Raw genomic sequence first — 69,862 nt, forward strand, 5'->3', positions numbered from 1 at the left:
AGACTGGTATTCCCAGCACTTCAGGAAGCTGAGGTAGGAGGATTGCTTGAGGCCAGCAGGATGAAACCAGCCTGTGCAAAAAAGCGAGACCCTGCCTCTACACAAACGAAAATAATAATAATGATGAATAATAATAATAGCTAGGTATGGTGGTGCATGCCTGTCATCTTATCTCCTCAGGAGGATCACTTGAGTCCAGAAGGTCAGGCTTAGTAACAAAAACTTTCTGTGAAATGCTTCGATCATTGTTTGCCCTGCTCCTAATTTCCCTTAAAACCTTCCAGATCAGAGAGGTGGTCTTTGAAGATGAGTTCACAGCCTCCCTCGAGTTTTTGGCTTCCTGAATATAGCTAACTTTCCCTTTCGCCAACATTTGTCTCTAGACTTTTGGCTTTCAAGCAACAAGTGGCCTAGATCTGGGTTCGGTTACAAATTTTGGCAAGCCCAGCCAGAAGCCATGTGCTCTAGGCTGTTTGCACCCTGTCAGCTCCCAACAGACAAAGCAATTGGTCATAGCTTCATACCAGGGCTAACTCATCCATATTGTTGGGAGGACTTCCTGGTTCCCAAGAGGTAAAGCAATTGATGGCGGCAGCAGGTCAGGGCTAACTCACATTACCAGAGGTTAGTGGCAAATGCTCCATGGCACTGGCTACTCATGGCAGAAGGGAACTGCAGAGACAGCCCCAAAGTCTGCCAAACAGAGGCTGCCAAAACTCTTTCTACTTCAGGGAAACTTCCTCCTTTCCCCCATTCAGTGCTGACTGCCTACTTTTGCTTTTAGTTGGTGAAAGGAAACTAGCTTTCTTTTTCTTTTTTTTTTTTTTTTTGAGAGGGAGTCTCGCTCTGTCGCCCAGGCTGGAGTGCAGTGGCGCGATCTCGGCTGACTGCAAGCTCCGCCCCTCAGGTTCACACCATTCTCCTGCCTCAGCCTCCCAAGTAGCTGGGACTACAGGCGCCCACCACCACGCCCGGCTAATTTTTGTATTTTTAGTAGAGACGGGGTTTCACCTTGTTAGCCAGGATGGTCTCGATCTCCTGACCTCGTGATCTGCCCGCCTCAGCCTCCCAAAGTGCTGGGACACTAGCTTTTTGGATGAGCTGATGAGCTCTACAACCAGGTAAGTCTACTGGGGTGCAAAGTAGTAGTCCACTTTCTTTACCATTTGGGCCTTTGGACCATTTGTGGTACCACTGGTAGAAGAAATGACTCATAGTGACTCCGTACCAGTCTCTTCCTTTGTGAAAGCTTGGGTTGGAAAAGTGCTTCATTTGTTTTGGTTGTGTTTTGTTTGTGTCCACCACGGGAGGTATTTTTCATCTTCCCCTCTCAGAGCCCACTGTGGTTCATATTGGCTGACTGGTCAGCCTACAGTGATAACCCTATGACAAAAAAGATAATCTACTGCAATAAGGTGTGGCCAATGTACGTGATACATGAGGAAGATAGGTGGCCATTACGTGGTTCTTTGAATTTAATGTTATAGAGCTTGAACATTTCTATCTGAGATCAGGAAATTGGGACCGCATACCTTATATTCAAGCTTTTATGTTGGTACATAAGCGTGCTTCCCAGAAAGGTTGCTGGCTGATGGTGCAAACAGGACCAAATCAGGTAAAATCTCCTCACTCTCCATCACCTGAGGAGGAAGAGAAGGAGATAGGATAATCTTGTCAACTATAAACCCCCCACAGGCAAATGATGCTGAGGCTTTGCAGGTGCCTGTCCCACTGCAGCCTGCTCTGGTGCCTGTGCAGGCTCCCATGGAGGCCCCAGCTGCAGTACCAGCACAGTATCCTGAGTTGCCCATCTCTGCCCCCTCTACCAGAGGATTATCCAGATAATACAGACTTACAGGGTGTGGTGGCCCCTCCTCATTTTATAGGTAGCCAAGAAATAGGCTCCCCTTTTAAGACCTAACAAGGCAACTAAATTTGACCAGAGCATACACCCTCATGGGGCAGAACAATTTCTGTTATGCAAATTCCCTACTGAAGGATTAAATGCACAGGGCCATACTCCTGGGCTATTTTGGTTATTCTATCTTTGACTAAGTAAATTGAAAAAAATTCAAGTCCATCCTATAGGGATGAGCCATAGGAGATGACTGAAATATTCACCAGTATTTTTCCTACTCATCATTCCACAATAGCAGGTGTACAAGCATTATTAAATTTTATGATGAAAGGGGGTTATTTTTAGACAAGACTAATGATGGCGCCAGAAGCCTATACCAGGAAGACCCTGCTGGGTCCTCCAACACCCCAGAAGCAATTTCCTTAGTGAAACTCAAATGAAACCTTAATAATAAGGTTATATCTTGACTGTAGGATTACTCGTAAGAATGGGAATACCTAAGCAGCAAAGCCTCAATAAAAAACATCTATGACCTCTGGTAGGAGGCCAATGAAAACCCACCCGCTTGGTTGGAACAAGTGTATCAGGCTTACAGAAAATATTCAGATATTGATCCAGAGGCTCTGGAACATGTTTGGGTCATAAATGTAACTTTCATCAGCCAAAGTGCTTCTGACATTAACAGAAAATTAGAAAAGCAGGAAGGGACTGTTGGAATGAACCCTCCCAGTTTACAGATATTGCTTATAAAGACTTCAATGCTAGAGAAACAAGAAAAGCTAGATAAGCAACCATTTTTGTGAAGACTGTTCAAAAAGGTGGAAGAATGAGGGGTGAAATAGAAAGGAATCCCTAGACAAGGACCAGTGTGCCTACAGGGGGGAATCTGGACATGAGAAGTATGTCCCCCTAAGCTACAGAGAAAAGGTGGTAATAAAAAAGACAAGGGAGAGGAAAAGGGAAATACACGCCAAAGAAGCAGATGGTGGAGCAGGACTGTGACTCTGATGAAGACTACTGGGGCACAGGGACTCCGCTTGATTTAACAGAGCAACAATAATTTCCCCACAGGAGCCCTGGGTACAAGCAACAGTGGGGAACAAAATGACTGGCTTATTGGTTGATACTTTAGCCATGTTTCCAGCCAAGGCTGGAGTCACTGGGAAGTTACAACAGAGACTCTTTCTTAAGCCCTAAGAATATAAATTGAGGGATATAAGACTGAGGTATAGCTTTCTGTATATGCCAGATTGCCCTATTCCATTGTTGGGCCAAGATTTGTTATATAAATTAAATGCCCAAGTCACTTTTGCTCCTGAGAAACAACATCTAATAATCCAGGTATCACCCAAACATGTCCTATGCCTACAGGCACTGGTGATTCAGCCAGAGAAAAGAAGTCAAGAACCATTCCTGCTGGAAGTCTACAACAGAGGGAGTAGCACTGTTTGGGAAGACAGGGAACCTGAACTAGCAGTCAAAGCTCAGCCTGTGCACATGGAATTTAAAAAAGCATTAATTCCACATCAAAACAACACTGACATTGTTCAAGATACCCACCCAATCGTGGCTAACCCATATGCCCCACTTACAGCTACCCCAGGGGATTATGGCTGGTTCTCAGCATAGGAATTAAAGGATGCTTTTGTTCAGTGTCTACTAATTGAGGAGAAAGCCCAGTTGTTTTTGCACTTGAATGGCAAGATGTGGAGACTAGGGCAAACTTCCAAAACTACTAGACTGTACTGATAGTCATTGTCATTTTTCACTGAGTATAAAGTGATGGTTAATTTTATGTGTCAACTTGGCTGAGCCACCGTACCCATACATTTGGCCAACATTATTCTGGGTGGTTCTATGAAGGTGTTTTTTTGGATGAGATTAACATTTAAATCGATGGAATCTAAGTAAAGTAGATTACCCTCCGTAATGTGGGTGGACCTCATCCAATTAGGTGAAGACCTTACTAGAGCAAAGACTGACTTCCCCTGAACAAAGAGTTGTGCCAGCAGACTGCCTTTGAACTTGAACCATAGCTCTTCCCTAGGTCTCCAGCCTGCCAGCCAATACAATCAGATTTTCACTCACCAGTCCTCCACAACTGCATGAGCTAATTCTTTAAGCCTCTTTTTCACTCTGTGTAGACACACACACACAACCTGCTGCTTCTGTTTCTCTGGAGAACTGTAATACAAATAATAGCCTCAGGGCTCATCCATGTCGTAGCATGTGTCAGAACTTCCTTCCAAGACCGAATCATATTCCATTGTATGTATATACCACACTTCATCCACTCATCTGTCAATAGACACTTGGGTTGCTTCCACCTTTTGGCTGTTGCGAATAATGCTGTTATAAACACAAGGGTACAAAAATCTCTTCAAGATACTGCTTTTACTTCTGTTGTTTATATACCCAGACGTGAAATTGTTGGATCATATGGTAATTCTATTTTTAATTTTTTTCCATAGTGGCTACACAATTTTACATTCCCACCAGCCATGTACAAAAGTTTTAATTTCTCTATATCCTTGCCATCATTTATTTTTTGTTTTGTTCCTTTTGGGTTGAGGTTTTTTCTTTTTGAGACAGGGTCTTGCTCTGTCACCCAGGCTGGAGTGCAGTGGTGCAATTATAGCTCACTACAGCCTTGAACTCCTGGGCTCACACAATCCTCCTACCTCAGCCTCTTGGGTAGCTGGGACTACAGGCGTGTGCCACGATTCCTCCCTAATATTTTTTAAAATTTTTTAGAGATCTGGTCTCACTATGTTACACAGGATGGTCTTGAACACCTGCCCTCAGTGATCCTCTCGCTTCAGCTTCCCAAAGTGCTGGAATTGCAAGTATAAGCCACTGTGCCTGGCTGTGTGTGTGTGTGTGTGTGTGTGTGTGTGTGTGTGTAATAGTAGCCATCCTAATGGATTGCAGTGGTACCTCATTGTGGCTTTGAGTTGCATTTTCCCAGTGACTGGGATGTCGAGCATCTTTTCATGTGCCTGTGGGCCATTTGCACATCTTTTTTGGAGAAATATCTATTTAAGTATTTTGCTCATTTTTTAATCAGATTGTTTTCATGTTGCTGAGATATAGAAGTTCTTTATATATTCTGGTTATTAACCCCTTATCAGATAGATGATTTACAAATACTTGCTCTCATTCTGTAGGTTGCCTTTTCACTCTGTTGATCTTGTCCTTCAATGCACAGAAGTTCTAACTTTTGTTGTTGTCCAATTCATCTATTTTTATGTTATTTTACAAATCCCTCAACTCATCATCAATTTTTTTTGTTGCCTGTGCTTTTGGTGTTACAGCCAAGGAATCATTGCCAAATGCAATGTCATAAAGCTTTTCCCCTCTGTTTTCTTCTACCAGTTTTATAGTTTTATAGCTTTTAATTTTTAACTTTAACTTCATCCATTTTAACTTTAGAAAATCCATTTTAAGTTAATTTGGATATATTGTATAAGACAAGGATCCTACTTCATTCTTTTATATGTGGATACCCCCTTCCTTTTGGAAACTTTTCCTTTCAGTAATCTTACTACCTCCATAGTTTTAGTTTAGATGTTTTTGTTGTTGTTGTTGTTTCCCAGGGGTGATCAAATCCATATATCCAGCTTTTGCCACCTTCGTGAGTTCTATTCCCCCAATTTTCAAACACCACTGAAAATTTAGTTTGACTAAGTACATCAACCTATTATGTGAAGAAACAACATGTCCCATCCCCACTATGGTGTGGCTTAATGAGCTAAAGTAATATATCAAGATAGACATAATAATCCAAGAAACTAGGTTTCAGAGAAGACATATTATTAGGGTGCATCTTGCACTGTTCCAGAGTGAGGCATGTAGGGTCTTGGGGACAGAACAACCTGGTCTCTAATAATGTTTTCTCTTATAGCACAGGCACAATTCATGAGCTTTTCCCACTACCTAGGTGTTACAGTTTGGATGTGGTTTGTTTGGCCTCACTAAGTCTCATGTTGAAATCTGATTTCCAGTGTTGGAGGTGGCATCTGGTGGGCAATGTTTGGACCATGGGGGTACATCCCTCATGAAAGGCTTGCTGCCGTTATGGCAGGAGTGACTGAGTTCTCACTCTTAGTTCCCAAGAGAATTGCTTGTTGAAAACAAACTTGTACCTCCTACATGCTCTCCTAGAAGAGGATCTAAGGAAATTTATAATAAAAGCAGAGGAACGCTGAAACCAAGCCCAATTCATATCAGTAATAGCTACCATTTGTTAAGCTTCCACAATGACATGTAAGATGTTAAGCCCTTTATGTTACCAGGATTATCTCATTTATCTCATAAGAATTCTAGAACATAGGTCCTATTATTATCTTTATTTTATTCGTGAGAAAAGCAGAGACTCAGAAGGCTTAAGTCATAGGCCAAGGTCATCCAGCCAGTTGAATGGTGGAGTGGGGAATATCTGGATCCAGGCAGTCAGACTTTTTTTTTTTTGAGACATAGTCTCGCTCTGTCGCCCAGGCTGGAGTGCAGTGGCGCGATCTCGGCTCACTGCAAGCTCCGCCTCCCGGGTTCACGCCATTCTCTTGCCTCAGCTTCCCAAGTAGCTGGGACTACAGGCGCCCACCACCACGCCCGGCTCATTTTTTTTTGTATTTTTAGTAGAGACGGGGTTTCACCGTGTTAGCCAGGATGGTCTCGATCTCCTGACCTCGTGATCTGCCTGCCAGGCAGTCAGACTTTATTAGAACATGCACTTAAAATTAGCAAGAAGGAATGAGAACAACAACTGCAACAAAATTAAAAAATGCTGGCCGAAGAAAACTAAAACAATGTACAATATTTAGCCCTGAGATCTCTAGCAGTGAAGGCAAAGAAGAATGCATAATGGGTTTCTATAGCTCTCACTGTCCGGTTATAGAAAATATTTCTACATTAGTACAAGAACTTTTCTTCCTAGCCCTGACTTTTGAGAGTTTATCAAGAAGGTCTCTGAGTTCATGCAATCAATGGCATCATCTAAGGCTGTTGAATAATAAATGCAGAGGTAGTCCACATAAGGAACTTTTGCCTTTACCTTTGAGACAAAGCCCAGGGCCTCACGTAAGGAGTACAGCTCTCTAAATCTAAGCCTCTAGGGCAGAAGCGAGGGGAGGATGGAGGGACACAATGCAGATCTACAGTCTGGTGGGTACGGCCTTTGTCCTCTCCATGTCTATTGTCACTCTTGAGGTCCAAGCCTCTACGCACTGTCTGGTTTACTGCACAACCCAATTTGGCTGCTTGCTTCTGGTCTCTCCCCACCAAACCACCCTTCACATTGCTTCCAGCTTAATATTTCCAAGACACTGCATTTGCAAATCCACTCCTCTGTTTAAAAATGTTTCAGTGACTTGCAACTTGTCTACAGTGTGAAGTATAAATTTATTAGCTTGTTTAAAGCCTTCTACAACCAGACCCTGACCGACCTTCACGTCCTATTGAGAGGTGACAGCCTGCTGGCGGTCCTCGCAGCCCTGGCTCTCTCTTGGCGCCCCCTCGGCCTTGGCGCCCACTCTGGCCGCGCTTGAGGAGCCCTTCAGCCCGCCGCTGCACTGTGGGAGCTCCCTTCTGGGCTGGCCAAAGCCAGAGCCAGCTCCCTCAGCTTGCGGGGAGGTGTGGAGGGAGAGGCGCCGGCGGGAACGGGGGCAGCGCGCGGCGCTTGCGGGCCAGCCGCGTTCCCGGTGGGCGTGGGCTCGGCGGGCCCCGCACTCGGAGCGGCCGGCCCCGCCAGTCAAGGGCAGTAAGAGGCTTAGCACCTGGGCCAGCAGCTGCTGTGCTCCATTTCTCGCCGGGCCTTAGCTGCCTCCCTGTGCGGGGCAGGGCTCGGGACCTGCAGCCCGCCATGCCTGAGCCGCCCCCAAGCCATGGGCTCCTGCGCGGCCCAAACTTCCCTGACGAGCACCGCCCCCTGCTCCACGGTGCCCAGTCCCATCCACCGCCCAAAGGCTGAGGACTGCAGGCGCACAGCGCAGGACTGGCAGGCAGCTCCACCTGTGGCCCCCATATGGGACCCACCGGGTGAAGCCAGCTGGGCTCCTGAGCCTACAGGGGACTTGGAGAACCTTTATGTCTAGCTAAGGGATTGTAAATACACCAATCTGCACCCTGTGTCTAGCTCAAAGTTTGTGAATGCACCAATCGGCACTCTGTATCCAGTTAATCTGGTGGGGACTTGGAGAACATTTATGTCTAGCTAAGGGATTGTGAATGCACCAATCGGCACTCTGTATCTAGCTCAAGGTTTGTAAATGCACCAATCAGCACTCTGCATCTAGCTCAGCGTTTGTCAATACACCAATCAACACTCTGTATCTAGCTAATCTAGTGGGGACCTGGGGAACTTTTGTGTCTAGCTCAGGGACTGCAAAGGCACCAATCAGCAACCTGTGAAAACAGACCAATCAGCTCTCTGTAAAATGGACCAATCAGCAGGATGTGGGTGGGGCCAGGTAAGAGAATAAAAGCAGGCTGCCCAAGCTAGCAGCGGCAATCTACTGGGGTCCGCTTAGTACAGTGTGGAAGCTTTGTTCTGTTGCTCTTTGGGTTTACACTGCCTTTATGAGTTTGCAACACTCACTGCAAAGGTCTGCAGTTTCACTCCTGAAGCCAGTGATGATCGTGAACCCACCGGGAGGAATGAACAACTGCAGTACGTGCTGCCTTAAGAACTGTTAACAGACACTGCCTACAGCTTCACTCCTGAGCCAGCGAAACCACGAACCCACCAAAAGGAAGAAACTCCAGACCTTTAAGAACTGTAACACTGGCCGGGCGCTGTGGCTCACGCTTGTAATCCCAGCACTTTGGGAGGCCGAGGCGGGCGGATCAGGAGGGCAAGAGATGGAGACCATGGTGAAACCCCGTCTCGACTGAAAACACAAAAAAATTAGCCGGGTGTGGTGGTGGGCGCCTGTAGTCCCAGCTACTCGGAGAGGCTGAGGCAGGAGCATGGTGTAAACCCAGGAGGCGGAGCTTGCAGTGAGCTGAGATTGTGCCGCTGCACTCTGGCCTGGGCGACAGAGCGGGACTCCGTCTCAAAAACAAAAAACTAACTGCGAGGGTCTGCGGCTTCAGTCTTGAGTTAGTGAGACCAAGAACCCACCAATTCCAGACACACTTACCACTTTCTATTCCTCAAATGGTGCTTCTTATGGATGATTCGTATTCTAGGAGTGTGCGTGTGTGGGATGGGGTTTGAAGCAATAGGGTAAATAACCTAGCGTGCCTTCTATTCTAGAGGTGTCAACTTACCACACAAGTTATTTTAAAACTTTGTTTTTACGCAGAAACAGATGTTATAGGGTGGAGTGCAACATTTTTATGGGCCTGTGGGCCATTTGTACATCTTCGGAGAAATGGCTATTTAAATACTCTGCTCATTCTAAACAACACTAAGACTTCAAAGACCCGCTAAGGATTTTGCTGGGCCACATTCTAAAACCCTGAAGGGTATTACTTCGTCGCCCTCTCCAAACTGCCCAAGTCGGAAGCAGGTGACAAAAAAACTGACCCTGGAATCACCTTTTGTAAGTTCCCACCTCCAAGCTTTTGGACAGCTTGTAACACTGGCTCCTCTCTCTCCAAAAGCCTTTCCTTCAAGTCCCAGCAACTCCCCCTGACCCTGCTGGGAAGGCGCACCAATTACCTGTCATTCCAGGAAAGCTCGTAGCATAAGATGATCCCATTGGTCATCTCCCAGAACCAGACTTTCTGAAAAGTTCTTAAGGACCAGCTAGTCCAATCCCTCACTGAATAAAGGAGAAGCAAAGTCCAGGGAGGCGAGGTGATGCGTTGTCCTCCTGATTAGCAGGTGAGCTCCTGGCACGGCTGGGGTTTCATCTTTTGGGCTCTGCAAGGTCGTGCCCGGCAGGGGCCAGAAACAATTGAGAACCTCATCATCTGAACGGCCTTTCACTGACACCATCTCTCCGCGTGGAGGAGCCGCTGGGGTGCGCGGGGCAGGTGTCGTCCGTTTCAGAGGTAAAATAACCGAGCTGCAGACCTCCAGAGGCCGACTAGAGCCAGGGTCAGAAGACAGGTTTCCCGTCTCAGGGACAGCGCCCGTCCCTGGGCGTTACAACATCGGCTGATGTTTCATCTGGTCAGGCAACCATCCGGCGCTTCCTACACCTGGCGCTAATCGGCGGCGATTAAGCTCACACCCCGTAGCTGGTGGAGAGTAGCGGGAGGAGGCACCCAACCCTGGGGTTGAGATACAAGTTCCCGAGCGCTCAAACCACGCCCCTCTACATTCCGACTGCTTCATGTTCGCGCGCTTCCCACAGTGCGCATGCGCAGCGGCGGGGGTGGTTCTCCGGCAGCCTTTCACTGAGGGGAGCCGCCAGTTTCAAATTCAGCGGCGTTTACTCTGATTCCCGGGGCCTGGCTTTCAGCGTAGCAATTCTGCCGGCGAAGAAGGTGAGCGCAGTGCTGCGTGGCAGCAGAGCTAAAGACGAGGAGCAGTGGGACGAGGAAGGGCAGACTCTGGTGAAATCGCAAACTGGGCGTCTGTTCTGGCGCGGGACCCCTGTATCCAAAGGTGGGTGGACAGTCCGGAGCGGGAAAACATTCCGGAAGTGGAGGGCGGGGCCAGCGTGATTGACAGGCGGGAACCCCTGTGCGGGGACGGGGAAGGCCTATGAAGGTTGTTCCTGCAGTGGAACTGGGCGGTGCGCAGGAGTGGGCATTAACAGCAGCCACGTGTCTGGGTCTTACATTTGGCCCAGCTGTATTGAGCTTTTCATGGATTATCTTACGTAGATAAGACACCGCAACAGTGAGTGAGCACTGTAACCCACCTGTCTCTTACAGATGCAGAAACTGAGCCCCAGAGATACTTACTTTAGCAAGGATACAGCTGGGATCCTAAACTTGGCAGTCTGAGCCCAGAGCCGATAAAGTTAGCTGCATGAGTCTAGCTTCCCCTAGGGCAGGAATCGAGGCGGAGCAGGGTACAGTACAGAGGCCAGGGATGAGTGCAGTTGACCAGATTGTTGACGGAAGTGTCATAAAAGTGGACTTAAATGCTAATAAGCAGCTGGTTGGGTTCCACACAGGGTGTGAGCTCAGGATGCACATGGGAGGGGACACAGGGCCAGAGCAAGGTGGGAATGCGGGTATTATGGGTCAGGCCGTCCTCCAGCTGGTGGAGCACCGCAGCACTGCAGTGTGTGGCCCTGGCTTAACAGCAGTGCGGAAAAGCTTTTCTCTTGGGGCTGTGGTGCTTTCCAGGTGTGTGAAGTTAAAACATTTTAGGGCCATACGGTAGATAGTACCTGCCACATAGTTGTCTTGGTCAGCCCCGGCTGCCATAACAAAATACCATAAACTGGGTGGCTTTGACACAGAAATGTGTTTTCTCACAGTCCCAGAGGCTTGGGATGTCCAAGATCAATGTGGGGAGGACACAGCTGAGCCCACAGCAATAGTCTTGTCACTCATTACGGAGTACAATTGGGGACTGAAGAAAATGGACACTTTAAGAACTAATATGTTCCTGAAGTGCTTTCATAACTCTAACCTCGTTTAATGAGCATGAGATTTGCTGTCCTGGTGTGTGCCTTGGCACTGTTGTTCTCCACACAGCCAACCTGAAGAGGGCTGAACAAGTCACTGCAAATGTTTTTAATAGGGCTTAGTGAATCCGTTATGCTCAGATTTATCTAAACTTCTATGATTTAGCCTGTGCTGCTTCTGGAATAATGAGATCCATAATTACCACTGACGGGGAAGTGAAATAATACTTAACGTTTCTTCTGTATTGTTTAGTGTTGTCATTCTAGAGTTTGGAACCAAGTCTGTCTTTTTTATCCCACTTACCCCGGTGGAAGGAAAAGTGAGGAGATAGAAAGTTTCAGGTGGCTTAGGGGTCTGGCAGATGTGGTTCAAATCCTGAGTTCAAGCACTTGCTGAGTGACCTTGGGCAAGTCACTTAAGTTTACTGAGTCTCAGTTTCTTTCTCTGTAAAATAGAGCTTATAAAAATACCACACAGGGTTGTCGTGGGGTTATGTGAAAATGGTTTGAAACCATTAAAGAACTGGCCATTTAACTAGATAGGTATTCAAGTCATGGGACCTCCATTACCCAGCCTCGGAAGAGAAACCTTTACTTACAGCCCCCATGTCTGGCTGGCTACTCATTGGTTCATCAGATTTTTGCTGAATGCCTATGAGGTGTTGAAGCACCTAGTTCTGAGTCCTGGAGCCAGAGAAGAGCAAGATAGACAAGGTTCCTCTATTTATGGAACTTATATTCCAGTGAGGAAGAATAAATAGGTTCAGGTGGTGCTAAGAGCTATGAAGAAATTAAATACAGAGTAATGTGATTTTTAAAAAGTGACTTAGAGCAAGCTAGGGGGTGAGGAGTGGCGGTGGTGTTTGACCACTGTCCAGTGGCCAGACAGCCGGAGAGGCTTCTCTGAGGAGGTGAGCCGAGGCCTGGATATTGAGGACTCCCACTCCTCCAGGCCAAGGGGAGCAGCAAGGGCAAGGCCTGAGCTGAGTAGATGAGGCTGGGAGCCTGACCAGTCTCAGGCTGACCAGTGCTCTGTCTTGAGAGGAGCTGCTGGTCAGCTTTTTCTCTTGGGATTCAGAACGAGGAGACATGAAGACTTTTTACTTGGCAGTGGGAGCTGAAGCTGAAAGGTCCAGGGGCTGACGAGGCTACGGGCAAGCGAAAGTTTGGGGTAAACAGAAACCGAGTGCGCTGAGGGAGTGAGATTGTGGCTGTGTCCGGCGCCTGGCTGAGCAGGAGAGTGAACCCTGTGGGTGTGTGTTTGCTGGTGACATTCCTGGAGCTGTCTTCAAGTTCGAGCTACCTTGCGTCTCTAGTCTGCTTCTGTTTTTGGCTTTTCCAGATAGTTTCAATTCTTACTCTGTTTGTGAACCTCCCTTCAGTGAACCTCCCTTTACTTATGCTGGATATCTCTTGCAGCCGGATGAGCTTCACTAAAGCACAAGTCACTTGGACCTGGATTCGAATCCCTGATTTTCCACTTTTTAGCTGTGACTTTGAGCAATTATTTCTGTAAGCATCAGTATCCAGTAGCTATATCCTTATAGTGTTGTACAGATTAAGTGAGATAATAAAAGCAAAAGACCCTGTAGAGTGTTTAACACATAGCAGGTACTCAAAATTTGTTAGGTACCTTTACTTCCCCTTTCCTTCATGTGTTAAAGCTTTTTCGGCACATACCCCTCTCCCAGGATTGAATTGTCATCATGTTTTTTAATTACCCTTCTTGTAATAATTCCTCTACCTCTGTAGTCATGTTTTTCTTTTTTCATTTTTTCTTGTCCCCAGAATGTCTAACAAAACAGCCAAATACACCTCTGTAAAGACAGAGGGTAAAATAACGCTAGTTCTGTGAGTTCTCTCTTCTTGTGCAGATCCATAAACTGCCACCAATCTGTAGTCATTTTAATTGTCCTTAAACCGAAGAGCATCGTGGCAACTACCTTTCCCCTTGTAGATAGAGTGACACTATCACTAGTCTTATTGAGGCCAAAGTTATAAAGATGGGCTCTCCATCTACTAATATTAATAAAATGGGTTTGGGACTTACTAACATTTGTGCTTAGAAGAGACAGATGTAGCAAATAGCTTGGAGAAGTGAATTCCAAAGAGAGAGGTATGGGAACCAGGATGGAAGAGTCAGGCCTCCAGATAGTGATTCAAGGAAGAAAGGAGAGGTAAACGCTATCTCAGAGATAATTAGGTTCAGAAGAGGAGAAAAAAAAAAGATGACGTCAATGTGGAGCAGAGTTTTTCTTAGACCTTAGCCTAGCAAGGAAAGAGAAACGCCTGGTCTCAGTACTGGGAAGCTGTTCCAGCCAGAGCTCTGTGGCTGTGAAGAGAGCTCTCCTGTCTGGAGCCAAACAGAAAGCTCGTAGGTCTTGAGGCCAGAAAAATTAGTAGGAGGCGGTTCTGGTTGGTGCTGGAAATGGAGGCCAGGATGAACTAAGAAGCAAACTAAAGATACTTGTAAGATAAGGACGTGTAGGCCAGGTGCGGTGGCTCACGCCTGTAATCCCAGCACTTTGGGAGGCTGAGGTGGGCGGATCACGAGGTCAGGAGATCGAGACCATCCTGGCTAACACGGTGAAACCCCATCTCTACAAAAAAAAAAATACAAAAATACAAAAAAATTAGCCGGGCGTGGTGGCGGGTGCCTGCAGTCCCAGCTACTTGGGTGGCTGAGGCAGGAGAATGGCGTGAACCCAGGAGGCGGAGCTTTCAGTGAGCTGAGATCATGCCACTGCACTCTAGCCTGGGCGACAGAGCGAGACTCTGTCTCAAAAAAAAAAAAAAAAAAAAAAAAAATATATATATATATATATATATATAGACGTGTATGTTAACTTGCGCTATCCAAACAAGCTGTGCTTATGGTCCTCTGCCTGTGCGTCATGATTTTCCAGGACTTCACAATGGGATAAAGTGAAGTAGCTTTCGCTTGTGAATGTGCATTGCAGAGACATGGGAGAAGAAAGCTGCAAAAGTAATTATAAGCGACACCCTTGATCCTAGGGATGCTCGTCTTTGAGAAGAGAGCTCTAAGCCTTTTGTAGAGGCATTAGAAAGGTATCCGAGCCACGGTGAAATGGCAGGGGATATTTGGTTTAGGGGCTTTCCTGGTCTGCATTCTGCTAGAGCCGTTAAATGTCGCTAGATGGATTGCGTGATTCTGGTATGGCCTCATGTGGACCTGCGAAGAATGGAGACAACATGGTCTCTGCTTCCCAGAAAAATGTACAACTCAAGGAGAAATTTGGTAACAAATGTGGAGACTGCTCTTAGATACTGCTCTAGATTTCAAGCCACTTCTTCCTGGACCATGAGAGAGCTACCTAATGTTGTATTTATTTTTCCTAGGTCCATGGCTAATGAAACACAGAAGGTTGGTGCCATCCATTTTCCTTTTCCCTTCACGCCCTATGCCATCCAGGAAGACTTCATGGCAGAGCTGTACCGGGTTTTGGAGGCTGGCAAGATTGGGATATTTGAGAGTCCAACTGGCACTGTGAGTATGAATAGTGAGAGATACTGATAAAGACAACGGCAGCTGTGCTAGCTTTTTCTGTTTGCCTGTCCAGAGATTTTCATAGTTTGAAGTTGGACAGAGTAGTCTCAGTTTATCTTTCTGGGTAATAGTCACTTCCTCTATTAAAGTCTTTTTTTTTTTTTTTTTTTTTGAGACGGAATCTCGCGCTGTCGCCCAGGCTGGAGTGCAGTGGGGCGATCTTGGCTCGCTGCAAACTCCGCCTCCCGGGTTCACGCCATTCTCCTGCCTCAGCCTCCCGAGTAGCTGGGACTACAAGCGCCTGCCACCAAGCCCGGCTAATTTTTTGTAGTTTTAATAGAGACGGGGTTTCACCGTGTTAGCTAGGATGATCTCAATCTCCTGACCTCGTGATCCGCCCCCCTCGGCCTCCCAAAGTGCTGGGATTACAGGCGGGAGCCATCGCGCCCTGCCTAAAGTCTTAAACATAGCTCCGTGGTCTGAGAAAAATTAGGCTAAAGTCATTGGTGCCTACCTATAATGGTAGATAAGACGGCTTTCTTACCAACTCTTTTCCCTCCCTTTCCCCATCCTTCAAATATAATTCTAAGTCTTAGTCTCTGCTGAGTGAACCAGTGTGTTATGATTATGTTTTGAACATAATTTTGTCTTGAACAATATGTCTTAATATTCTGTTTTTCTAGAGTTAATAATTGCCTTTTTAAAGTTAGTTTAGTTTTTAATATACATATGCCAGTTCCTCCCACATCATCCAGTGGCCTCTCAATATGATTTTCCATACAGATAACTCCTGTCTTAGTCGGCCGGGACTGCCATAGTAAAATACCATAGACTGGATGACTTAACAGGAATTTATTTTTTCACCATTCTGGATGCTGGAAAGTTGAAGATCCAGGTTCTGGCAGCGTTCTGGTTCTGGGGAGGGGTCTCTTCCTGGCTTGCAGATGGCTGCCTTCTTGCTGTGGAGCAAGAAAAAAAGAGGAAGAGAAAAATCTTTGGTGTCTCTTTCTCTTTTATGAGGACAAGGGCTGCTCCCTTATGACCTCCTTTACCCTTGAAGGCCAGATCTGTAGTGCAGTCACATGGCGGGGTTAGGATTTCAACATATGTTTGTTAAGATGGGGAGTCTATGTGGCCCAGGCTGGTCTCGAACTCAAGCAGTCCCCCCTCTCAGCCTCCCAAGTACCTGGTGGCTGGCAAGATCCTAGATTACGGGTGCACACCACCATACACAGCGTCTTTTGTTTTGTTTTTGTTCTTTAAAAACATTTCTTTAACATGCATTTTGGTGGGGATACAATTCAGTTCACAGCAGTGACCAATTCCATTTTTACCTTGGAACCCTCCTGGAATCCTCCATCCTTTCCCTGTCGTTTGAATTAGTTGCTCCTCAGACTGACTTGACAGATTTCAGCATGAGTGTTGGTGGGGACAGACGGCCGCACCCACACCACTTCAGGGTATATGTCCGTTTGGAGGCTTTCGTCAAACGTCTGGCGGTCCTGGGCTGCCTGTGTATGCTGAAGAACAGGGCACAGAAAGGCTGAGTCTGCAGGGCAGGCTGGCTGTGGCTGCCAGGCTGGGCTCCTTTGTTGGGGGCCTCCAGTTCCTAGCACATCTGTGGGATTTTCCCTAGAGTCTTCGGTCTCTCCAGAGCAGGTGCCTCTAAGCTCTGGCCCAGCAGGTACAGGGGCTGAAGACCAATAGCCGGTCTTCCTGGAGGTGGTCTGGGGAATGGGGCTCCAGGTGGAGAGTCCTCCTCAGTGCCTGCTTTCAGCCTGGCCCTCCTCCCCCTCCCTCTTGCCTCCTCAATCTGCCGGTTGCCTCCAGGGCTCTCCTAGCTCAGCTTCCACTGAGAGCCCACTTCCTGTCTTCTGCAAGGAGCAGGAGCAGGGATTGCAACCTGGGGATCTAATTGTTCTTGAAAAGAATTTCAACCCGTCCCTTTGTTTTCAGTGGGCTGCCGTGTACCTACCACTTACTGAGTCTTTCTGAGAGTGAGTGGGGGAGATCTCTGGGGACAGTTGGGCTTGAGTGTCTCTGCCGAATCACTTCCATGTCTCCGTCTTCTTTCCCTCGCTCCTAAAACGTATTACTCCTTCCACTTTCTTTGTTTTTGTGGGTGTAAGCCTCCATATTACTTTGGTTAATTTTAGTGTTCTTTGAAACACAGATGAGTGCATGTTCATTCTGCCTTGTTTAATTTTAGAGACAGGGTGTCGCTCTGTTGCCCAGGGCAGAGTGCAGTGTTAAGATCATGGTTCACTGCAGCCTCGACCTTCTGGCGTCAAGTGATCCTCCCACCTCAGCCTCCTGAGCAGCTGGGACTACAGGTGTGTACCATCACACCTAGCTAATTTTTTAGTTTGTAGAAATGAGATCTCACTATGCTGCTCAGCCCGGTGGTCTTAAACCCCTGGGCTCAATCAATCCTCCCGCCTTGGCCTCCCATAGTGCTGAGATTACAGGCATGAGCCGCTGCATCTGACCCCTTTCACCTTGTTTAGCCTGACAACCCATCTTCTCCCTCTCAGGTCTTTCCATCTCAGTCTTCTGCACTCCAGGCTTCCGTGTCTTCTTCCTCTGCTCAGCCTTTAATTGTCGATGTTTCTGGTTCTATAGCCTCATCTTCTTGTGTGCACTCTCTGTGAATGTACCCTGTGGCTTTATTACCTTTGACATTCTTCTGTCTTCTAAATCATCTCCTGAATAGAGTGTTTTCTCCTGTCCTGGGTGTCCTGCGGCCCATAGGAGCAGCCATGCTGTGGGACACCCCGAGTGGGGTTTGTGTTACCTGTTGTGCCTACCATGCCCTTCCCCACCTTGGATGCACAGGTGCCCCACCTTAGCTGCCTGAGATGCTGTTTATCCTTGATAGTCACCTTTTAAGCCTTATACAGGTCTGTCAAGTTGAGTCACCGTTACAACTTGGTGTGTGCTGTGCCTTGTGTAACACTGTAGTTCCAGGAGTCCTCGAACCTGGAGTGCATGCTTTGCAGGGATCTATGATGCCCTTGAATTGTATGTTACATGTGAACCTGTGAGCATTTTCTAGGGGCTCTGCACCTTTGTGTCCTCAGCTCTGAGCCCCATGCTTGCTACAACCAGCAGGTGTTCAGAGTGAATGAATTTGCTTATCTTGGCATAAATCATTTAACTGTTGATGATACCTCAGGAAGGTGAGCCTTTGGGTATACATCCTTTTAACATTTTCCAGTCTAAAAGTTTTGTGGTCTTATTACAGGATGTAGAAAACAGTGGGCCTCAGTTATTCTTTTGTTGTTGTGCCGGAGTGTACCATGGTTGTTTTTGAAAGATAACTTTGACCATACCCTTAGGAACTTCCTCAGCTCACTTTCAAATAGAGGGCACTGGCTTTCTAACCATTGTGTCTCCCAGCCCAGTGACAGCTGAAGCTGACTGCTTCCAATGTCACAGGCAGCACAGAAGAGCCACCCTCCAGGTGCTGCTGGGAAATGCTGCCTGGAACTCTTTGCCATTTACTTTCTATCAAAAGCTGAGGGAAATGGTACATATGGGGCTTTCCTAAAAATATGGGATCCATCCATTTGTCAGCAGTGTCATTCTATCCTGTCCCAGGGCCTTTCAAGATTTTGATGAAAATTAATAGATCCCATATCCCAGAATAATGCTATTAATAATTTTATTATTACTTAATGATAGCAAAAAGTTAGCTAACTCCAACCACTCACTTGTTATTTGCCAGGTAATCCTCTAATCCAGAGGATTTGGCCTTTTGTGTGTGTTACTGTCCTGCTTGTATCAGCTCTACGAGGAAGGCGCTGCTGTTGTCATTCCCATTTCTGCACTCGTGGGAACAAGCATAGTGAGGCCAGCCTAAGCCACAGAGCTGCAGGTGGGGGAGGCAGCTGGAACCCTGGTGCCTGGCTGTGGAGTTTGAGGCTCTGACTCCTGTGCCGTGCTGCTGCCCCAACCCTAGTCATATGAGGTATTTCACCCCGCCCTGGATACTCTGAGATCCCCTCTGGGTTCAGCAGGCTCAAAGAGCTGACTGCCTGGAGCAGAAGGCACGGGCTCCTCCACAGACTCCCCTGAGCTGAGTCCCCCTGTGGACACCAGGGCCACCTCCTTGTGGCGCTCCCTGAAGGGTCATCTCTGGAAGAACTGTATTGGTTCCCTGGGGCTGCCAGAGGAAAGCTTCACAAACTGGGGCTTAAACAACAGAAACTGACATCCCACAGCGCTGGAGGCTGGAGTCTGAGCTCAAGGTGTCAGCATGCTTGGTCCCTTCTGAGGGTCGCGAGGGAAAGGTCTCTTCAGGCCCCTTGCTTGGCTTATAGGTGGCGTCTTCTCCTTGGGTATCATCACATCGCCTGCCTTCTGTGCATGTCTGCATCCACGTGTCCCCTTTCCAATAAGGATATTAGCCCTTTAGGCTGGGGCCTGTCCTAGTAGTCTCATCTTAACTAATTATATTTGCGATGGTCCTATTTCCAGATAAGGCCACATCCTGAGACACTGGGGGTTAGGATTTCAACATAGGAATTTGGGGGAATACTATTCCATCAGGCTCACGGAAAATTCTGGTCTTAAGTCAAGAGTATAGTGTTCTCCAGTCTGTGTGCGAAGGCGCACACCTATGGTCCCAGCCACTTGGGAGGCTGAGGCCAGAGAATTGTGTGAGACCAAGAGTTCCATACCAGCCTGAGCAGCATAGCAAGACCTCCTCAAAAACAGACAAAAAGAGTGGTGCTCTCCAGAGCGATTAGTTTGCTTTAAAAACAAAACAAAACAAAACAAAACGTAAACACTGGCACTCGTGACCGATCATCCTATATCCACACATGAGCTGCACGAAGGCCGAGCGGTCACTCTGGCTCCCCATTGGCAAGTACTTGGGATTTCTTGCTCAGCATTTTGGGGCCTTAATTCTTTTAGGGGACTTCTTGTCTAATGTCTCACCTTCTTCTAATTATGTGAGATATTTACATATCATCTGATAAACTGCTTTAAATTTGTCTTCAGAACAGTGAGCTGGATAATTAAAGAAGCTTTTTCCTGCTTCTTGGGCCCAGTTTTCATTTCTTCTTTTTTCTGTTTTTCCTGGCTATTCTAGTGCTAATTTCCTTTCTTTCCTTTCCTAGGCTGGTCTTAGAGCATCCTCTCATATGTACAGCCAGACCTTCTTTCAAGCTTTTATTAAAATGGGGAAGGGTCATTTGGGAGGCTTTGTTGTTTTCTGTTTCTAAAGATCATTTTTGTTCCTGCAGGGGAAGTCCTTAAGTCTTATTTGTGGGGCCCTCTCCTGGCTCCGTGACTTTGAACAGAAGAAGCATGAAGAAGAGGCAAGACTCCTTGAAACTGGAACTGGTCCCTTACATGATGAGAAAGATGAATCCCTGTGTCTGTCTTCTTCCTGCGAAGGGGCTGCAGGCACCCCAAGGCCTGCTGGAGAACCGGCCTGGGTTACTCAGTTTGTGCAGAAGAAAGAAGAGAGGGACCTGGTGGACCGACTAAAGGTGAGACCTGGGGTATCCAGAAGTGGGAGTGATGGAGGAAACAGGGCTTCAGCGATTGTGGTGGGGCGATTCCGAGACTCAGGTAGTGCGTGTTCCTCTGCCGTTGCTGTGCCTCTCAGCTCTTCCATCAGCTCCTTGGGTCGATGGTGCTGCCGCTGTGCTGTCTTTTTTGAGCTGGAGGTCAGCAGGCCTTCTCCACACAAGGAACGGTTGGTGCCCATTTATTACTCACCTGGGAAAGGACCTGATCATTGCCGTTGGCAACATGGTTCAGTGGCTGCAAATGGATCTGATGAAGAGCATGTGGCTTTGGGATGAGTGCGCTGCCTTCCGCAGTGAGCAGCGAGGCTGGGACCTGCAGGGATGAGGTCCCGGGAGGGGATGTGGCAGCCCTTGAGTGCTGGCTGGGGAAGGAGAGATGCCCCCAGCGAGGAGGCGCCGGGCTGAGCGGCCCAGACTCCTTAGGAGGGGCCTGGTTTTGGGCTTCCTGGTGATTTTCTTTTATGTCTGCCTCCTGTAGGCGGAGCAGGCCAGGAGGAAGCAGCGAGAAGAACGCCTGCAGCAGCTGCAGCACAGGGTACAGCTCAAGTATGCAGCCAAGCGCCTGGTGAGCCTCATTTCTTGGGGGGCAGGATTATGTCCAGGCAGGGTCGCTCTGCTTGGAGGCTCATGGGTGCGTGGCCAGGGCTTTGGTCTGCCCTCCATGACCCTCACTGGCTATGTGCTTCCATACAGAAGCTGGGCTGTAAGTGGTTGAGGTGTGGATCCTAGGAGTAGACCTCTCTCCAGCCAGGCAGCCAGGCCCATGTGAATGGGCGTGGTGTGCTTTGTCTCTGGCACATGGGGAGGTGGGTACTGGTGCTGAGACTTCTTCCTCCCTCCCCACCTCCACTACTCCTGTCCAGAGGCGGGAAGAAGAAGAAACGGAGAATCTCCTCCGTCTCAGCAGGGAGATGCTAGAGACAGGCCCGGGGGCTGAGCGGCCGGAGCAGCTGGAGTCTGGGGAGGAGGAGCTGGTCCTTGCCGAATACGAGAGTGACGAAGAGAAAAAGGCGGCGAGCGGGTGAGACAGAGGCGGCGGCGCTACCCTGCCCCAGGCCAGGGGACACCCTTGAAGACAGCTCTTTCCCTCATGCCACAGATGCCAGGAAGCACCTGGCGAGAGGCGTGGTGGCCTCTGCCCTCTGCTCTAAGCCGGGTCCTTCCTAGGGTCCATGAGTGCCAGTGGCAGTGAGGACAGTCACCAGCCTGGCCTGTGTCCTCTCATCTGTCCTCACGGCAGCTCAGGCAGGGCAGGAACATTTGTGTTTGCGCCTCATACACAAGGTGGCTGCAGCCCCACAAGGGGAGACCCCTTGGCTGAGGCCACAGGCCTCAACAGTGGAGAGCTGGGCTAGAACTCACCAGCCTGGCTCTAGATCTCAGGCTCTGAGGCAGCTGACTGCACTGGGTAACCTGTGAGGTGCCAACCGTCAAGGCGTCCTTAGCCTGAGCTTTCCTTCTCCCATAAGGCCTCTGTTGGTCCAGACTCGAGGTTTCCACTTGATGAGCCATGAGCTGCTGGGTGACTTAGCCCTGAGCAGGCCACCCAGGCCATTTCGGGCCCACAGGATCCCTGGTGACAGCCCCGTTCCCATTGACATGGGAACCTCACCACCATCCCTGAGTGTCTGCTCTGAGTGTGGCACTGTCCAGATGCTGTGGACATAAGAGGGAAGAAGACATGGAGGGGACAGTTTTAATAGACATGAAAACAAATGGCACCTATGTGAAATCAGCATGTTTGCCTACAAGGAAAACAAAATGGTGATGTGGATGGGGTGGGGGGGCTGCACCTGATGATGAGTCCCATGTGTCCTGTGACATCCTGGCCACCACATCTGTCGGAGGGTAACTGCAAGACCAGAGACCCTCCGTATATGTTCCTGAAGGTTCATCCCTGGCCTTCATGGTCTGTCTGCAGGGCGCCTTCTGACGCTACCTCCAGCCGCCATCCACCAGACACCAGCTTCCCCGCTGCCCTGAGCTTCCTCCAGTGCACCAGGCCTTCCTCTGTCCTGTCTGAGGATTTGCTCATGCAACGTGCTGTGGCCAAACACCCTGCCCTCCTCCCTTGGCAGATGTCTTCCTGTCCTTTAAGGCCTGGCTCGGGTGTCGTCTTGGTGGCCTCGGTTGTCAGCCACTCTGTTTTGCTCACGCACCTGCTTGTGCTTCTGTTGTTGCCTCCTCTCCCTGGCTGGGCTCGAGCTGCTTCAGGGCAGGAACCACATCTTTATAGTTTTATGTTCCCAGAGCTGACCCAGTGTTTGGCATAGGGGTGTGCTCAATCAAATCGAGTTGACATGAATGAGCAGATGCTGCCTCGTTGCAGTCTGGTAGCGTAATTCCAGGCTGCCCCTGCGGACCTCGACTTCTGCCCCTACCCAGGGCAGAGACCACCGTGCTGCTTTATGCCTCGCTGTTGAGAGGGGGTCATAAACAGTTTGTGCTCCATGAACCCTTCCTGCCCACCTCCAAGGTCGTGTTTCTGCTCCCTCTCTTCTCCCTTAGAGCCCGTGGGGACAAGGCAGGGAACTTGAGTGGAGATGGAGGTGGTGAATATTAGAGGAACAAAGTGCTTCTTCAGGTCGGGGCAAGAGCCATGGATCCTGTAGGTCAGCTTCCAGGGCTTCCCATGCCCTTGCGTTTCAGGAGATAATGTGAGCCTCAGAGGACCTGAGTTCTGAATAGAAAATTTTTGCTCTTCATTTCTTCACACACCCAGCCTCTCACTGAGCTCCTGCTGGCTTTGTCCAGCATGTGACATAAGATTGAATCCAAGCCTTTAAGATAGACCTGCTTGCTCTTTAGTGACCAGGAAGCCAAGCCTGTAATAATTACTCTTCTGATAGCCCAAGGCAGTTGTGTTCTGCTCTGTTAGAAAGGAATTTCAAGGTGAACAAAAACGTTTTCTTTTTATGTGATGTTCCCATAGGTAGCGTGTGCCTGTCAGATGGTTTTGTGTTTTCTGAGGAGCATAGACTAGTAGAGCTAGCCCAGTTTCAGGCCATGGGATGCAGGGCTGGCTTCCCCATCGACGCCCGGTGCTGATGGACTCTTCCTGCATTACTGGAAAGGGCAGACTGAGGCACTGACAAAAGAAGAGTTGTAATTGGTCATAAGTGACAGCATCCTCTGTTCACTCAGTTGGTCAGTTGTAGCTTCATCCAGGAGATGGTCATGGGGTTCCTGCTGCATACCAAGCTCTAGGTGAGGCCACGGGGACTCAGCAGAAACAAGGCCAACCTGGGTCCTCCCTTCTGGACATGACAGTCTGTGGGGAGGTAGACCAAGAGGAAGCGATGTTGAATGAGATAGGTGTTAAGAGCAGGGGCCATGAATCTGTGTCAGAGCAGCCAGACCTACCAGGGAAGGTCAAGAAGGCTTCCTGGAGGAGGTGATGTTTCTGCTGCTACCTCAGAGTTGACTGGGAGCTCATGAGGGGAGACAACATTCCAGGCACAGAACATCCAAAGGCCTGAGATGATGAAGAGCAAACATCCCCTCTGGGGCCTCAGAGGGGTCCAGCTTGCTGGAGGGAGGGCAGAGAGGAGAGCAGCCTGCCGTGATTCCCGAGGCTTCCAACTCAAGACTTGGGTTCGGGGTGCTGAGCCCCTTTCTCCTTTTCACATTTCCCTACCCACAGACCTGAGCGGCTATGGGAGGTTGTGGTTGGCATTTGCCTGGGGGAGTTTCTGAGCGAGCAGCACCTGCTGCCGTGGTGGAACCCATTGCTGGGAATGGCCAGGGCTCAGCACCAGTGCTCAGCAGATGCTCAGTGCGTTTTGCTGAGTTTGCTGAGGGAAGACTGTTTTCTGTTCTCTCACACACACACAGAGTGGATGAGGATGAGGATGACCTGGAGGAAGAACACGTAACTAAGGTAACACGAGTGTCCTCAGCTGGTGCCATGTTGGGGGCTATGGGCTGGGCTCTGCACCCCGGGGAGGAGGCTGGAGTCACTCAGCTACTTCTCACCCTCGTCTCCACAAAGGAGGAGCTTCCAGCGCTTGGACTCTGTTGCTTCCTGCACGCAACCTTGGTCCTAAGTTGCTCCTTTGGCCAGCTGCAGTGGACCCTGGAGGCCTCTCCTGGGTTCGGAGCCTGGGGAGACCTCTCTTGAGTTCGGGGCCTGGGGAGTCCTCTCTTGAGTTCGGGGCGTGGGGAGTCCTCTCCTGGGTTCGGGGCCTGGGGAGTCCTCTCCTGGGTTCGGGGCCTGGGGAGTCCCCTCCTGGGAGCAGGGCCATGCTTGCCACCCCAGGGCATCGAGGAACAGCTGTTCTGGGCTGAAGTCTGGGTGTTTTCTGTCCCCGCTGGGTGGTGCGGGTAGGACAGACACGAGTCCCCTGCCCTTTGGGTCTCTCATGGTGTGCTTCTCCCCTTGTCCGTGTTCCCATTTGCATGGAGGGCTATGGGTTGTGTATGGTCTGACATTTCCCATTTGATTTCATTGATTTATGACTTGTTTTCTGTGGGAAGTAGGTATTTTCTCTGTATTTTCCTTTTTTCCTCCCTTCACTCTTGCCTTAGAGGAGTAGAGAGAGGGTATTCTGGTCAGCCTTCCTTTTTCCCTTTGGGGGATGTGTGTGACACACTCCCTCCCCTCCCACCAACAACCCACCCTCCCCAAGTGGGGACTCTTTGCCACGGGGGATGGTCACCCGTGTCCTAAGATTGGCCAACCCCCTAAAAGCGGTTGATTAGAGGCTGGATGTGACTCGTGGAAGGAGCTGCCTTTGGGGCATTCGCTTGAACTTCTGGAGCTGTGGGTGACTTGGGAGCCCTGGGTCCCTCGACAGATGCCTGACATGGGATATCGCTGTCCTGCTTCAGCTTTGTGCATTGGGAGCCGCTCCCTTTCCCTCAGCCTCTCAGGCCCTGGCGTGCCTTGATGTTAGAGAATGCTGTGGGATGTTTTGGTTCCTTCTTTGAAGCGCCTTTCCTTCTCTCTGCTAGATTTATTACTGTAGTCGGACACACTCCCAGCTGGCCCAGTTTGTGCATGAGGTGAAGAAGAGCCCCTTTGGCAAGGATGTTCGGCTGGTCTCCCTCGGCTCGCGGCAGGTAAACAGTAGCCAGTGTTTCCACCAGGGGCCATCCTGCTCCTTTCCCCGCAACTTTGTCCTCCTCGTCCAGGCCTGGGAGACGCTGGGTCTACGACAGGCTGAACAGTGTGAGGAGCAGCCCCCTCCCTGGCCTGGCCAGCGCATCACTGGAAGGCAAAGGAGAGGTGGGCAGGGCAGGTCCACCTGTGTTGGTAGGATGTCATTTAGCCGGCACCATCTCTTTGCCTCTTTCTTTCTTCTTTGTTGCAGAACCTTTGTGTAAATGAAGACGTGAAAAGCCTAGGTTCTGTGCAGCTTATCAACGACCGCTGCGTGGACATGCAGAGAAGCAGGCACGGTAGCCACCGGGACCATGGTGTAGCCGCAGGTGGTCTGGAGAGAGTGAGGCAGGGGTGGCAGTGACTGAAGACCATTAAGTGTCTTGCATAGAAAGAATGGCAGAGGAGACCCCAGTTCCTGCCTGAGTCCCCTCTCCTTGGGAAAAAGTGTTCCTACTCTCTGGGTCAGTGTCTGGTCCGAATCCTTGGCTTGGAGATGATTTTATAGGCTCTTCCTGGAGAACAAAAGTAAAACCTTATAGTGTTCTGATGAGACCACAGTAGGCAGTACTTGGGAGGGTCTTTTTTTTTTTTTTTTGAGACAGAATCTCACTCTTTTGCCCAGGCCGGAGTGCAGTGGCGCTATCTCGGCTCACTGCAAGCCCCGCCTCCCGGGTTCGCGCCATTTTCCTGCCTCAGCCTCCCGAGTAGCTGGGACTACAGGCGCCTGCCACCGCGCCCGGCTAACTTTTTGTATTTTTTTAGTAGAGAGGGGGTTTCACCGTGTTAGCCAGGATGGTCTCGATCTCCTGACCTCGTGATCTGCCCGCCTCAGCCTCCCAAAGTGCTGGGATTATAGGCGTGAGCCACCACGCCCGGCCTGGGAGGGTCTTATAGACTCCACCCCATGGAAGTGGGTCTCAACATTACAGAACCCTCTCTCGGGCCTGTGGACAGTTGCTGTCCTCTCTTTTTCCTTTGTGCCTGTGCCACCCTCAGAGAAGAAGAAAGGAGCTGAGGAGGAGAAGCCAAAGAGAAGGAGGCAGGAGAAGCAGGCAGCCTGCCCCTTCTACAACCACGAGCAGATGGGCCTCCTCCGGGACGAGGCCCTGGCAGATGTGAAGGACATTGAGCAGCTGCTGGCCCTTGGGAAGGAGGCCCGGGCCTGTCCCTATTACGGGAGCCGCCTTGCCATTCCTGCAGCCCAGGTGAGGGCCCTGCAGGGCCAGAAAGCCACTCTTGGCTCCCACTGTGGTCTAGGCCATGAGGGGAGTCCTCATCACACTGTAGTTTGGGGGATGCCCCGTGCCGTGGTCAGACTGATGGCACCTAATCCATTCTCTCCTGATGCATGAGTTGGAGGAGGCGCATGGGATCCCTTGGGGGCTCCGGGCAGCAGGGCCAGTTGGCATTACAGGGGCTAGTATTTAGGAGCCAGGAAAGCATGTGCATTCCCAGTGAAACCACAGGGAGGGGATGCCAGGAGCTGAGAAGAATGCGTTGCATAAATCTATTTACAAATGGCTTTCCAAGTGATGCTCGCAACTTCCGTGCCTGTGATGTGATGGAACATGTCAGTGATGGAACCATTCAGTTTTCCAGTTTTTCATTTCGTTAATATCAGTACTCTTTTAACTGGAAAGCTTTCCTAACTTACACCTACCTGCAGCACGTGAGAATACTATCTTCGCTGCCTCAACTTCTCTTGATTTTTAAACAGAAGGAAGAACTGCTAATGTAGCAGATCAAAAATAGTATCTCACTGTTATTTGGTGGGTGCAATTTCACTATTTCCTTGCTACTTCTTTAATTTGAGTGACTTTGGAAACAGGATATCACTTGTGGAAAATTCTTTATAATCCAGAAAAAAATGTAAGGTTTTAAAAGATTCAGGGAACTAAGTAACCATTTTGCACAGCAGCTAAATGCTCACCAGCATACCTGCTGAGCTGTGTGGGCGCTGGCAGAGAAACCGAGGAATGCTGCCAGGCCCCATGGTGTCCCAGGCCTTCCCTCTGGTCTGTTTGCCTTTAGAGCAAGATTAGTGCTATAGGCATTTATACACAAATACCATAATGTGGCCCAAAATCTTTATGATTTTTGAATTTTTAAAGTACTTTGACCATATTTTGCTTTTATGTTAATAGTATTCCAGTGAAATTCTACCCATGGGGACACTGGAGCCCAGAAAAGTTAAGTGACTTACATTTTCTCACCAAGCGTGAGTGATGGAGCCATTCAGTTTTCTGGTATTTCATTTTTTATGAGTATTCCTTTAACTGGAAACTTTCCTAACAACAAACACCTAAAGATCTGCAGAGTTGCTTTTATTTTTGTTACTCCAGCTCCACTCCTCAACCCTCACTTGAGATAGGATGTATCAACCCTGTTTTGCAGATGAAGAAACCAAGGGTCAGAGAGGTTAGACAACTCTTCCAGAGTCACACAGCTGGGAAGTAGCAGCTCCAGGAGCAGAAGCTGGGGCTTCTGGTGCACCGGTGGTTTTCAGGTGTTTTGCGGAAACTCGGGGGCCTCCGGGGCGACCTTGAGGACATGGACAAGGCTAAGCAGGGGTTCCCCTCACCCAGCCCTGCCCTTGCTTTACTCAGGAGTCAGACCAGCCCTAGTTTCCTGTGTTTCATGTATTGGCTTTTCATGTAAAACTCGAGGAGAGCTTGTCCATTGCTACAAGCAGTTTTTCGAATGTCCCTACACAGTCCAGGCAGGAAATAGAAGCACTCACATCAGGAGCTGAGTGTCAGGCAAGCAAGACTCCTGCAGGGGAGCCCCACCCTGCTCAGGTGGCCTCATCTCCCCTCCCAGCTGGTGGTGCTGCCCTATCAGATGCTGCTGCATGCGGCCACTCGGCAGGCTGCGGGCATCCGGCTGCAGGACCAGGTGGTGATCATCGACGAGGCGCACAACCTGATCGACACCATCACGGGCATGCACAGCGTGGAGGTCAGCGGCTCCCAGGTGCGTGGGCCTCCCCTCCCCGGGCCAGGGCCTGCCGTGAGGTAAAGGGACTTGGATGGTTCCTCCAGACACCTGGGCCAAGAATTCCTCCGGAGGTGAGGCTTGCTAGAGGGTGCACAAGTCAAGGTGGTGACCTCATTGCAGGCTGACCATGGCGTTCCAGTGCATCCCAGAACTCTGGGGACCCCACTTCTGCAGAGTGGCTCATTTCCCCGCACCTTACCTGCCCCCATGCTCCTGAGTCCTTCCAGCCCTGGATGCCAGCAGCCAGTTCTATAAGCCAGGGAGATGGCATGAGTGAGGCAGAAGTCCCCTCAGGATTGGATGTTGTCATTACTAAGTTGCCTGGAGGGGACTGAATTGAGGAATGCTCAAGATCAGTGCAGGCTCCTCCTGCTGACCTGTCATGCGCCTGCATGGCTCCAGGTGCCTCTGGTCTTCACACTGACTCTGCCATGCGGGTGGTGTTCCTGTTTTACATTGAGAACTTGGAGATTCAGAGATGGTCAAGCTGTGTCCTAAGGTCATCCAGCTGATGAGTGTGGAGCTGAGGTGTGCCCACTGGTTTCTGACTCTGAAACCCCCACAACATCCCACCAGCTCTACTGACCTGTGCCTGGGTTGAATTGAGGCCGGGATGTGATGGTGACCTTGAACCATCACTCTTTGTAGACTCCAGGTCTTTTCCCAACCCAGTGAAACTAGCAGGGAGATTCCGTACTTGAGGGATTCAGCCTCTTGCTTTTCTCTGACCCCACAGTGGACACTGGCGGAAAACTTCCCTTCCTTCCCCTCTCTCTCAGCTCCCACCAGCCTAAGGGCTGTGGAAACCCATACCTTTTGTCTGCACCCAGACCCCTCTCCTCCCTTCAGTGGTTCCCTGTGTGTCCAGGGCCAGCATCTTCTAGGTGAATCTAAGATGTCAGTACCTCGGCCCTCGGCTGCTTGCCCAGAGCCTGGTTTGTGTTGTTTCCCCAGCTCTGCCAGGCCCATTCCCAGCTGCTGCAGTACATGGAGCGATACGGGTGAGACGTGACCCTTTGAGGTAGTGGGACAGTCCCTTGGTGGCCCCCTGCATGGGCCTCTGAGAGGCAGCACTTTGGTTCCCACCTCTGGCCTGGGTTGTGGCGGGGTGGAGCTGCATGCCATTCATGTCCTGGGCACATCCTAGTGTGTGCTGCACACAGACCTGGAAGGCTGGGGACTGACCTCTGGCTCTGAGGCCTGGGGCCGTGGCCAGCCTGCTCTCTGAAGAAGGATTTGTAGCTTGTGACTCAGTTGGAGAGGCACCGGGCAGCAAGGCTTCTACTAGGGCGGGCGAGGCGAGTTGCCATCAGGGCACCACCACTTAATGTCCATCGGCTTCTTCTCAGGAAGCGTTTGAAGGCCAAGAACCTGATGTACCTGAAGCAGATCCTGTATTTGCTGGAGAAATTCGTGGCTGTGCTAGGGGGTGAGAGCCTCGTCCCCCTGCTGACCCCTGGCCTGCAAAACCTGCCGGGCTGCTTTTCCCTTGGATGCCCATCAGGACGCCTCAGTTCTCTGTGTTTTTAAGAAGGGTCGGCCAGGTGCGGTGGCTCACGCCTGTAATCCCAGCACTTGGGAGGCCGAGGCAGGTGGTTCACCTGAGGTCAGGAGTTTGAGACCAGCCTGGCCAACATGGTGAAATCCCATCTCTACTAAAGATACAGAACAATTAGCCAGGAGTGTTGGTGTGGCCTGTAGTCCCAGCTGCTCCAGAGGCTGAGACAAGAGAATTGCTTGCTCAAACCCGGGAGGCGGAGGTTGCAGTGAGCCGAGATTGTGCCACTGCACTCCAGTCTGGGTGACAGAGTGAGAATCCGTCTCAAAAAAAAAAAAAAAAAGAAGGGTCTTGGTCACTGATTTAGAAAATTCTTGTGCTTTGTAGCTTAGTTGAGTTGTCTGACTTGAGCTTTTTTTAGACCCATGGGTTCTTTGCCCATGTTCTGAGGACTTTTTATTTCAGGCCCTGCTCTGGGATACAGCATCACATGAACACACAGTGTTTCCGTGATAGGCGTAGTGCTGTGGGGTGTTTGAAGCAGTTGCATATTCGGTTTTGTGTGCCCTGTGAGAACACAGTGCTGGCATTTGAATCCTTGTCGATAGACGCATAAACTAGAGCTCAGAGCAAGGGCTGCTCCCAGCACGGGAGCCTGGGATCTTCTGACTCCGGCTCCCACGCCTCTTTGCATGACCCTGTCACGCCCCCTTGTTTTATGATGGGGCACCCCCTTGGAAGGCGTCTGTGGAAGTGGAAGCTGCAGAAAGCCTGTGGGAGCTCCTGGCAGGAGCTGGTCTCGTGTTGCTGCTCTGAGCCGCCAGCTCTGCTTTGCCTCAGGCTCAGCACGTGGCCTGGGCAGCTCCTCTGTGCTCCTGTGCCCTGCATACCTTGGTCCGGCCGCTGTATCCCGGCCTCCTGGAGAAGGGGTGAAAAACATGAACTCACAGGGCTTTGGGTTCCATGTGCAAGCACGTGAGTCGGACGTGGGAGGCTCCTGGACCCACCTGCCCTCTCGGTGGTTCCTTTGCATGCTATAAACAGTGAAAAGCAAAACAAAACCATTCAAATACGGATGCTCTTACTTGATGTGCAGTGCGGAGGGAGAGAAGATAGGGAAGGGTTGGGGGGGGCGGCGCAGAGAATCACCATTGTGACCTATTTCCATTCTCTTTTTTAGGGAACATTAAGCAAAATCCCAATACACAGAGCCTGTCACAGACAGGTAAGAGAGTTGCCCTCAGAGGGCCCAGAGCTGATCTGAGCCACTTCCGAGCTTAACCCTAGGACTGAAACCTGAGGCTCAGGGTGAAGCTCCCAAGGCCCTTCATGTGTTTGCTCTCAGGGACGGAGCTGAAGACCATCAACGACTTTCTCTTCCAGAGCCAGATCGACAACATCAACCTGTTCAAGGTAGAGGTTTCTGCCTTTCCACATTCCACATCCAGTTTCCTTCTGTTGCCACCTGTGGGTAGATTACTGTGTTAAGACTATAGAAGGAAGGAAAAGCAAAACATAGGCATGTGATTACTTAACCCTTAACGCAGCATGCCTGCGAGGCAAAAGTCATCTTCCTTTAGGGTGAAGGCCACAGGGATGGGTGAGAAAGGGACCTTTCTTAGTGCCCCCATAGAACAGAGACCCCAGGTCCTCGCCGCCTCACTCCATCTTCTGGCACAGTCTCCCTCAGGCTTATGGACAGGAGCAGGACGTTGATTTGTTGATTTGTTCTGTGCAACCCCTGTCAGACGTCTTCCCACTGGGGCCTTGGGTCTGGTTGCAGCCTCAGACCTCTGCTCACCCAGGTCTGCGTACCCGGCGCTCCCAAGATGGAACACGGCCACTGTCGCGTGAACCCCAACCTCGTAACTCAAATCAGCAACAATGACTGCCCTCGGGTACAGGGTTCTGTGTTCTAGGCTGCATGCCATGTGCTGTGGCTCTGAGCTAGGATATCTTTTTGCCCCGGCAAGGAAAGCAAACAGGCCCAGGGAGGTGACTTCAGGAGGGTGGCGAGCACAGGCTTCCCACAAGTGAGCCAATAGCAAATGGCAGAGACAGCATCCAAACCTGGCTGCATTGACTTGGGGCCCTACATTCTTCCCATCCTGCCCGCCTTTTTTTTCTTAAAACCAGCTTTTCCCCTGAATTACCCATTTGGGTCACTGTCACTGCCACCATCCCTGCCAGACAGGCTGGATCCAGGTCATCCTTGATGCCTTTCTCCCCTTGTCTCCCACGTGCCTATGACAGCCGCCAGGTCTGACAGCCTCAGACAGTCCTGCCGTCCTCGCACCTCTCCCACAGCTGGGACATGGGTGCAGGTGCTCCTTCCCTCGCCTTCCTTCTGCCCCCCTTGCTTTCCTTCTCCCCTCTTCTTCCCATGGGTCTCGGGTCTCATCACCCATCATTGAGGGAATCCTCATCGAAGGACGTCGCTCTTTTTAGAAAGCGGTTTAAAGGCTCTAAACTCCTCATCTCTGCATACCAAGCTAAGATCTGGCACCAAACCACACACATTGGATGCACCGACTGAGTGGCACTGCTCCAGCTCCTGAGCAGGCCCCAGCCATCACCTCCTCTGTGGCTTGGCTCATAGAAGTTCCTTTTTTTAACTCTCTGTCACCTGGAAGGAAAGCCAAGGGGACTTAGATTTTACTGAGCACTCTTAGACTTGGGAGACATGTTTGGAAAGAGGGTCTCCCCCCCGAGGAGGACACTGCATTGTGGGCAGGGGCAGTAGAGGAGGGGGTGGCTTCGGAGAGGGGATGACAAGGTTGGTGGCAAGGAGGCTCTGGGTGCCTCAGAAGGTAGCACTGCGTTGTGCTGCCTGGGTGGTAGAAGTGGTGTTTTTTGTTTTATTTTTTGTTTTTAATATTACAGCTTGCTCAGTTTGCACACATGCCTACAGCTGGCCTTGGTTTTTGCAGGTGCAGCGATACTGTGAGAAGAGCATGATCAGCAGAAAGGTAACTGCTCCCATCTTGTCCTGAACAAGACCCAGGTGTGCCCCAACTCCCTGCCCTTGCCGTGCTTTCCTCCCCTGCCCTCAGGGAACTCCAGAGTCCCCTTCGTCTCCACCCTCCTTGGTGCAGTGGGCCTTGCTGGAGTGGTGGGATGTGTACTGCAGGCGTCTTGGGCCTGGCAGAGCCTCCGATCCAGCCAGCCTCTCTCTCATGGCTGTTCCTCGTTCCTCTCCTCTGTTCACTCTCATCCCACCCAGCTCTTTGGATTCACAGAACGGTACGGAGCAGTGTTGTCATCCCGAGAGCAGCCCAAACTGGCTGGGTTTCAGCAATTCCTACAGAGCCTGCAGCCCAGGACGACTGAAGGTGAGGCAGGAGGGTGGGCAGGCAGAGCTGGCTGCAGGCATGGGCAAGGACTTCTGTTCCTCGTGTGTGGACCTGACCAGAGGGAGGCCTCCTCCCCATTCTGCTCTGTGCAGCTCTTGCAGCCCCTGCAGACGAGAGTCAGGCCAGTGCCCCGCGACCAGCTTCCCCACTGATGCACATCGAAGGCTTCCTGGCAGCTCTCACTATGGCCAACCAGGACGGCAGGGTCATCCTGAGCCGCCAAGGTAATCAGGTGCTTCTTGGCCGGGTTCAGTTCCCAGGAAGGAGCCAAGCTGAGCCAGGGAGCCACAGCATGAAAAGGATTCTTCCTTCTATCCTGGGAACTTCCTGGGTTAGGAGGAAGCAGTGCAGTGGGCACTGGCCTGCTGTGACCTGGGCAAGCAGTGGAGGTGGATGGGAGGAGATCGAGGGGCTGAGATATGGGGACTAGGGTAAGCAGTGGAGGTGGATGGGAGGAGATTGAGGGGCTGGGATGGGGATCCTCTAGGGCAGGGGTCCTAGGGAAACTTGTATTGTGGGGTAGGTGGGCTTTGGTTTGGGTCATGGTTTTGTCATCTATGAGCTTTGTGATTTGGACTATTTTCTTTCTCAACTTCAGTTTCCTCATATGAAAGTGGAGAGGATAGGCCGGGCGCGGTGGCTCACGCCTGTAATCCCAGCACTTTGGGAGGCTGAGGCGGGCAGATCATGAGGTCAGGAGATCGAGACCATCCTGGCTAACACAGTGAAACCCCGTCTCTACTAAAGATACAAAAAATTAGCCAGGCGTGGTGGTAGGCGCCTGTAATCCCAGCTACTCAGGAGGCTGAGGCAGGAAAATCGCTTGAACCCAGGAAGCAGAGGTTGCAGTGAGCCAAGATTGTGCCACTGCACTCTAGCCTGGGCAACGCATCAAGACGCCATCTCAAAAAAAAAAAAAAAAAAAAAAAAAGAGAAAATGGAGAGGATAGTATGGTCCACCTCTGTGGGCTGGTTGTCCTAGAGATTAAGTGGTGTTTTGTTTAAAAAGAAAGCACTAGCACTTGTGCCTCAGACCTGGACTCACCTGTGGACCCCCTTTGCTGGATCGATAGAAGTGTCTGTTGGGCTTGCACTCACCTCTCCACTGATCTGTTTTTCCAGGCAGCCTCAGTCAGAGCACCCTGAAGTTTTTGCTCCTGAATCCAGCTGTGCACTTTGCCCAAGTGGTGAAGGAATGCCGGGCAGTGGTCATTGCAGGGGGGACCATGCAGCCGGTAAGGACACCTTTCCCAGCCCCTTGTGCCCCATGTGTTGGGATGAGATGGGGGCTTGGGAGAGATGCATTATCAGTCCTGTTCTCTCCTGCGGCCCCAAGCCAGAAAGGGTCAGCTTGAGCAGGCCTAGTGGTGTCTACTGGGTGACACTGCTATTCTGTCTCACTGCTGTGCCTTTTAGGCTGCAGGAGCGTGGGGACTCCTCTGCTGCTCCATTGTGTAGCCCCAGGATCACACGTCTCCCAGAGAAAGCTGTTCTGTGGTTTCAAATTCAAGGAAAAAAATCATGATTCCACTTCTAAAAGGTTCATTTTGATGTATATGAATATAATAGTCTTTGTAGGCATAATTTTTACTTATGTGCATACCTATTTTAAAAACAAAATTGCGGCTCCCTCTATGTGCTGTCACTGGAACTCGCTCTTTTCACTCAGCAGCCAGAGGGTCATAAACCTGTCTCCTTGTCAGCAAGCATGCACGTATTTCAGTATCCCAGCTGTGCTGGATTCCAGTTACACAGATACATAGCATTTCATGTACCTGCTCCTCTTTTGTTAGGTGTGCAAGCTATTTGCAGTTTTCTGTTTTGAGCATGACTGTGATGAATATAACCGCATCTCTGCACAATGGTGACTCCTACCTAGCAAAGGGCCTACTGGACGAAAAGCTGCTGGGAATCCTGAAGCAGTGCTTCCCAGCCCCAGCTGCCTTAGCTTTTGATTTTTATATTTTTGTATGTATAGATTCATAGTTTTCTTCATTCAGCATATTAAAGTTGTTTACAGTCATTGTTTCTGATGTTCACATTGTGAGAGCCCCTTACTGCTAGCTCAGGTCCTTGCCGTGGCCTGGCCAGTCTCACCTCCAGCACAGCAGAATGTTGTGGGTTCACCATAGGTGTCTGTGCCCCACGCTGGATTCATTTCTCCAAGCCGCCCTGGTTTCTTGTAATGGGGAATGACATTTAGAAATCAAGCTGTGGATGCTGGGGTGTTTGTCGTGCTCCTGGGGCATTTCAGTAGACAGATCTAGGAAATGTTTTCAGAATGAATGCATACTGCTATTTCTTTCTTTTTTTCTTTCTTTCTTTTTTTTTGAGACAGAGTCTTGCTCTGTCTCCCAGGCTGGAGTGCAGTGACCCAATCAGGGCTCTCTGCAACCTCTGCTTCCGGGGTTCAAGCAATTCTCATGCCTCAACCTCCTGAGTAGCTATGATTACAGGCACGTGCCACCACACCCAGCTAGTTTTTGTATTTTAGTAGAGATGGGGTTTTACCATGTTGGCCAGGCTGGTCTCGAGCTCAGGTGATCCACCAGCCTTGGCATCCCAAAGAGCTGGGATTACAGGCATGAGCCACCACGCCTGGCCCATATTGGTGTTTCTAAGTAAAAATCAAAGGATTTGTTTACTTGACCTTTTATTGTACCTCTTTTTCTCTTAAGCCTGAACATGTGTGCTACATTAACATACCTCTCTGCTCTATCCTATAATATACTTAAAAGTTTTGAAATCATAGTACCAATATTACTTCTAACAATAAATCTGATTGAAATTGCCTTTCCTCTTTTCCCTTAGAGTGTAACCCACTAAGGATGCCTGGTCACACTAGGCTCTAAAGTCTTGTGGAACCAGGCTTCTCTCCGTGTGCTTCTGTTGTCAGATTCATAGATAAGCTGTTTTTGTTTCATTTTCTTTTCAATTTTAGAATTTGCTTTTTTCTTTTCTGACTTGTATATTTGTATGGTTCAAAAGTCAAAGCTATATAAAAAGATCTATTCAGGAAAGTCTCACTCTCATCCCTCTTCAGCCCATTCCCCACCCCCATAGGGAATCAGTTTTACTAGCTTACCCTTTCAGTCTTTCTTTTTCCCCTAAATAAGCAAAAATATGTCTTCATTTTTCCCTTTCCTGTTTTATTTACATGGAAGGCACCTTAGATGTCCAGCCATCACTCCTCTAGTGGGCTGCGTGGTTCTCTGTTGGACAGATGTAGGGAGCTCATTCAACCAGTACCCTCTGGATAGGCAGGTGCACAGTTACAGGGAAGGGTCCGGGGGCACATGCTGTTTGGTATTTGCGGGCTGCATCTTCTCACTGGACTCCTGCATATGGGATTCCTGGGTTAAAAAGTATAAATATGTTTAATTTGTTAACTACTGTGAAGTTCCATGAGAATTGTACCATTCTGTATCCCACCAGTACTGTCTAGGAATGCCTGTTTCTCCAGAGTGGTTACTTTTGGATTTTTGCTAGTCTAACAGGTGAAAGCCTGGAGATTCTTATTCAGTAGTTTGGGCTGGGGCCTGGCCACGTGTATTTGTGAAAATTTTCGCTGGTGATTTTGCTGCATGGCCAGGGTTGCTAATGACTGTGCCAGATTTGCTGGATTTCCTTTGCTGTTGCTGCACATAGTTTAAACGAGACTGCCAGCACTGGGTATCAGTCACCATTTTTCTTTTTGTTAGTTTGCCATCAGCCTTTTCTTTGACCTCTTCTTTCAGTTTGTGTGTACTTGCTGTCTCTTAACCCAGACTTCTCGCTTCCTTTCTGCTGGGCCTCTGAGGGGTCATGGGGCCGTGATGCTGTGGCCTTTGTCTACAGGTGTCTGACTTCCGGCAGCAGCTGCTGGCCTGTGCCGGGGTGGAAGCTGAGCGTGTGGTGGAGTTTTCCTGTGGTGAGGAGCCGTGCCCAGGGTGGGGCAGGCTAGAAGTCAGGTTCTGGCCCCCGTTTTCTGTGTGTAATACCTCATACTGCGACCAGGCACAGGGGTGGAGGAGACCCCGGGATGGGAGCCTTGCCCTTCGTGCGCTCGCCCAGGCTCTCCTGCTTTGCTCCCTGCTGCCTGCTGCCCAGTGTGACTGGCGATGGTGGGCGGGTGAGCGCTGTCGGTCGCTGCGCCTGCGCTGGATGATGGGGCGGGGAAACGCCCTTTCTGCACTGTCTCACTGCACACCTGCATCTCCAGTTTTCGGCCTCTCCCTGGCTCTTACCAGGTCACGTGATCCCTCCAGACAACATCCTGCCCCTTGTCATCTGCAGTGGGATCTCCAACCAGCCGCTGGAATTCACGTTCCAGAAAAGAGAGCTGCCTCAGATGGTCAGTCCCAGCCAGCTCGCCGCACCACAGCCTGGGCTCAGGCAGCAAAGGGTTTTCTGGGGCAGGGGTGCTCTGGCCCACCCTGAGTGTTTTCAGGTGTTGGGGAAATTGCACGGGGGCACCCACTATAGAGCCACACAGAATGAGCGGCGTCGATCTAGATGCTTATGGAGGAAGGTCTGAGCTTCGCCTGCCCTCACCCCTTAGGCTGCAAAATACATATTCTTAAAACCTCTAGGCATTCCCTGAGGATGCCTCACACAGGGGAAAGCTGCTGGTTCCCTTTGGCGCTCTTGCCCTTTGGTTATATCTGCCTCTGCCGGGGGCAGGGATGCGGGGCTTGGGGGCATCTCCTGGGGTGTGCAGCCCCTGATTGTCATTGCGGTGCTCATCAGGACCCTGGAGTGAAGAAGGGAGGACTCAGTGCCAGGGCAATAGGAAGGCCCCCCAGGGACGCTAGTGCTGTGACGTGTGTCAGAAAGGCGCAGTCAGCAGCAGCGGCTGGGTGTGTTTGGTGGGAGGTGGTACCTACCACCCTGCGGTTCCTCTTCCTTGGCTGTAGTCCTGCCGTGGGTCTCTCCTCAGTTTTCAGTCGCAAGGTTCAGATGCGGTTTGTGGGTGGCTGAGGGGTTGCTCCATGGGAGCTCCCTCTCTTCGTTCCTTAGATGGACGAGGCGGGTCGCATCCTCTGTAACCTGTGCGGTGTGGTTCCTGGAGGGGTGGTCTGTTTCTTTCCTTCCTACGAGTACCTGCGCCAGGTCTATGCCCACTGGGAGAAGGGTGGCCTGCTGGATCGACTGGCTGCCAGGAAGAAGGTGAGTGGCCTGTCAGCCAGCCCTCCCACTTGTGAGGACAGTGCCACTGAGTCCTCCTGGGAGCTCTTGTGCTCATCGGGTCAGGACAGGCTTCTGGATCCTCATCTCCACTGCTCCCAGCCCCTGACTACAGAGGATTTCCCCAAAGTCCCTGGCTGTGAGGTTCTCCAGTCCCCTGACCAGAAAACACAAAGCCATGAGCAGACCCGAGACCTGGCATCCTGAACCTGTCTCTGGGAAATGTCCTCTGTCTTTCTCAGATATTCCAGGAACCTAAGAGCGCACACCAGGTGGAGCAGGTGCTGCTGGCGTATTCCAAGTGCATCCAGGTGCGGGTGTCATGCTGAGCTTGGGTCTGAGACCATGTGGGGGTGGCAGCTGGAAACGTTGCGGGTGACATCCAAGCTTTGGCTCAGCAACTCAGCGTCTGGGTGTCTCCCACAGGGCTGTGGCCAGGAGAGAGGCCGGGTGACAGGGGCCTTGCTCCTCTCTGTGGTTGGAGGAAAAATGAGTGAAGGGATCAACTTCTCTGACAACCTAGGCCGGTAAGTAGTGTTCTGCTCATCTCCCGGGCCATGATACACGGCCAGCCCTCGCTCCCAGCAGCCGGGCCTCTGCCTGCCGTCTGCTGCCATTAGAGCCCACAGCTGGGCTGCGACTGCTCAGACCAGCCAGCTGGAGGGAGGGGCTCAGCAGCTCTTCCCAGGTTTGGCCCTGGGAGAGCAGTTGGATTTTAGGCTGGCCATTGCTGTATCAGGACCCAATCAATTGGCCCATACAGGATCTCTCAGCTGAACAAGCCCTCTCCAGGTGGTAGGTACAGAGTAGAGAGAGGCAGAGTTTTGATCACAGTCAGAGAGGGCTGAGGAAGGGGTAGAACGGAGCAGCTGGTGATGTGGGTGATGACCCAGGAGGTCCTGATGTCCACCCACCCTGGACTCCTGTCTCCCCCCAGGTGTGTGGTGATGGTGGGCATGCCCTTCCCCAACATCAGGTCTCCAGAGCTGCAGGAGAAGATGGCCTACTTGGATCAAACCCTCGTGAGTGACCCCAGTGTCACAGAGGGTGACAGGAGAGTGGGCAATGGGTGGGACCGGCATCACCCCCAGGGCTGATACAGCCAGGCCTTCCCCGCTGTGCTGGCGTCTCCTGTCCCCTCCAGAAGCTTGGATGCCCCTCCACACCCTCTTGATCTTCCCTGTGATGTCACCTGGACCCCTGCTGCTGGCGTTGGCCACGGAGCCTCCTGGTCTGGCTCCAAAGCCTGGCAGGGTCTTTTCCCAGGGAGAGCTGTAGGCAGGGAACGGTCCTAATGGGTCATCCCCTTCACTCCCAGCCCAGAGCCCCAGGCCAGGCACCCCCAGGGAAGGCTCTGGTGGAGAACCTGTGCATGAAGGCCGTCAACCAGTCCATAGGTGAGCCTGGCTGCCTCCGGCTGGGTGGACAGATGGGGGCTGGAGAAGGGGAGAACAGGAAACGGGCTTGCCTGCCCCGTTTCCTAAACAAGTCTGAGAAAGGGGAGGGGGACGCCATGGGAATGTGCTGTGGGGGAGGCAGGTGTTGCTCGGAGCCGCAGCCTCTGTTCCTATGCAGGCAGGGCCATCAGACACCAGAAGGATTTTGCCAGCATAGTGCTCCTGGACCAGCGGTATGCCCGGCCCGCTGTCCTGGCCAAGCTGCCGGCCTGGATCCGAGCCCGTGTGGACGTCAAATCTACCTTTGGCCCTGCCATTGCTGCTGTGCAGAAGGTCAGTCCTACCTTTTTCTTTCTGAGAGCCTCCCCACCCCGAGATCACATTTCTCACTGCCTTCTGTCTGTCTGCCCAGTTTCACCGGGAGAAGTCGGCCTCTTCCTGATGGGCAACCACACCACTGCCTGGCGCCGCGCGCTTCCTTTGTCCTGCCCACTGGAGACAGTGTTTGTCGTGGGCCTGGTCTGCAGGGATCCTGTTACAAAGGTGAAACCCAGGAGGAGAGTGTGGAGTCCAGAGCGCTGCCAGGACCCAGGCACAGGCATTAGCTCCCGCGGGAGAAAATGGGGGAATCCTGAATAAACAGTGGGTCCCGGCTGTCCTTGGGGTGTTCCAGGGCAGCTCCTCTCCTGGAATAGAATCTTTCCATCCTGCATGGCCAAGAGCCAGGCTTCCTGCCTGGTCTCCGCAGGAGGCTGTGGCAGCTGTGGCATCCACTGTGGCATCTCTGTCCTGCCCACCTTCTTAAGAGGCGAGATGGAGCAGGCCCGTCTGCCTCTGCCCTTTCTAGCCAAGGTTGGCTGCCCTGGACTGCTCACCCTCTGGTCTCAATTTAAAATGATCCCATGGCCACAGGGCTCCTGCCTAGGGGCTTGTCACCTTCCCCTCCTTCTTCCTGAGTCACTTCTAGAGCCCTGCTCCCTAACCTGCCCCACAGCCCTGCCTGGATTTGTATCCTTGGCTTCGTGCCAGTTCCAAGTCTGTGGCACCTCCCTCCCTCTCAACCACTTGAGTAAACTCCAAGACACCTTCTACCCCGACACAAGCAATTATGCCAAGGGCCATTAGGCTCTCAACATGACTATAGAGACCCCGTGTCATCACAGAGACCTTTTTTCCTGTGGGAAAATAACCCTCCCACCTGCAACAGCTGCCCCTGCTGGCTGCACCCGTCTTCTCCCTCTGACCCCAGAGGAAGGGGCCGTGGTCAGCTGGGATCTTCTGCCGCCATCAGGGACCAACGAGGGCAGGAGGAAAGTCACTGATGCCCAGATGTTTGCCTCCTGCACAGCTACAGGGTCCTTAATTAAAAGTGTACTGTTGGTTTCTGCTCAGTTTTTTATTGATTTGTGCTGCTGTTTTCTCTGGAAGCCTCTTTAGGGAATCGAGGAGCGCACTGGTGCAGGGGCTGGGCGGAGCCATCCGCCCATGCAGCACAGGCAGACAGCAGCCCCCGCCCCAGCCGCGTGGCCTCAAGCCAGCCTCCCGCTCCCTGAAGGTGGTCCCCACACAGACCTGGGACTGTTCCATCCCTGCCCCTTCCGGGGCAGCAGGGCTGAGGAGCCCATTCTGGTTGTGTCCACGGCCAGAGTCTGGGTTTAAGGGAGGAAGGCATGGCGGAGCCCCCTAGGATTTCCATTTGTCCTCTTCTTCCTCTGCCTGTGGCTGCTGGGGGTTAGCAGAGACGGTTTGTTGTCTGACATAGGGACTCTCCTCCTGGCCCCTCACCAGCCCCAGAGGTGAAAAGGCTGGAGGGCAGGGGCTGAGTGAGGGAGGTCTATGGGGAGCACTGGTTCCCCCAGGCCCCAGAGACTTAAACACAGGAAGAAGGCGGCAAGAGAGAATGAACAATGCCACAGCCCACGGCAGACGGCGGCCCTGCCTCCTACCGTTGCGTCTCGGGACCAGCTTGTTGAAGAGATCCCACATCAGCTCCCCGCCTTGGCTTACTCACTGCAACAGGAAAGCCACGGAGTGGAGTGTGGGGTTCAGTCACCTTCGACCCCCAGCTCCGTGTTCCTGCCCACTGTAGTGTTTTTGTTATTAGACCCTTTTTTCTCCTTGGTTTAGGAATGGGGGCCCCAGAGCCACTCTTGTCCACGCTCCCTCTACCGTAGAGGCGGGAATTCCAGGGCTCTGCAGTTTGAAAAGCACTATTTTATGAGCCAAGTAGAACAAGAAATGAGAACTATTAAAAAAAAAAATAAGGGATTTCTGACTACTTAACAACCCCACAGAAAATCCACCAGGGGTCCAGAAATGAGACCAAGGTGGCCTCAGCTGCTCCCACCTGAAGGGGATGCTGCTGCTGTTGTCCTGCCTGGTGCCTTGGACTGCGGTGGCCGGGGCCTGGGGTGGGGATGAGGGTGTACTGACCAGCACCGCAGCAGCTCGGGGAGGTTGGGGTGCTGTTAGCCTGCCATCTTATAGGTCGGAAATGGGAGAAAGTGTGGGGTGCCTAGGGAAGCAGGTGACTGAGCAGGGAGTCTGGCTCCCATCCTAGCACCCAGCTCACTTGGCTTGAGAGGCTTGAGCCTGGTGCCAGGGGCAGAGTGGGTGATGCCGGGCCCAGGCTGGCACCATACATGAGGTTGTCCACCAGGCAGGTCAGGTAGGTAGGATGGCACATTGACCTTGGGCACTTGGCCCAGGTCTGGCATATAGAAGTAGTTCTCTGGGACCTGCAGGATTAGATGGGGACATGTGAGAGATGACAGGGACCTGCAGGGGCAGCTAGTGAGACCTCGTGTGTACCCTGCACAGCTGTGGTGGCATAAGGGGTTCAATAGAGCCTCTCCTGGAGAAGATCCTGGCAGGGCCCCCTGCACCTGCCCCTGCCCCTTCCCTCTCCACCTGCCACTCCAGCTGCTCTCTCATTGATGGACAAGGGTCACCGAACAGTTTCTCCTCCATCTCTGCCCCCAGCATCACATGGGTCTTTGTTACAGCACCAGCCAGGTGGTCCAGGAAGACAGACCTTGTATCTACAGGGGCGACATGGAGGTCAGGCAAGCCGGCACCTGCTGTCCTGGGACCATGTTCCTGACTTTCCCACATCATCAAGGACACTGTGCACTGAGGAGTCCCAGGCCACCAAGCCAAGCCACCCCAGTCACCTTCTGGCTCCTGCCTCTGTGCTGCACCTGAGTGTGATTCCCTGGGACCACATTACGTCAGGCTATGTCTTGCACCCACACCCTGCGACTCTGTTTTCTGCCACACAGGATCTCTGATGTTGACAAGCAGCATGAAGACCTGGGGAGACCCGTGAGCGCCTCCTCCATGTCATCCTTGGGCTCCAGCTTGGCACTCACACACAAAGGAAAGGACTTCAGCTTCTCCTGGGAGGGCCGGGTGGGTGAGGGATGGTGGATTTCGGAGTCAGACCAGCAGCTGGCCTAGAGGCTACTGGGGAGGAAGGAGCAGGGAGCGCCCACTCCTGACCCAGATTCACTGCTTCTTCCCTCACCTCTGTCATGACCCCAGAGAAGCAGATTCTGAACCTAGGTTCTTGCCTTCACCTTTGTTCTCTCCACTCGGGTAATTAAGAATGATGTGCTGGCCAGGCACAGTGGCTCACATTTGTAATCCCAGCACTTTGGGAGGCTGAGGCGGGCAGATCACAGGGTCAGGAGATCGAGACCATCCTAACACGGTGAGACCCCATCTCTACTAAAAATACAAAAAAATTAGCCGGGCGTGGTGGTGGGCGCCTGTAGTCCCAGCTACTCGGGAGGCTGAGGCAGGAGGATGGCGTGAACCCGGGAGGTGGAGCTTGCCATGAGCCAAGATCGCACCACTGCACTCCAGCCTGGGCAACAGTGAGACTGTCTCAAAAAAAAAAAAAAAAAAAAAAAAAATGATTTGCTAATTTTGCAGGCAGCTGATCCAGTGCTGTGTAACCTTGAGGGCCACCAGATGCCAATCAGTAGAGAGAATGGGAGAGAAGGAAGGATGGAGGAAGTGAGGACAAGGGGCAAGGAGGAGGGTCTGTCAACCTGTCTCTTCTGTGCAGGAGGTGTCCAAGCAGGAGGAGCACTTCTAAGGGGGGAGGTTCTAAGGTGGTCACATCCCCACTGAAAAAGCCCACAGAAAATGAAAAGCCCACATGTTTGTCCATTGCTGCAGGATGGGGGCAAGTGGAGGGGGAGAGGTGTCCCACCTTACCCCCAGCCATCGCTGACTCCTCCCTTTCCTTCCTTCTTATTCCTAATCTGTCACCATGTCCTGTCATTTTCTTTGTCTCACCCAGCTGTCTCTGCTTGCAAATCCCCTGACTGCAGTCTCATCCCTGTCACCTCCTGACTATAGTTGATGACAGGAGAGGAGGCTGCACAGTGAAGGAGCAGGGACTGCAGGTCTGGCAATAACCAGGGCTGGGGCCGGGTGGGGGTGGCTTGGACCAGGAGAGGGACCTGAGTTAGGCAGTCACATACTTTACACTAGGGTCCTCCAAGTGAGGCACAGCCTGGGGCCCTGGGAAGAAGACCAAGCCTCATTTCAGGTTGCTTGTGGCTAAAGACAGGACCTGTGTACCCAACAACCCCTGGGACCTTTGCAGGAAACAGCAAACACCATTCGCTCACTCGAGTTAGATAAACACTGAGTGAAAAGTCACTGGAACCCAAGAACTGTGCGGGGTCAGTGCTGCCGATACAAGAACCGCAGCCCTCCAGCTTGGCTCCCTCAACGGCCTCTCTGCACTCCAGCCACACTGGCCTCCTTTCAGGTCTTCCACCTCAGGGCTGTAGCTCATGTGCTTTCTTCTTTCTGGAGTGTTCTTCCTGACCTACCCACTCACCCTCAGTTTTTACCACAAATGCAATTTCCTCACATCCACCTTCCCTGACCCCTGAGACCAAGCCAGGCCCTCCATGATGAGCCTTGCAGCACCTCATCTCCCCCACAAAGAGGTGGTAACCCACAAAACCCAGGGCCACGATCCCTGGCTTTGAACTCTGGCTCTGCCTCTGGGCCAGATCGCTCTATTTCTGTGCCTCAGTTTCCTCATCTATAAAATGGGTAGCAGTGCCTGCTCATAAAATGTGGCAAGGATTAAATGAGTTAATGCACTCAGATCAATGGTGGAGCATGCGTCATGATACCTGATTAGTGATTACAAAATACTATAAATAGGCCTTATCACAACTGTAATTAAATAACTGATCATTAATTGGTTATTTAGGTCTGTCTCTCCTGCCAGAGTGTATACACCAGTTGGACAAGGACGCTGCCTTATTCATCACTGGATCTATGGTGATGTGCTCAGTGCCTTGCACACAGGCACTGTTGGGTAAATATTTTCTGGCTTCAGGAAAGAGTGAAGGACTAATCCCCCCCGCCACCTCATGGGAGGAAGAGCGTGAGTTGGGAGAGCAGAGCCACCACAGGAAACCAGGAGGCTAGGTGGGGCGGAAGGGAGTGAGCTCTCCGGCTCTCAGGAGCGAAAGCTTCCAAGCTGGGCTCTCCCCTTGGCCCCTACCACCCAGGGAAGCCAGCTGGGTCCTCCAGGACCAGGAATCCCGAAAGGGGCTGCTCCCAGAGGTGGTGTTGCAGGGACTGGAGAGAGGACTGCCCAGTACAGGGGGTGGCCCTCTGATCAGGTGGGGGTGGGTGGCAGCAAAGCATTTGGTGGGAGGCCAGGAGCTCATAGGAGATGGGATTCTGCTGATGCCTGCTGAGTGAATGAGGGAGGGAGATGGCAGGACCAGGGACTGGGGAATTGGTACTAAGGTGCTTGGTACCTGCCAGGCACCCTATCCATACATGATCTCAGTTAAGCTCTCCACCTTGGAAACACAAGAAAGGAGCCCTGGCTGAAGAGGAAAACAGAGGCTGGAAACAGGGATACATGGGCAGGGTGGTGGTGGTGAGAGAATTGCCAGAATCAACTGCCAAAGGTGCCCAGGTTGGAAAAGCAAATGTGCACACGTGGGTTCTTCCCACTTTAACCCTGAGGACGTTGAGGCCTGCATCCAAGACAGACTGGGCAGTGGCTAGTGACTCTAGGTATAGGAGTGTCCAGGCCCTGCTCACCCAGGCTAGAGCTTAGGGAGCCAGAAGGAAGGAGGTTCATGTGGGGGTGCCGGACAGGAGGGAAAAATACTCCAATTGCAAGGTGAGGGCACAGTCTATTTATATTGGGTTGAATTAACTCCTCCCTATGATGCCACTAAAGCAGGAATCACACTGCAGATGGCACTGATTTGATTGGCAAGAGACATGCCAGGCAGAATATTAAGGGACCAGGCCCCTATAATTAGGCCTAATCATAGCCTGTTGTTTGAAAAGGGCATGAAGGACATTCATCAGGCCTGGCACTGTGCCCTAGACCTGCTCTCCCGGGCACTATAGCAGGGCCCTACACTGCAACAGAGGTGTGGGTGGGCCTGGGTGAGTGTGGCAAGAAATGCCTAGGAGGCTCTACTTGGCCTTAAAGTGCTGTGTGACCTTGGGTAAACTGCCTTCTCTGAATCTCTGGTCCTTTCCATTTCCCATTCGCCAGGCTGAGAACTGCACTTGGATACATGCTTATTCCCAATAATAATAATAATGTGTGTATCATGCATAATGCACTGCACCTCTTCACCACACTGGCGCCCACTCCTCTGCTGCCCCTGCCGGCTTCCTCAGCCCCTTCTTCTACCCCGATGGTTCTCTCCTCGCCTCCTCAGGCCAGCACTTCCCATGATCTGAGATGTCCGTCCTCTTTCCTCTTCAACTTTTTCTCCAGCAGTGAGTTCCTCCTCCTCACTCAGGCTTCCAGGAAGGCTGTCCTCGGCTTCTCAGACCTGAACCTGCCTCGAATACTCATGAGGACCCAGGAGCTACTCCTCACCTCCCACTTCTCTTCCCTCCTGTCAGATAACCGAGGCACAGCCAACTGATCTCCAACCATCTGAGCAACCCGATCATGTGAGTCCACCCACACCTTTCAAGAATGTTCTTCCCCTCCCCTTCTTTGTATTTATACTGATGCAAATTTGCTGGCCATCTTAACTCAGTCCTGTGCCTCAGTTCTCCCACCTGTAAGATCAGGAGGAGGATAAAGATGTAAGACTTTCTGTACACATTTTAAGATGAATTCCTTGTTACCACATCTGAGGTTGTCTGTGTGTGTTGACTGTACTATCGTGTACAGACACGAATCTAAACAAGGAAGTAGCAAGTCCATTCAAGCACTAAGAGGCTGATTAGTGGTTTATTCATTCTGTCTACAAACATCTACTGATCATCTATTCAGTGCAGACCATTATCACAACAAAGATGAATACTACGCAACAGCCAGGGAAACAGCCTCAAAAACAGTTAAACTCTAATGCAGCCATGAGTACAATGATAAGGAGGCACAAAGCCCTTCTAGGGTTAGGGAAGTCAGGAAAAGCCTCTTAGCAGAACGTGTGCCTCTCTACCAGGCCCAGGGAGAAGGTGCAGAGACAGCATTCCAGGTACAGAGCAGTGGCTCACACCTATAATCCTAGAAGTTTGGGAGGCCGTGGTGGAAGAATCAAGCCTGGTCAACATAGACTCCTGTCTCTACCAAAATATATATATATATTTTAAATTAGCTGGGCATGGTGGTGCAGGTCTGTAGTCCCAGCTGCTAGGGAGGGCTGAGGTGGGAGGATCATCTGAGCTCCAGGAGGTCAATGGAGGCTGCAGTGAGCCACGATCATGCCAGTGTACTCCAGCCTGGGCAACAGAGTGAGACCCTGTCTCAAAAAAAAAACAAACAGAGAGCATCCCAGGTAAAAGGAACAGCTCCAACAAAGGTATGTAGTGAAACGGCAGGTGGTCTTGAGTGGTGGGGACACAGCCATCCTTGAGGAAGTACCAGGAAAAAGAATGATAAAGAGAGGCCAGTTTGTGAAAAACACCCAAAACCAAGGCTGGGAGTCTGGTCTTGAACCAGGAATGAAATCCTTAGAGCTGTGCTGTCCAGTATGGTAGCCACCAGGTACACGCAGCCACTCAGCACTGGAAATGTGGCTAAATTGAGATGTGCTGTCAGTGTAAACACACCGAATTTCAAAGACTTAGGAAAAAATAACATAGACTATCTCATTAAAATCTATATTGATTACATACTAAAATGACCACATTTGGGATACACTGGAGTAAATGAAATACATCGCTAATTTCTTCTGTTCGATTGAGTCTTGCTCTGTTGCCCAGGCTGGAGTGCAGTGGCACAATCTTGGCTCACTGCAACCTCCGCCTCTGGGGTTCGAGCAATTCTCCTGCCTCAGCCTCCCGTGTAGCTGGGATTACAGGCACCTGCCACCACGCCCAGCTAATTTTTGTATTTTTAGTAGAGACGGGGTTTCACCATGTTGGCCAGGCTGGTCTCAAACTCCTGACCTCAGGTGATCCGCCTGCCTTGGCCTCCCCAAGTGCTGGGATTACAGGCATGAGCCACCACGCCCAGCCTCTCCTGTTTCTTTCTATTTTAAAATCACATATGTGATTTCCATAATTTTCTTTTGTTTTCTTTTTGCCACACTCAGTGTCCCGTGATTCTAAAGAAATGAGTCCCAGTTCTTTTCAGGCAGGAGCTATCCTAGAATGGATTCTGGCATAAGCATCAAAATCATTCATAACATTATCATTTTATGGCCCCTTCATTCTGTATCTGGTAGCTCTTAAACTATTATCATGAAGATAATCATTATTGTGCCTCTATTTTTAGGAATGAGAAAATCCAGGCACAAAGGTTAATTGGCAATTATCTTTTGCAAAGTCTGTGGTGCTCATGTGAAAAGATGACGATCACTTCTTATTTAGTGGAAAGATAATAAATAGTTGATAAATAATAGTCTTCCATCAAGGAGTTTTGTAATGAGAAACCTTAACTCCTCAGTTCCCCAGTGGCTGACTGCAATTCACTCTAGGTCTTTGCTATTGTGTTACCTGCGTATCCATTTTGTTACCTTTTAATGCATTACATAAATGTGTAAATATTCTTTAATAATGGTGCTTTTCTCACATCTATGCCATCCATATTCATCAAGATCTTTTTTCAGTTTCTTTGACAACTAAAACTTTACATATGTATTGTGTATGGCATAATATTTCTACTGCACAGCGTTGCTTTACAGAATGTGGTAAAAACTATGGACTCTCCCAGGAAAATGCACATATACCGTACCCCTGTCTCATAAGGCAGTTTATAATTTCAAGAGTGCATGGAGCCCGTCCTGCACACCGTTCTCCCACACCTGGCTCCAGCTTCTCTCCCTGAGTTACAGACCTTGCTGTGGGCCCCCGGGGAACCAGCACAGAGGTTTAAGCGGTGTGGGGTTAACTCCAAGGGTCAGGAGTTGGCAACTGGTTGGTTCCCCATATAATTGGTGCCCCTGACACAGCATCTCCCCGAACCAATAATAGAAGCTTCTGACTCCTTCGCCCATCCTTCTGACTTCTTCTTGCTTCTCCCATAGAAGCAGGTGTGGGAACCGCTGAGCAGCACACCCTCCCCCAGCAGGAAATCTGGGACACGCAGGAGCCTCAGTGAATCCGACCATTGTCTCACCTCACCAGGCAGGTGCCTCCTCCATCCTATGTGCGATCAACTTTATTGCTACAATTATTAATATAAAGCTGTTGTAACCAAGTGAGTAATAGAGGAACGCCACACTTTTGAGACTAATTCAGGAGTCCTTTATTAGCTAGTGACTGAGAGACGGCTAGCGCTCAAAATTCTCTCAGCCCTGAAGAAGGGGCTAGACTTTCTTTTATACTTTGGTTTAGAGAGGGGAAGGGGAGCCTAGCTATAGCAACCTTACAGAAGTAAAACAGGCAAAAAAAAGTTAAACAGACAAATGGTTACAGGAAAACAAACAGTTCCAGGTGCAGGGGCTTTAAATCCATCACAAGGTGATAGGTGCGAGGGCTTTGGGTGCTATCTACTGGAAACAAATGCGGGGGCTTAGGGTGCTATCACTGGAGCGAATCCCTGGGAACTGCAAACTTAGTTTGCCACAGGACCTTATCAGTTAATTGCACTCTGATGTGCTGGGAGTCAGCTTGCACAAGTTAAGTCCTTGAGGAAGGGGGTGGGTAAGGGGCTGCAAGTGAAGGAGCCAAAATGGAGTTTGTCTGGCTCTCTCAGCTAAGGGAGAGTCAATTCATGTTAAAACAAGGTAGGATATCACATTCCCCACTTGCGTTTTTGGGGAATCAAATCATTGATTCCTCGGTTATAACAAGAGGGTTATATTGGGTTTTAAGATATGTAAGTTTGACAGAAGCTATGCATTGCTTTATAAAGATAAGAAACCAGTTTTAACCTACAAGGTTTGAAGACTAAACAAGAGGAGGAGAAAGCGGTCCCACCAATCCAGTAATTAGAGCAGTTAGTCATGGATTACAGTTAAACATGCTTTGGTACTAGGGGGTGTTATGAATTTAAGCAGGAATGCTGTCCACTTTCAGAGCCATTGGTGTGGTGAGGATGACAGTATGAGGTCTTTCCCAGGCAGGAGTGAGTCCTTTTTTTTTTTTTTTTTTTCTGTTGGAACTTTTTAACATACACCAGGTCACCCAGCTGGAAAGAGTGGCAGGGCCCCGTCTGGTCAGGAACTGGGTCGGGATGAGCTCCCCAGACAAGCGGCTGGATGATGTCTTGTAGCTGTTGGAGAGACTGCAGGTACTGTAATAAATTAGCTTGTGAGATTTCTGCTAAATGGGTATCCCTTAGCTTAGGCAAGATAGGCAGAGCCCTCCTATACATGATTTCAAAAGGTGAAAACCTAGCCCGGTAAGGAGTGCATCTTACTCTATGAAGGGCTAAAGGAAGCAGTCTTACCTAATTTTCACCCATCTCTAAGATCAATTTTGTAAGAGTATTTTTTAGGGTGTGGGTCATGCATTCTACCTGTCCAGAGCTCGGGGGTCGATAGGCACAATGGAGCTTCCACTGGATGTTTAATGCCTTACTAACTGACTGAGCTATGGACGAGGTGAAGGCCGGTCCATTATCAGACCCTATGGCAGCAGGCAGCCCATGTCGAGGGATGATTTCATTGAGTGAAAACCTAACTACCGTGGTGGCAGTCTCGTTTTTGGTGGCAAATGCCTCAGTCCTTCCGGAAAAGGTGTCTACTAGTACCAGAAGTTATTTGTACCCTGCCAGGTGTGGTTTTATTTCTGTAAAGTCAATTTCCTACCTTTCTCCTGGCAAGCGTCCCTGGAGGCGGTGGCCTGAGCTAGATCTAGGACTTTGCTTAGCGTTCACCTGGGCACAAGCCGTACACCGGAGAGCTGCTTGGTTCGTTAAGTCCTGAATGTGGGGGATCTTGAAACGGCTTCTTAGAAGCTGGGCCAGTTTTCCTCCTTCTAAATGGGTGGTAGAATGCAGATGACTGATTAAAGTTTCCCCGAGAGCTCGGGTTATGAAGATTCTGGAATCAGGAAGAATCCACCAACCTTCCTGATTTTTACTGGCCTGAAGATCCAAAGCCTGTTTTTCCTCCTCTGGGGAGTATTCTGGGTGGTCTGGTAAGTCAGGTTGCGGAAAGGACACTGCAGGCAGCAGGGTCAGAGGTGGACTGGGAGTTGAGCTGCCTCCCAGGCTGCAGAGTCTGCTCTTTGGTTAACAGGGGCAACGGCCGTGTCTTCTTTTTGATGTCATTTGCAATGAATTACAGCCACCTGTTGAGGGAGCCAAACAGCTTCAAGCAGGGCCAAAATTTCTTCTTTGTTCTTGATAGCCTTTCCTGCTGAGGTGAGTAGCCCACTCTCTTGGTAGATGGCTCCGTGTACGTGCACAGTAGCAAAAGCATACCTGCTGTCAGTGTAAATTTTAATACGTTTGTCTTTACCCTATCGGAGGGCCTGAGTGAGGGCAATCAACTCAGCCCTCTGTGCCGAGGTACCTGCTGGCAGTGCTTGGGCCCGCAGTATATTCATCTCCGTAGTGATGGCAGCACCAGCCTTTCAAACTCCCTGCTCAAGGAAGCTGCTACCGTCTGTAAACATGGTGGCGTCCGCCTCGTTTAAAGGCACATCTTGGAGATCAGGTCGGCCAGTTTCCGTAGTCTTTAACCGTTCTTGGCAGTCATGGACATGTGTGGTAAGGTCTGGATCAGGAAGCAAGGTAGCTGGATTTAAACATCTTGTGGGAGAGAAAGTTAAATGAGGCTGATCTAACAGTAAACTCTGATACTGCGGGATGCGAGCATTTAGCATTTGACATCCATTTGCCAGAGGCACTTTGTAGTAAAGTCTCTACAGCATGAAGACCTGTAAGGGTTAAGTTTTGGCCCAGAGTCAGTTTATCAGCTTCCTGGACCACGTTCGCTGTTGCTGCTACTGCTCACAGACAACTTGGCTACTTGGAAGCCACAAGGTCTAGCCTCTTAGACAAGTAGGCTACTGGACGTCGCCATGGCCCTCCACTGTGGCGGTCACCATGGGCTACTGGGGGAAAGAGAGAAGGAGCCCCAGTCTCGTCAGTCATCAGACTCCTGTGCTGCGTGGAAGGTGAGGACTTAATTTTTCTTTTCTGGTTTTTCCTCTGGCTTTAATGGGCATTCTTTTTTCCAGTGTCTTTAATGGGCATTCTTTTATCCAGTGTCTAGTCTGCTTGCAATAAGCATGTTGGTTTTTCTCCAGGAGAGCCTGCTCGCCTTTCTTGCCTTTCTGGCGGGGACCCGGGGTTCCCTGGCCATTCCTCTGTGATGGGGGCCTTTCCTTCTTGGCTTCCCGGATGGCCGCCACTAAGATTTTCGCATGTCTTTTGGATGCCTTGTCAGCGGCCTTTTCAGTTGCCTGAGCTGCCTGTTTTTGCTTTTCAAACTCTCGATTGTCAAAAACTTTCTGGGCTATCTCTAGAAGTTGGCTAATGTTCATTCCCGCAAATCCTTCTGGTTTTTGTAATTTTCTTTTAATATCAGGGGCTGCCTGAACCACAGACGCCAAATTAATAGCACAGCTGTTCTCGGGAGCCGCTGGGTCAAAAGGGGTGTAACTCCGATAGGCCTCCTGGAGGCATTCCAAAAACGCTCCCGGTGACTCATCAGGCCCCTGGACAACTTCAGTTGTCTTAAACAAATGTATGGGTTTTCGAGCAGCTCTTTTGACACCCGCAAGGAGATATTGGTGAAAATCATCTAAAGCTCTCTTCCTGCCTGAGGAGTTTGGATCCCAATTAGGCCGGGTAGAGGGAAAAACCTCCTCTAGGAGGTTATGAGCTTCCTCCTCTGGTCTACCGTCTGATGTAAGGAAATATTTTCTGGCTTCTCTTCGGATACCTTCCTTCTCTTCAGAGGTGGAAAGGGTTAAAAGGAGCTGTTGACAGTCATCCCAGACAGGCCGGTGAGTCCGGAGCACAGACTCCATCAGTGAGGTCAAGACCTGGGGCTTTTCAGAAAAGGGGGGATTATGAACCTTCCAGTGGTACAGGTCAGAACTAGAGAAGGGGACATAAACTAAGAATGGGGCTGAGCGCTCATCGCCCGGAGGGGCTTGTGCCTCTCTCAGCGGGAGGAGGGGGGCTACCTTTTCCTGCTGTGGCCGCAATCAGGAGGCAGTAGGCGGAGAGCCCACAGGGGACGTAGTGGAGGAGACAAGGGAAGGTTCTGAGGGAGCAGGAGGGCTATAAGGCGGCGGAACTGGGTGAGGGAGACTTTCCTCTTCCTTACAAAGAGGCAATACAGGAGGAGCCGAGCCAGCTGAGGGTCGAGGTGAAACTGAGGTCTGGCTCAGAAGGACCTTGGAGGTAGAATTATGAATGGCGCATGAGCAGAGCCATGGAGGAGGGCTCCGGACCAAACTCAGCCATTTCATCAATGTAGGGAAACTGATCGGGGTGACCGGGAGTTCCAGCAACAACCCGCCACACAGCCTGAACAATTGCGAGGTTCAGTGACCCTTCCGGGGTGGGGGGACCTGGCTCTAAACTTTGGCCATTCTACTTCACAGAGTGTCCAGAGTTTGTCTTTTTTAAGGCGTTACCTATAATCCTCTGAGAAGCCTAGAGAGAAATTTTGTAACATACATTGGAGAGGGCTCCAATCTTGATGAGGCCGGGAATAAGAGTTTCCTATTCTGGAGGCAGTTGAACAAGGTTTGAGCAGAGATATTAAACTTAGCATGGACAGAGAAATGCATGACCTGGGGGGCTGTAGTATCAGAAGAACAGAAATAACATAACCGGAAGGAATAGAAAAACAACTGTAACCAACACTTCCTGCTACTTAAGGTTTGTCTTCTTAAGCTTTGAGACTTAGGGAGAGGACAAGTGGCGGGTCTGAGGCCCGTGGGACCTATGTGACTTCCCTCTCCCCTTTGACTTATAACCTAAATATCTTTGGTGTCTCCATGACTCAAAGGCAAAGAGTTCAAACTTGGCCCTTTCTTTTAAGGGTTCAAGGAGGGAGAGCAGAGCCAAGTCTTGGAGGCGCTGGACTTGCTGTGACACAGGAAAACAAGATGTGCGGGGCAAGGGATGGGGATGAGGAGGAAAGGGGCCACTTGGGTCTTTCCTAAGGTAGGAAAGTAGTCACAGAGGAATAGAATAAGAGTCCAGATGAAGTAAAGCAGTACGAGCGTAGGTTTCTCTGCATAGTGCCTTATCCAGGGGCACGGGAAAAGTTATGGGATGACAGAAAAGATGAGCAAGGAGGTCTGCAGGGTGGCTATTCTGAATCCACCACTGGTCTAATGTGGAGGTGGTCCAGTCACTTGGGCGTGGCATGTGGCAGTCTAAACGCTGGCAAGCTTTATGGTGCCAGAAATCCTAAACGGTGAATGTTTCCTACACTCTTTACCATAACAACACCTGATTTGTTTCTGACAGAAAAGGCAGGACTGGGATGGCCAACCCAAATGACTCATGAGAAATTTGACCTCCTGTGATAGAAAATCAGTACTGAGGACCTTGAAGAAGGTCTTACACAGTAATCTAGGGCAGTATCGATGACCTGACTTATGGAATTTAGACAAACACCAAACAAGACAATAGACCCTGGGGCATATAAACAATTATGACAAATTTTTTATAGACAGACAAAGGGAGGGGAGTCCCGTAATGGGATCAGTCAGATCCTTACCCCTGCCTGGCCACTGCCCTGAGGGGACTTAGGCTCCTCTTAGCATTGGCAGGGTGGTGTAAACCCCCGGCTCGGATCGAGCTATGCCCGATGCTGCCTTAAGCCTTATGAGGTCGCCACGGAACGGCAGGTGAGGGCCACTCGAACTCCGTAGCTTTCGCCATGGAGCTACAAACTGGAAATTCAAGCGCAAGTCCTTAAACTCCACATACACGCACTCATTCACACACAGTTTATAACAGTTATTTTTTTATTCTCATTCTAAAACAGAGGTCTCCAGGAGACCTGAACAAGAGAAGGAGACCTGAACAAGAGAAGGAGAAGAGATAGAGGGAGGGAGATGGACAGAGAGAGAGTGTGAGAGAGACTAAACGGAGAGGCCAGCCTGCCAGAAACCAGGACTCAGTCCTCCAGTGTCCCGGAATATGGACAGAGTCACAGAGAGACGCCCTCATCAGGGTGGCTTCCCTCCCAGAGAACCAGAACCAGAGGCACCTAACAGAAAACCAGGACTCTGTCCTCCAGCATCCCGGAAAGCGGGCAGAGTCGAAAAGGGAGGGCCCTCGACAGAGCCGCTTCCCTCCCAGAGAAAGAGTCAGATCTGACTTACCTTCCTGGGACCAGAAACTGAGGACTCAGGAGTTGAATTTTTGTGGGCACACACCGGTGGTCGATCCGTTCTCCTCCGGAAGACGGGGTCTTATGGGGCCCTGGAACATCTTCAGGTGGCCCCTCCCCTATAAGTCCGCCGTCTGTCCGGAGGAGCCGGAACGAGGCCGGCTGTCACCCAGTGGCAAAATCTCGCTGGGGCCTCCAAATGTTGTAACCAAGCGAGTTATAGAGAAATGCCACACTTTGAGACTAATTCAGGAGTCCTTTATTAGCCGGCGACCCAGAGACGGCTAGCGCTCAAAATTCTCTTGGCGCCGAAGCGGGGGCTAGATTTTCTTTTATACTTTGGTTTAGAGAGGGGAGGGGGAGCCTAGCTGTAGCAATCTTACAGAAGTACAACAGGCAAAAAAAGTTAAACAAATGGTTACAGGAAAACAAATGGTTCCAGGTGCAGGGGCTTTAAATCCATCACAAGATGATGGGTGCGAGGGCTTTGGGTGCTATCTACTGGACGCAAATGCGGGGGCTTAGGGTGCTATCACCGGAGCTAATTCCTGGGAACTGCGGACATAGTTTGCCACAGGACCTTATCAGTTAATTGCACTCTGATGTGCTGGGAGTCAGCTTGCACAAGTTAAGTCCTTGAGGAAGGGGGTGGGCAAGGGGCTGCAAGTGAAGGAGCCAAAATGGAGTTTGTCTGGCTCTCTCAGCTAAGGGAGAGTCAATTCACGTTAAAACAAGGTAGGATATCACAAAGCCAGCAGCCATGTTCCAATATCAATCCCCTTTATTTGTTTGATGGGCACTCCTTACTCCAGGAGGGCAGCAGCTGTGCAAGAGCTGCATGAGGCTCCCCAGAACCAGGACCCGGGCAGGAAGGTGCTGGAAGGCTGCGGGCCTGGGTGGGAGGGAGGAGGCGGAGCCAGGACCCCGCAGAGCCCTGGGTCCCTGCCAGGGCCAGGTGGGTCTGGTGCGGGGTGCGGCTCCATGGAGGAGGCCAGGGGGCGGGACGGAGACGCTTCTCAGGCGGCCTGGGCCCAGCGGTGGCATTGAGAGTGGGGCAGGGCACGGAGCAGCGGCTGTGGGGCACAGGCTCGGCGTGGGCCCACAGCCCAGGAAGGGTCCCGGGCATCCCACGCGCCTCTACCAGCTGAGCCCGCTGACCTGGGGGCGGAGCCATGAGTGGGCCCGCGTCCACGCGCACTCTGAGCTCCTGGCGGGCACGCAGCTCCCACCTCCTGTCTTTCGAGCCCCAGGCCGCCCCTACCCATGTCCCCAGCTCTGCAGACACTCTTCCCACGCCTCTGTCTTCTGTCTGCTTGCTGCCTTCCCCTCGGGCTCAAGGCCAGGCTGCAGCCAGCCTTGGCTCCTCTGGGCACCCCTCGCCCTGGGCGTGCCCCAGGGCAGGACCCCCATCCCAGGCCTGGAGGCTGCCCCTGCCCTCCAGGCCTACACCCTGACTGTCAGGCCTCTGAGCCCAAGCTAAGCCATCATATTCTCTGTGACCTGCACATATACATCCAGATGGCCTGAAGCAACTGAAGAACCACAAAGGAAGTGAAATAGCCAAGTTCCTGCCTTAACTGATGACACTCCACCATTGTGATTTGTTCCTGCCCCACCCTAACTGATCTATTGACCTTGTGACATTCCTTCTCCTGGACAATGAGTATCAGAAGCTCCCCACTGAGCACCTTGTGATCCCCACCTCTGCCCGAAGAGAAAACCCCCTTTAACCATAATTTCCCACTACCTACCCAAATCCTATAAAACTTCCCCACCCCATCTCCCTTTGCTGACTCCTTTTTCCTGACTCAGTCCGCCTGCACCCAGGTGATTAAAAAGCTTTATTGCTCACACAAAGCCTGTTTGGTGGTCTCTTCACATGGACCCACGTATGACCTGCTTTCCCGAATCTGTCAGCACATCCGACATTGTCCTCACATCTTCGGGCAGCTCCTCTGTGGCCCGCTTAGCTCCCACCTGCCTTAAAAAATTAAATAGAAAAGCCAGGCGTGGTGAGGTGGGAGGATCACCAGAGACCAGGAGTTCATGACCAGCCTGGGCAACATAACAAGACTCCAGTCTCTAAAAAAATTATATTAAAAAATTAGAGAAACCAGACACAAAAGGACAAATATTGTGTGAGTCCAGCTATGAGAGGTGCCTACAACAGTCAGATTCATAGAAGCAGCAGTGGCCACCAGGGATGGGGAAGTAAGGCGGGATTTGGGCAGCTTGTGTTTCATGGGTGGAGTTTCAGGTTGGGATGATGGAAAAGTCCTGGAAATGGCTGGTGGTGACAGCTGCACAGCAGTGTGAATGTGCTAACACCACTGAACTGTATGCTTCAAAATGGTTTCCATGGTAAATTTTAGCTCAGGTCTATTTTATCACAATAAAAAGCTAGGAAAAGCTGGTAGAAGGAAAGAAGAGAAAGCAAGCAAGCACGAAAGAAAGGAAGAAAGAGAGGGAGGGAGGGGGAGGGAGACAGGGAGGGAGGCAAGGGGCTAAAAACAGGTAAGTATTATAAAGCGAATATCAGTCCAGAAACCCAGCAATAGTCCCTCCTGGAATCCATTGGCTTGCCTCAAGAATTTTTAGTCCTTCTATTTTAGGGTTGCCAGATAAAATACAGGATGCAAAGTCAATGTGCATTGGAGAAAATAATTTATTATTAGAGAATACATAATTTCTTTAGCATAAATATGTCTTGTGCCATTCTTAGTTTGGGACATACTTATGCTAAAAAAAAATTTGTTCTTTATCTGAAATTCAGAATTAACTAGGCATTTTATATTTTTATTTGCTAAATCTGGCCACTTTATTCTCTTCTTAATATTCTTCAACTCTCCCAGCTTTGCCCCCCTTCCCTGCCCCCTCTTCTAGGGGAGTCGGATTGAGTTGTAAGGAAACAACTTCCCTCCCCTCTCCTCCCCTCTCCTCCCCTCTCCTCCCCTCCCCTCCCCTCTCCTCCCCTCCCCTCCCTTCCCCTCCCCTCCCCTTCCTTTCCCTTCCTTCCTTTTCCCAGTTTCTATATACTGTATTAGTCACTAATCTAAGTGTTCTAGGTACAACAAACAAAACCACATCAAAATAATCCAAAGCTCCCCGCTGCTCTCAGAGGCCTACCTGCTGGTGGGAGAGATGGCAATTAAACAAGATTAGTAAGTAGAGTAGAGAATATTAGAGAGGAAGATGTCCTGAGAAGAAGAAATAAATCAGGAAGAGGATATGAAGTGCTGGGGAGTGTTGAAATTTTAGATGGGTTGGGGCTTGACAAAGCCTCCCTGAGAAGGTGTCTTCTGAGGAAAGGCTTGCAAGGAAGGGAGGGAGTGAGCCATGTAGGCGTTTGGGGGAAGAGCATCTAGACAAAGACAAGTACAGTGCAAGGTTCTGGAAGCAGGAGTGCACTCGGCTGCTGTGTTTGAAAATGAGGGCGATGTGGCTGCAGGGGAGAGGAGGAGGGGGATGGATAAGAACTATGAGGTGGCCAGGTCCAATGGGGCTGTGGGAAGGACCTTGAACTTTACTCTGAGGAGCATGGGAGCCATAGCAGAGTATTGAGCAGAAGAGTGGTATGACCTGGCTGGATTCTTTCATAGAGTCCTTCTGGCTGTGATATTACTCTCTATTAGACAGACAAGCTCGTTGAGGGCAGGCATTGTGTCCTATTGACCTTTATTATAAGGACATAGCACATCTAGCCTGTAGAAGACTTCAATATGTTTTTTCAAATGAATGATGAACAACTGAATGAATGCATGAATGAATGCTGTCTCTCGACAGCCAGATCCTGGCTCCTAAGGACTCTGGGAGTCTTCTCACTGTCGAAGGAAAACTCTGGTAGAGGATGCTGCCAGCAGCCAAGTCCCTGGGGCTCTTAGCTGCTGCTGTGGCAGCAACACACATCCAAACCCGTTTCCTTCTTGCCACAGAGCAGGCTGCTTAATGGATCACTGTCACCTGGAGGGAGAATTTCAGGGGTGACCCTGCCCTGGGCTATCTTCTGATTGATGATGATGTCATTGAGTTTTATTAACAAAATTGTAGACAAAGGTGGGAGGAATTGAGGATTTATTAATGGATGGCCTCAAAATTTACAACTATAGATTGTATCTATCGGTTCAAGCCAACAGGCCCTGTCTACATTTCACCTTGAAAACATCTTTGGGTTGAACCTCATGCTTCTCCTTCCTTTACCACAGGTCATCATCTGTCTTCTCCGTAGTTCATAGAACAAAAAACAACATGAAGCCCCACAAGAGCTAGTATTTCTTGTGAGGATTTAATCCTCTGAATAACTATGAAATGGGAAGCATAATTAACTCCTTTTACAGATACTGAAACTGGAGCGTGGAGAGTTAGTACCGTGGCCAAGATCTCTGAGATAGGAAGTGGTGATACCCAGGACAGGAATCTAGATGCTGCGATGCCAGAGTCTTGAACCAGCCCCTATGCCTGCTGGCCTTGGGATTAACCAGAAAAAAGTCCAGATCCAATTGCTTGAATTTGTTTTTTTAAAAAAACTTTTATTTTAGGCTCAGGGGTGGATGTGCAGGTTTATTTTATAGGTAAACTCATGTCACAGGGGTTTGATGTACAGGCTATTTCATTACCCAGGTACTAAGCCTAGGACCAAATAGTTATTTTTTCTGCTCCTTTCCCTCCTCCCACCCTCCACCCTTTGCTAGGCCTCATTGTCTGTTGATCCCCTGTTCGTGTCCATGTGTTCTCATCATTTAGCTCCCACTTACGAGAACATGCAGGATTTGGTTTTCTATTCCTGTCTTAGTTTGCTAAGGATAATGGCCTCCAGCTCCATCCACGTTCCTGCAAAGCACATGATCTCATTCTTTTTCTATGGCTACATAGTATTTCATGGTGTATTTGCACCACATTTTCTTTATCCAGTCTTCCATTGATGGGCATTTAGGTTGATTCTATGAATTTGTGTGTTGAAGCATAGCATAGCATTTCATATGCCTAAAAATATGGAAATAATAAGTGTGTGGCTCAATGAATTATCCAAAGCAAGTGCACCCAATAACCAGTACCCATAAGAAACAGAACATCGCCAGCCCTCTAGGAGTTCCCTCATGTTGTCATCCCAGGCCACTGCACTCTCTTCTCCAGTGATAACAAATATTCTCACTTCTGAAGTGAGAATTTTAATATTTTAATTTTAATATTAGTTTAAAATTTTATTAAATTTTATTAAATGTACAGAATAAACTCTGTCAGGATAATTTATTATATTTGAAAGTCTCGTGTATTTCTAAAGGCAGCTATAGTTCGCTTTTAGTTCTGTATAGCTTTTATTATATGTGTCTATATATGCAATATCATATTTTAGGACTTTTGTATATGTATATTTCATGTATTCTTTTTATTATTGATGTACATGTGAGTTGTTTCTAGTTTGGAAAAGTGCTAAATGATGATGTATTGTAGAAAAGAGAAAAATAGTCTAAGGAGAAACTAAATTAACCCACAGCTCCACTACTGAGAATTTACCTCCCTTAACGTCATAGTTCTGGCCATTTGTGGACGTTCTTTTGCGTGGTGAACAGATGCAGGCATTTCTAACGGATCTATACCTAAGTCAAATTGTGGGGCCATAGAATGTATATGCCCATCTTTAGAAAATATTGTCAAAGGGCTTTTGAGGGTGTTTGTAGCAGTTTACACACACGGCGGCACATGAGAGTTCCAGTCGCTCAGCCCCCTCACCAACGCTCGATGTTGTTTTTCAAATAAAATGTTATCCATTGCATAGTGGTATCACATTGTGGTTTTAATCTGCATCTCCCTGATGACCGAGAATGTGCAGCACCTTTCTCTACACCTGTTGACCGTCTGGCCACTCTTTGGGAAATGTCCGGATTGTTTACCCATTCTCCCCAGTGTGTCGCCTTTCTTCTTAATTGATGGGAGTTAGTCCCACATTCTACGTGTCAGGCTTTTGTCACATAAATGGTAAATGTTTCTTCACACTCTGTTCTTGCCTTTTTATTTTCTTGAAGGCATCTTTTGATGAAGAAAAGTTCTTAATTTTGATAAAGTCCAAATGCATGTGCCTGTTCTCTGTGATGCGCCTGCCTGGGGCTGCAGTGCTAGTACTGGTCACCAGGGGGCAGCAGCCTCCCATGTCCCTGGTGCCCACTGAGCTTTGCTGGAGCAGCTGGAGCTCCGGGATAGCCTCCTGAGACAGGCACCTCCTGATAGTATCAATGATCTCCACGTTATGAGGACAGCAGAAGCAGGAAGGGGGTTTAATCACTGTCTCCCCGCGCCGACTTATTCACTCAGCGACTCTGCCCTGAGCACTCATCTTGTGCCAGGTGGCCTGGTGGGCTCAGCATTGGTGCTGAAAATGGCAAAGGAGTCCCTCTCCACCCCAGGAGCCCACAGTCTTAGGAGACTTGCACAGAACCACTAAAGCAAGTCCACATGAAAGAAAAGAGCAGGTGCTGTGATAAAAATATGGTAGGATGGCGGGAGGGAGGGCCGGGGAGTCACTGTGTGGGGAGAATCCAAATGCCTCACTGAGGTGACATTTATGCCATGGCCAGAATGACAACGGGGGACCAACGCTGCCCAAGTCAGGGACAGCGCTGTCAGAAAGAAGCCACCCTGGGGCAGAGCCTCACAGATGGACCTGAGTTTGGCAGAGGAGGTTAGAAAGGGGACAGTGTGGCTGCAGGGAGCCTGGGGGCAGAGGAGCAGAGGGAGGGGGGAGTCGGGGGAAATGAGGGTAGAGATCTGCTTGTCTTTGACAACATTGTGCCTCCAAACTTAGCAACTTTAAGGAACAAGTACTTAATATCTGACAATTTGTGTCCAGCAGAATCTGGGCACAGCTTAGCTGGATGCCTCTGCCTCAGTGCCTCTCCTGAGGCTGGGACTGTGGTCTCAACTGAAACTGGACTGGGGAAGGATTAACTTCCAAGCTCACTCATGTGGGTATTGGCAGGACTCAGTGTGGTCTGAGGGCCTAAATTCCTCCCCGTCTCTTGGCCTGGGCACTCCTTTGGCCTCTCCCATGTAAGCCTGTACATAGAGCACCTCATAACAGCAGAACTCGCTTCCCCAGTTTAAGGAATGCAGTGGAGACCAAGAGAGACAGAGAGAGAGAGAGAGAAACAGAGACTGAGAGATTGGGGGAGGAAAAACAGAAGAGAGTGAACAGCAGAAAAATGGCAGCTTTGGGGATAATAAAAGCATAACAGTTGCAATAGACTGAATATCTCCCCGCTCCAAAATTCATATGGCAAAATCCTAACCACCAATGTAATGGTATTAGGAGGTGGGAGGTAATGAGGTCCTGAGGGTGGAATTCTCATGATTGGGATTACTAGCTTTATAAAATAAACCTCAAAGAGCCAGGCAGGCCATTGATGCCAGGCACTCTCTTTGCAGAGCTCCATGCAGGAGATGGGTTCAACAACACCATCTCCTTGAACGAAGGGCAGGTGCAACACACCAACAACCACGGCCAGTGCTGGGCTAGGGTGAGAGCAGGCACAGAGGGGTCTCCACAGACAGAGACTCAAGAAGTCCAGGGTGGCCCATGACTCAGACGCACAAGTGGGGACTCCCTGGGCTCTGTCCTTGGGCTTTCCCACTTGAGTGACCCACAGTCCCCTCCCAAAGGAATCTGGCCTCCATTAGTCCCCAGTGGCAACTTGTTTAGGTGGAAAGTCCCTGCTCATCTACTTTTAGGAATATCAGAGGAAGTGCCTTTGTGTTGTTTTCACTTTACACAAGGCTATGAATATCTTTGCATGTTGCTGCTGTTTTTATTGTTTTAACAACCTACCCCAGGTGTCTCCTGTAGCAGACAGCTCCACTGTCCTGCCAGACCCTCTCCAAACCTTACAAGCTGTCAGTCCTACTGGGGAGGTTCTTTTTTTTACAAAGGGTGGGGGTGTCACACAAAACGAGGATTCAGCTGCTCTATGCATCCACCTGCAATATGTCAGCTCAGAGACCTCACCCCCATAGCACCATCGGAGAGGAGGTGTGTCCTCATATGTCTTCATAACTTTCAGTAAGGGAGGCCTCTCAATGCTGCTGGAGTCTCACATGATAAAATTCTATTTCGGCATCAGCTATCTTATAGCAGTATCCGATGCTTTTCGGAATAGGCCGTGCCAGTTTGTTAGCGCTTCCATCATACAGCGCCACAGACTGAAGGGCTTTAATAACAGAAATGCAGTTTCTCACAATTCTGACGGCTTGAAATTGGACATGGAGCAGTGGGCTGGGTTGGTTTCTCTGAGGCCTCTTTGCATGGCTAGTTGATGGTCTCCGGCTGTCTCTGGGTCACAGGGCCTTCCCTGGTGCTTCACTGTGTCCTTACTGCCTCTCTTATAAGGACTTTAGTCATACTGCATTAGGGCCCACCCTAATGAATGTAATCTGTGTCACTCTTTATGGACCACATGTCCAAATACAGTCCCATTCTGAGGCACTGGTGTTAGACATGAACGTGAACTTTGAAGAGTAGACAAAATTCATCCTGTAACATATACTAATGCCCTGCAGAAGACAGACTCCCAGAAAGGGAGTTACTTGGGGAGGAATATCCATATATAACATTTTCATGGCTTAGTCAGATGACTTTCCAAAAGGGCTGTTGTGGATACATTGCCACCAGCAGTCCTGAATGTAGCTGCTTCCCAGCATCCAGCCGCCCCTGGGTGTCAAGTCTTTTAATATTTTGTCAATCTGGTATCTGCATGACAAATAAAATTCCATTGATCCTTTCATTTCCAGCTTCCCAGCTGATATGTGTGTGTCACCTTTCGGCTGTGTAGTCCCCACTTGGATTTTCTCCTCCCCGAGTCATCGCTCAGATCCATGGCACTGTGATGGGCTCTTTCTCCCACCCAGTGAGTCTCCTGGCGTTGGGCCCTTTGCCGGGTCTGCAATTGCAGTAGCTGTTTCTCAAGACTCCCTTTATGTTAAAGAAACACAGTTATTGGCTGGCTTTAAGTCTAAAGTGTTCTTCTAGTTTTTTGCTGGGTCACTGTCTCTAAAATAGAGGAGGAAACGAGGCCTCCCCAGGTCCTTTTCATCCGTGTCAGCGCAGACCAAGCCTCGGGGAGTTGAGAGGGAAAGTTACACCGTAGTGCCTGTGAGCGGTTGCGGAGCTGGCTTCTTACATCCAAAAGCCTGTGTTTGCCCATTTCTAAAATGAGGGTGTGTTTTTGAGGATTTGCTGGGATAATGCTCTTTATACAGGCTATGATTACCGGTCCCTGTGTGCTAGAAGAGAGGCCCCTGGCACACTCAGTTATCTGGGAAGGTTCTGGTTGGTGTTCATTCACTAAACACACATATGTTAAGCATTTACTTTGTGCAGGCACTTTTACAGATGACTAGCATATTTTAACGAACAAAGCGGATGCCAACCCCTGGGCCTCAACTCCATTCTATCCAGGGAGTCAGATCATCACTGGAGACATCCAAAGCAAGGCATGCCCACAGAGTGGGAGATGCAGTGCCCTCCTGGCCTCCTCTAGGTATAAACACTTCCTCCCAGATTCTGACCAGGATGACAGATCCCAGGACCAATTCTAAAGTGGGTGGACTTGGGTCCAGAAGAAGGACTTCCTGGGACCCCAAAAGGATGAGGGGATTATACGGCCTGTGGCTGGGGAGAGACTGACAGAACTCTGGATCTCATACACTTCCTAATTCCCCCAAGATGGCTGAGGTCTGGGGCTTCTGCAAGAGGAAAGAAGTGAAGGTGAGCTGAAGATGGGGCCTCACGTCCTTGTCAAAGGAGAGGGGAGTTGGAGTCAGAGCCAGCCCCCAAAAGACCCATGCCCAGCACAGTCACTTCCCAGCTCTGCTTATCCTCCTCCTTCCCACATCCACCTTTCCCACCCCCAGCACCAGGGGGCCCAGACCTGAAGCAGTGATGAGCCACCTGCTCACACGCCTGCCTGGAGCCACAGTCCTGGTGCCCAGGTACACGGAGCTGTGTGCCCTGGGCCTACAGGAGGAGAATGTCAGTGGGTAGCTGAGATCCACAATTGTTTGTAAAGTCCTGCTCTATGACCAGGTCTGTCCCTGCCAGGATAGCACAGAGGGCTTGGACAGGGATGGGGTTGTCCTCTAGACAGGCAGCAGCACACAGGTGCTGTGGGTGAGCCGTGCTGGAGGAAAGGCCAGGCCTCTGACTCTGATGCCCACTTCCTGCCCCCAGCACCTTCTCTTTCATTTTGGCCACTTGGCCAGATCAATACTCTGTAGATTTCTCTCAGCCCCCAAGCTTTCCATCATTCAAGCTTAAGGTGGCCTACATGTAGGTCAAGTGGCCTGCGTCAAAGCTGCCGCAGCATCTGCACATTTTTCTTGCCTGGATGAAGCCTCTGGAGCCCTTCAAGGTAGAGGCAGATAGTGAGGTGGCTACAGCCGGAAAGATTTTCTGAGATTGGGATTTGGGGGCTGGAATTCCCCTAAATTCAGTGAGTTCACTTTGGTGTTTGGAAAGGCCAGTGCAAAGTGATCGATGATGGTAATCCTATCTCTTTTCCCAGCTCTGATCCATATCCAGAAATAAGAGCAATTCCAGTGCTAGCTGTTGAGTTAGTGTCAGCACCGTGGGACAAGAACCTTCCAGTTACAGAGTGCTGCAGTTAGAGCCACCTCCAGAGCCTTGTTGCCCTTGTCCTGGGACTGTGATGTGAGAATCAGCCCAGCAAGGAGATACCTGACATCATAGCATCTGCTGTGACCTCTCGCCTCAGCCCTGCAGCAGGAGGCTGAAGAGAAGGAGCAATTGGTGAGGCCCCTGTCCCCAAGCCCCATGCTCCTCCAGATCCTGAACATAGGAGTTGTCATGGAGATGGATAGCAGAGCATGCGATCCCAGCTCCTGGGCCTCTCTGAAAGGCTTCCCAGGGGACAGGCTTGACCCCGTGTGCCTGGGAACTGCACCATATTCTCATACTTGGTGCAGGCTTTGCCTTGTTCATGGCAGGCTTCCTGGCAGGAGGCGAAGGAGCAGGCAGGGTAGGACTCCAGCAGCTCCTCCTGCTCCCAGAGGCCACCTCTTTCTTCAGGGACTGAGGTCTGATTTCAGCTGAGCATCTGGGCTAGGGTCCTTATTGGGGGACTCCTCCCCTAGTATTTCAATGTAGGTTCTTTCTATTTTCCATAAGTGTCAGCCGGCTGAGAAATAAAGAGAAAGAGAGAAAGAGTACAAAGAGAAGAATTTTACAGCTGGGCTGCTGGGGGTGACATCACATATCAGTAGGACCATGATGCCCACCTGAGCCTCAAAGTCAGCAAGTTTTATTAAGGATTTCAAAAGGGGAGGGGGTGCAAGAACAGGGAGTAGATACAAAGATCACAGGCTTCAAAGGGCAAAGAACAGAACTACTGATAAACATTCAACAAAGATCACAAGGCAAAGGGCAAAAGCAAAGATCACAAGGCAAAGGGCAAAAGCAGAATTACTAATAAGGGTCTACGTTCAGCGGTGCACGTATTGTCTTGATAAACATCTTAAACAACAGAAAACAGGGTTCGAGAGCAGAGAACCAGTCTGACCTCAAATTTACCAGGGCAGGGTTTTTCCCCACCCTAGTAAGCCTGAGGGTACTTACAGGAGACCAGGGTGTATCTCAGTCCTTATCTCAACTGCATAGGACTGACATTCTCAGAACGGCCATTTATAGACCTTCCCCCAGGAATGAATTCCTTTCCCAGAGTATTAATATCAATATTCCTTGCTAGGAAAACAATTTAGCAACATCTTCCCTACTTGCACATCCATTTATAGGCTCTCTGCAAGAAGAGAAATATGGTTGTTTTTGCCCAACCCTTCAGGCAGTCAGACCTTATGGTTGTCTTCCCTTGTTCCCTAAAATTGCTGTTATTCTGTTCTTTTTCAAGGTGCACTGATTTCATATTGTTCAAACACACGTTTTACAGTCAATTTTTACAGTTAACACAATTGTCATAGTGGTCCTGAGATGACATACATCCTTCAGCTTATGAAGATAACAGGATTAAGAGATTAAAGTAAGACAGGCATAAGAAATTATAAGAGTATTGTTTGGGAACTGATAAATGTCTATGAAATCTTCACAATTTATGTTCCTCTGCCACAGCTCCAGCTGGTCCCTCCGTTTGGGGTCCCTGACTTCCTGCAACAGGTCCTCCAATATGCTGCCCAAAACAGGAACCATTTCCCTTGCATAAAATGGGTTTTTGAGTCTGGAGATCAGGCACTACTGCAAAAAAGGGCCTAGGATCCAAGGCAGATTTAGGGAGAAGGAAGTGTTCTAAACAAAAACAAAAACCAATGGAGCCAGAGGTGTGGATAAGGCTGTCCAGGTGTATGATAACCTGTGTGGACTCCGAGGTCCTGAGTGTGTAATAACACAAGATTTTCTCCCCATGGCACAGAGCTGCTTGTGCTCAAGTCCTGCCAGTTGACAGAAAGCTCCCTTGTCTTGTGACTACTGCATTAGGCAGAAAGAGCAAAGAAAGGGCACAAGGGGCCATGGGCAAGGTAAGGAAGGAAAGACAGTTGCTTTGAAAAGTCACCAGCAGCCGAGGAGCAAGGCCCTTTCAGACCTGGCCCTACATGTTGGGGAGGAACTTGAGAGCATCCTTTAAGAGGAGGCAGTAGGGGGCCAATGAGATTTTGAGGACAGAGCATCTGCTCACACTAGAGAGGCCAGAAATCCTGAGGTTGGACAGAATTTGCTATTGTTTGGATGGTGCTTCTTGAATTTTTATTCTTTTTTCCCCTGGGGATATGGCTGGTGTATATTGTTAATGATCAGTTGGTTTGGTTTCTGAGTACTTTCAGGGTGCCAAGGCTTTGTATGGGTTCCTCAGCTGCAAATAGGTTCATGCAGTGACTTCCTCAGACACTGCTTCTTAAGATATAATTTTGTTTAAGGTGTAATTTAGGCTGCAGTCTAGTAGATGGCATTTAAGAGTAAGAACTGGCAGGTAGAGGTGGGGACAGAGGCAATGGAGAAGTGTGTGTTTGGAATTTAAAGAACCTCAAGAAACTGTGATATTATGAAGTATATATCTGGTCTTCATCTTGATTCCTGGCATAAAACTCCTATAATTCTTGGAATGCAAAATTTTAAATCTAGATTGCGACTGTAAGAAAATAACATGGTGCTGCCTTTCATTCTAAATGGATTTTGGGTGACAAGGTTTAACAGAGTAGAATCACAGGAATGATTTTCTAATTTCTCAAAGCGAGATACTTTTTGTCTTGGACCCCCCAAACATTGAAGAACCCTTTCTTGTGTGGATTTCTAAACAGTTTACAGCACAGTAGTAGGGTTTACTTCCTAAATGGTAAAACAAAATCACAGAGAATCTGAGTAACCTTGGATTGTCCTGCTTTAGCCACTTGGCAGAGACTAAGCTTTCTAAGCCAAGGAACCAGACAATCACAGCGTTACTGGGTAAACTGTAGCTGACCTTGTGTAAGCCTTCTCTGGGGTAGCATAAGACCATGATTTGTAAGTTTCTGCCACTATCACCAACACATGTTTTTCAGCTTTTTGGATGTGTTTTCTGTTGTCCTCTTTACAAAAAAGTTAAAGGCTTTTTTTGAGAGACAGTACCAGGTATTTACTATGGCTGAATGAATCATACCTAACATCACTACATATGAGACATCTCTTCAATACTAACAGGTGACAGAAAAGACAACCCAGTCAACTGTGATCAACCAGGAAGTGAAAAAGTATGGCGCTCCATATTTTAATATGCACACCCTGGGCAAAATTGTGAGAATATAGCACAGGCATATGTGTTACAGATGCCATGATAATTCTCACACCAAATTGTAAAAAAAAAAAAAAAAAAGCAAACCCTAAAATGTTTAATGTACCTCATATCTTTGCTACATCAAATTTTTGGACCAGAATTTATAAGATCTACCAGAAAAGTATCAAAAGATTATTCTCTTGCAGTGCAGGTTATCTACACACTCTACGTTCAGAATGTGTCCTTTTAAAAATGAAAAAATTCACACATTTTAACCTGAGGCAGGAAATAACAATCGTGAAGCCTCAAGCAAGCATTTCAGTTAAGCGGTGGTAAGTTTGAGGAAGAATCAGAGCTCCTGGTGTTTCTTTCAGCTGGAAGTCTGAAGCCTGGGCCCAGAAGCAGAACTCAGTTGATGGA

The 69,862-nt window shown here is 50.0% G+C and overlaps 1 protein-coding gene and 1 long non-coding RNA gene across 3 annotated transcripts; one reads left to right on the forward strand and one right to left on the reverse strand.

Annotated features, from left to right (window-relative positions):
• Window positions 1-10,240: 10,240 nt before the first annotated feature.
• DDX11 (DEAD/H-box helicase 11) lies at window positions 10,241-41,386 on the forward strand. Of its 2 annotated transcripts, none has more exons than XM_058442824.1 (27): window positions 10,241-10,294; window positions 14,752-14,899; window positions 20,152-20,400; window positions 20,921-21,007; window positions 21,306-21,463; window positions 24,277-24,322; window positions 25,396-25,503; window positions 25,755-25,842; window positions 26,543-26,751; window positions 28,367-28,519; window positions 29,498-29,544; window positions 29,893-29,972; window positions 31,222-31,266; window positions 31,387-31,454; window positions 32,972-33,010; window positions 33,265-33,373; window positions 33,487-33,618; window positions 34,517-34,629; window positions 37,232-37,304; window positions 37,624-37,727; window positions 38,393-38,542; window positions 38,803-38,871; window positions 38,987-39,087; window positions 39,498-39,582; window positions 39,879-39,957; window positions 40,136-40,290; window positions 40,370-41,386. In XM_058442824.1, the coding sequence occupies exons 2-27, from the start codon at window positions 14,756-14,758 to the stop codon at window positions 40,397-40,399; spliced, it is 2,721 nt and encodes a 906-aa protein (XP_058298807.1). In that variant the 5' UTR covers window positions 10,241-10,294; window positions 14,752-14,755; the 3' UTR covers window positions 40,400-41,386. The 2 variants fall into 2 exon arrangements, with proteins under 2 accessions (XP_058298807.1, XP_032015470.1); XM_032159579.2 differs by having other exon boundaries at window positions 39,884-39,957.
• Window positions 41,387-49,651: 8,265 nt separating this feature from the next.
• Window positions 49,652-52,432, reverse strand: LOC131384126 (uncharacterized). The gene is made up of 2 exons (XR_009214679.1): window positions 51,183-52,432; window positions 49,652-50,665 (listed from the first exon to the last, which is right to left on the reverse strand). It is a non-coding gene; the product is annotated as an uncharacterized LOC131384126 (long non-coding RNA).
• Window positions 52,433-69,862: the final 17,430 nt, after the last annotated feature.

Source organism: Hylobates moloch, unplaced genomic scaffold, assembly GCF_009828535.3.
Source record: "Hylobates moloch isolate HMO894 unplaced genomic scaffold, HMol_V3 SCAFFOLD_8, whole genome shotgun sequence".
Classification (NCBI taxonomy): Eukaryota; Metazoa; Chordata; class Mammalia; order Primates; family Hylobatidae; genus Hylobates; species Hylobates moloch.

What these genes read in the sequence shown, in the direction of transcription:
- DDX11 (XM_032159579.2), top strand. Translation starts at nt 14,756, where the DNA reads ATGGCTAATGAAACACAGAAGGTTGGTGCCATCCATTTTCCTTTTCCC. An exon ending in TGTGGTGGAGTTTTCCTGTG is followed by an intron (nt 37,305 to 37,623) that starts GTGAGGAGCCGT and finishes GGCTCTTACCAG; the next exon opens with GTCACGTGATCCCTCCAGAC. An exon ending in CCATTGCTGCTGTGCAGAAG is followed by an intron (nt 40,291 to 40,369) that starts GTCAGTCCTACC and finishes CTGTCTGCCCAG; the next exon opens with TTTCACCGGGAGAAGTCGGC.